The 60,948-nt window shown below is 37.6% G+C and overlaps 1 protein-coding gene across 4 annotated transcripts; it reads left to right on the top strand.

The window, feature by feature from the left end:
* Positions 1 to 4,185: 4,185 nt before the first annotated feature.
* On the top strand, positions 4,186 to 29,242 carry LOC100718393 (N-terminal Xaa-Pro-Lys N-methyltransferase 2). Of its 4 annotated transcripts, none has more exons than XR_010048853.1 (6): positions 4,317 to 4,455; positions 13,112 to 13,190; positions 13,378 to 14,922; positions 21,649 to 21,824; positions 23,239 to 23,338; positions 27,527 to 27,631. XR_010048853.1 is itself a non-coding variant. In XM_013151241.2 (6 exons), the coding sequence occupies exons 3-6, from the start codon at positions 14,823 to 14,825 to the stop codon at positions 28,757 to 28,759; spliced, it is 798 nt and encodes a 265-aa protein (XP_013006695.1). In that variant the 5' UTR covers positions 4,317 to 4,455; positions 13,112 to 13,190; positions 13,455 to 14,822; the 3' UTR covers positions 28,760 to 29,242. The 4 variants fall into 4 exon arrangements, 3 of the variants coding, with proteins under 3 accessions (XP_003468739.1, XP_013006695.1, XP_013006694.1); XM_013151241.2 differs by lacking the exon at positions 23,239 to 23,338 and adding an exon at positions 28,488 to 29,242 and having other exon boundaries at positions 13,455 to 14,922; positions 27,527 to 27,776; XM_013151240.2 differs by lacking the exon at positions 23,239 to 23,338 and adding an exon at positions 28,488 to 29,242 and having other exon boundaries at positions 27,527 to 27,776.
* Positions 29,243 to 60,948: the final 31,706 nt, after the last annotated feature.

Here is a 60,948-nt window from a genome sequence, read left to right as displayed (position 1 = left end):
GTGTAAAGCTTTTCTTCTTTCTTCGTCTTTCTACTTCTATGATAATTTGTTTTTTAATAGTAGTTCCCCCTCACCAAGAAATTCCCTGTAAGAAGACAACCGAGATGGCAAATTCAGTTTCTAATCTCTCTTCCTTCAGTCATATTTTTTCTTTTGCATTTGTTGTTTTCTTTTCCTTCCTGGAAATTGGATGCTTGTGGGAGAGCTGAGATCTATATCATAAGCTCATTCACTTGGCATGAACGTGGCCAAGCGTGGTATGAGATAGGAGCAAATTGAGCATTTCGGCTATGAAAGAAAAATTATTGGCATAAGGAAACAAATGCAATGAGCCAGAAACTGGTTCCAGCTACACCAGTATGACAAATAGTTACAAAATCTAAAATGACCCACAGAGATAAACAAAATTGGACAAAGGCATTTTATATAAGCCAATAAGTCTTTCACTCTACTCAGAAATTATAGGTCTGGAATGTGGAGGTTGTAGAACGTTAATAATCCTTGTCCCAAAATAAATAGTTAATGTCCAATTTATAGTGCAAGAAAATTAGTTCTGTAAAAGAGAAGAAACTTGCCAATATCAATTGCCAAATAAGCAATACTGCATAGCTAGTCAGCCAGGCCTCTCTCAGGACCAAATATCCTGGCCTCTTCAGCAAATGAAAGGTTATGAAAACGTTTCTAAGGTGTTAGAGTTAAGAACCTGCCTCCTGCTAAACATACTGTGACAAAGGAGAACATCTTAGTATCCATCTTCTACTTAGTTTCCTTACAGCACCATAAAATTTCAAATAACCCATGAATGGGCTCTAATGGTATATTGAATTTGAACTTATTTTCAAATCTTAAAATGTATAAAGTACAAATAATCTTTTATATAGGTGATAAATTGCTTGACAATAACCTAAGGAAGGCCAGAAAGGTAAGGTATTTTATCAGTATAAATTAATATCAGCTTACTTCCCAGAAACATTATCAGACTAGTTAACATTGAACATTTGTTGTATGCTAAACTTTGTAGTATTTTACATGGAGTGGTTATTTAGTCTGGGCCGTAGATACATAAAGTATATGTTAGTATCATCATTTTCTTGTTATAGGAAAGCAAAACATGGTTCAAAGAGACTAAAGAATTATTTTGTCAAAGTGGTGGAAATGTATTTTTAACTTAGTCATATCTGTTTTGTTCCAGTTAAGAGCCTTCCTTTTTACATTTTGAAATAATCCCACTTGAAAGTTCTCTCTTATGTTTGATATCATCTACGCTATTTTTATCCTCATGAAAGTTTACTGAATAAAAATGATGTAGGATGGTATTTTCCTTAGATGAGACTCCATGTTTCTAGCATAGAAAACCAAAGCTAATATTAATGGTAACACAGGTAGATAAGGTGCTCACTCCCACATGAAAACTGGAGCCAGGGAACATCTTGCGCTCATTGGCTCAGCTTGGGCTGTGGCTGTGCCTGATTAGTAGCCACAAATTGTGGTGGTGGGGGATTGACAACTCAGATTGCACTCTGGGAAATTCCTGAAGCCATGAATAGCACAAAAATCAGACCAAAACCGAGTCCTTCTTCTGGGAGCAGTAAGAAATGGGAATGTAGAAGCTTAGGAAGATGAAGAAATAAATTAGAGTCCAACAAATGAAATTCTTATTTCCCTTCCCAGTAAAAGACTGACAGAAATGACATCTTAAGAACAAATTATGGTTAGATTTCACATCTTAAAAATATTTCATAGATGATGATATATTAGTTATCAATTGCTGCATCATGACAAGTTATACCAAACGTGAACTACTTTAAGGAGTATTTCTGTAGTTTGTAACCAGGGTGTGGGTTAGCTGGCTCGGAGTTGCTACTCAGGTTGCAGCCAGACTGCTGACTGGGGATGTGTTTACTTCCAAGCTCACTCACATGGTTGTTGGTAGAATTCAGTTCTTGATAGGCCATTCGGCAGAGGACCTCAGATCCTTGACAAGTGGCCTATCCATAGTGCAGCTAGTTTCTCTCAGAACAAATATGTAAGAGAGGAAAGCGAGATGCCTAAGATGGTCTTTGTATAACCTCATTTTGGAAGCAACATCCTATCATGTCTGCTGCACGTTATTCTTTATAGCTGAATCACTAAATCCAATTCACACTGAAGGAAAGAAGATATGGTTTAGATCTAAAATTTGCCCCAAAGTCTCATGTTCATCCACGGGGCTTTTGAAAACTAGTTGGATCATAGGGGTGCTGAACGTGCTGCTAGGAGGTAGAGCCTGGTTGAAGGAGGTAGTCACTGGTAGCATGACCTGGAAGGATGTATGCTTGTATTTCTCTCTGCTTCCTGGACATATGCAGTAAACAGCTTCTCTCCACCATGCCCTCCCACCATACCGTTTCTGCCTTGGAGGCAGTCTGCCATGGACTGAATCCACTGGAACTGTTTACAAATTAAACCTTTCCTCCTTAAGTTTCCTCTTTAAACCTTGCCTCTTTTGTCTCAGCAACAAGAAAGTAAGTAATACAGAGGATGACAAAAGGCATTATTACCAGGTATTTTATTACCAGGCATTATTACCAGGCAGGAAAGAGGTGAGGATTTGGAGAGCTATGGTAGGATGAATGTTAATTCTCATTCCCAGTGTAGTGGAGTTTTAAGATGATGTCCAAGGAGGTAATCAGGAGAGAAGGGTGGGAACTTTGTGAATGGGATTAATGCCCTAAAGGGACATAAGAGTTTGGTCTCACTCACTGCCATGTGTACAGTGAGAAGAGGGCCACTTTCAAACCAAGAAGAAGCCCTTATGAGACATCTATCTCTGCTAGCAGTTTGATCTTAGACTTTCTACCCTTCAGAACTGTGAGAAATAAATGCTTGTTGTTTAAACCACCTGAAACTTTGTAAGATGTTTTAGCAAACTGAGCTGACTATGAAAGCTCCATCTTGATAGTTATGTGGCATGGTGTGTGTGTTTGTGTGTGCATGCATGTAGATATATAAGTTCTCAGGGACAGTGAGTGTGTATACTATGGGGCTAAAAGTGTGTTGAGTTCATATGCATTTTCCTGTTAGAAACACTTGGAGAAGTCTATTGTATTGGTTTTTGCAGTAGTCAGAGTCCAGAGATGAGGTTCATGAGTTGGTCATCTGAGCTGGCTTACAAGAGGTATTTACAAAGATATTATGGCCATAGATAGGAAAATGACAAGGAATGTGCTCATAACAGGCTGGCATATCATTACCCCCAGGCCTCCAGCAGTAAAATTAAGGAGAAAGAATCAGAACCTAAAGAGAATATTTGCTTGAGAAGGCCTTAGGAGCTACAACTTTTTGTTACAGGCATCAGCAGCCCAGGGTGTTTGCACTGGCCAGGTGCAGGGGAGTAGAAACCTGCCTTTCCTGATTGTCAGTTCTTTTGTGGGCACTATTCACTGGGTACAGCTGAGGGTGATGGAGTCCACTGATAACGTCAATGTAGATCAGCCCTCTGGGGCATATAATGAAATGGAAGTAGTGCAGAATAGATCTGGAGACATGACTAGAAGATACTACAGAAAACAAATGTGCTTAGGAGGAAAATTCTAACCACAATAGGCAGGGAGGGAAAGAGAGGCTTACAAGAATAGATGTTGTTTAGAGCAGGCTATATGGAAGACTTTGCTGATAGAGAAGAATATTTGACATCAAAACTGACTTTCTAATAATTGCATCTCTTAAAGGCCTTTAAAAATAGGAAGCACATATCCATGGCTATGAAGCAATTTGGGAAAAACAGCCCTGATGAAAGGAATGCGAATGGCTAAGATGACTTTGAAGGGTCCTTGTAACTTGAGGATTCAGTGTTCCAGGAGGAGTGATGGAAATCAGGGAACAGGATCTCCTGCAAAATACTCACAACCCTTTGAAATGGAAATTAGGCTGTTCCAATTGAGGAATCAAATTAGGGCAAATATTCAGGGTGTTAGCAAGCCGTGCTCAAGCCTGTTTGAAGCCACCACTACATGAGGGAAGTGTGCTTTTTTTCCTGGATGAAGCAGGATCCCACTCAGTCTGTTTTCATCTTTACTTAGCACCTGCTGGCTTGGAGTGGTGTCACCCAAGCAATCAGACAGAGGATCTGCCAAGAGCCTGACCTCCCCAAGTCTGTTGCCCCTCCCCCCACACCCCATGACAGCCTGTCCTGATATAGATGGACAGAGGACTGGTTTAAAATGACAGTCTCAAGTTCTTTTAGGAAGAGAAGACTAATTCAAAGAAACAGCCAGACACACTTCCTTTCTTTGTAGGAAGAATTACTTGTCTCCTTTGCCATGGCCCACCTGGGAGCCCATTTTGCCTTTAGATCCCGCTGGCAGAAGACCGATGACGAGCTCTGTCGACATAGCATGTCCTTTATCCTGCACAGAGCCATAAGGAATGACTTCTTTCAGTGCTACCTCTACCTGCTGGAAAAAATTCCCCTGGGTAAGTGAGGCAGAGCTACTGGACAAGGGACAGGAAATGACTACAGGGAGTGTGTGAGGTTGCGGGACACCTGGAAGAGGTGTTAGAAATGGATACTTTTCAGATGCAAAGAATCCACTGCCAACATATATGGGTCCAAGTACTTCAATGGCATTCTTTTGTGGCTAGTCAAAGATCAAGTCTGCCTGGTAAGGCAGGATTCTGTTTTGGGATGCCCATGCACCCTTATTTACTGTGATTTCCTTATATCAGGCTGATAGAAACTCATTTCTTGAGTTTTGAAGGATAGTTTTAATTTTTGCAAAAATGTGAGTAAATGAGATAACTGAAAGGTGGTGGTATTAATTAATAATATGTAAAGTACTAGTTAAGAAGAAAGACTAAGTAACAATGCATCAAACTGTGCTTGGTGTGTATGTGAGTGCATGTGTGTGTGTGTTTGCATGAGTGTGTGTTTCTATGTGTGTGTGTGATCATCTCTGTTCTTCCTGAGTCACAGAAGCCCTATAAGGATCAGTACATGTTTGACCTCTGTATATTAAGAATTTAGGGTAGTAGTCTTTCTTCATTTCTGTTATTTCCTCCTGTTTCCAGGGAATTAGACAACGTAGCAATAAATAAATAGCTTGTCTGCACTACTTTTCTGAGCTTCTGTGAGGGTAGTTACTTTAGGGTACTCTAAACATCACTGAAGAGGAAACGATTTAGGATTATAGACTGAAGTGCCACTCCTACCCCTGATTTATACTTTCTCTCCATGAAAGCAGAAACACTGTCTCAGCGCGGTCTGTTTTCTTAAGGTGTTCTGAAAGCTCCATTGTGCACTTGATACCACTCCAAATTTCCAGCTGTGGAAAGGGCTGCATAATTCTTTGTACTGCATTTGGGAAACTGGATATGAGCTTCTTATTAAAGGCTCATTTTGAAGTTTGAAGAGCTCTTTAATTCTCGATATATACATCTTTGATTTTGATCTTTATATAGCTTCCTTATAAAAGGTTTTTATCATTTATAACTTAACTTAATCCGTATAGCCACACTATGAGTTAGACAGTATAAATATCACTACTTCCTACTTATCTTTTCCTGCCTCTTCTCTCCAAATTTATTTTTCAGATGAAGGAAAGGAAATTGAAAGATCATGCTAACTAGTCCGGGGCTCTTTCTGGTAGAGAATACTGCCCACAAGTCATTCTTCTTGGACATATTATGCTACATTTCACCTATATTCAAGCAGAAAAATTACATGAGTTCATTTGGGAGGTGATGATGACCTGGAGACTTCATACTTGGCAGAACCATTGCTTTTCTGGAGATACTCTTCAAGGTGTTTCTCAAATAGGGCAATTTGTTAGCTGTAGCTGCTTTACTCTGAAGAGAGCTGTCAGTCATAGCAACAAAGAACAGACTCACTAGTAGGTGGATGACATCTAAACTTTAAAAGTAATTACTGGAAAGAAAAATAATACATCTCTCAAGGCAGCTGATGATAAATTAAGTTTATAAGAATCTCTTCTAAAATCAGACAACATTACCTTGGGACAAATAAACTATAGTTTGCATATGGCCACAATCCTTTTGCCCACTCATAACCTACTCCCTTTGTTTGTGAGTGTGCTGATAGCTTGTCAGTTATTTCCAGCCTTTTAGAAAACACTGAGCCTGGGCATTACTTTTCCCAGAGAGTCACTAAGTTGGCCCTAGCCACAATACCTCTTTGGTGATAGAAGCTGAAGTTGGTGTGTACTAGGCTGTGCTTCAATAACAAATTAACTTGGAAATGTCAATGACTAAACACAAACATTTGCTTTTGCTACATCATTTTCAACATGCATCATTGTAGCAGTGGAGCCTTTACTCTCCATAGCCACGTAGCAATCCAGGATGATACCTTCTTCATCAGCTAGAATGTCACTAGTTGTCAAGAAGAAATATAAGCTAAAGGGCTATATGCTAGCTCTAAACCCTAGGGCCACAAAAGACATGCATCTCTTTAGAGTTCACTGTCCAGGCCCATAAAATTCTGAGCAATGTGAAGGGAACACCTGTTATCTGATCATTAACTGTTTCTTCCACAAGGCAAAACCACTACTTTTTAGAAACAGACACTTCTATGTGATCAGTTCAGTCCTATTCAACTCAAGAGAAATTTATAGAATTCTTATTATGCAAAACTACGTATTGGACAAGATTCAAACATTAATAAGACATAGTCTCTGTTCTGCAAAGTTTTATTATCTGGCAGTGGAAAGAAAATCTATAAATAATTTTCTATCCTCAAATGCTTTAAATTAATGGTACAAAGAAGGCAAGTTGTTATTTCTGTAAAGAGACTTTCTGCAGTTTTCTTATCATTGCAGAAGTTTAATCAGCATGTAAGTCTAAAGGGTGACATATCTGATTAGAAAGGTTTCCCAACATGATTAACTCACTTAAATATGGGTTTTTGTCCCAGGAGATTATAACTTGTACTTGTTATACTGCATGTCTAATCTCCCCTATTGGATTCTAGTTTCTGTGAGTTAAGAGATTCATCTATTTTTTTTTCATTCTAAGCTATATATTTAGCTTTTACCATGGCTCTTGACACCTAGAAAAAACTCAGTAAATATCTACTAAGTGGATTAAATATACTCTTACTAATCATTAATTGTAGGTCACTAAAGTATTGAATTTATATGATCCATTGCTACTACTATGGGAGAAACTTCTCAGAATCATTTCCTTCAAAGCTCTTGCAGGGCTGTTTGAAGGGTTAAATGCAGTATATACGTGAAAGCAATCAATGTTCAACAGATATTAGTTACTTCCTTTCTTTTCTCATCTAGTCCTCTTTTAAAACCAACACATAGCATTTTCTAGAACAGACATTGCCCAAAATAATAAGCTTACTTCAGTATATGAGAATTTACAGGCTGCAGCAGATACTATGCTTTTCATATTGGAAATGAAACTCAGCCAGCAGTGATGCTTCTCTCCCCAGCTCTGGGGAGGTGTTTTGAAGTGGGCTTTCCCTACTCTTGATGATCTCAAGATCTCATAGAAATGAAAATAAAGCCCTTCTTTCAAAAAAGTTGGGGAACCCCTCCTGTACAGTCGGCACAGAGAGTTTGTTGTTTAGAGCAATTATGGAAAGAGCTATTGCTCACCAGCCTGTTTGATTTCTTCTTTCCTTCCTCCCTCCTTCCAGCAGCCTGTGCTGGGCAGCTGGTTTCCTGCCAGCATTCTATGTGGCGACATTCAGTCATGGAGAAACTTGCAGTAATATTCCTGGTCAATTTCAGGAATCCACAGAGCAGCACAGACATTCCAAAATCTCTAATGGAAGATTTAGTGATGCAGTTGAACATAATAGATCTTCAGGAAAGAAAAGAAAAAAAGGAACCAGCTTGTCACTGTTTTTAGTGTTTTGCATTTATTATCTGAGTCCATCTTCACAACATCTCTATTAGGATTATTATTTTTCCCATTTTATATTTGAGGAACTGGTGCACAAAACAGTTAAGTAACTTGCCACAGATTTTATGGTGGTGAGTGGCAGAGCAGGACCAGAACCTGGGCAGTTTTGCTCCAGTCTTTTTAACCACTATGTCATACCATACCTCTGTGTAAGTGGAAACTTGTTGGCAGCTATGTAAACTTACCATAATTTTTTATTTGACAGAAATAGAAAACATGGTGATGAGCACTGGCTATCTATTGGGATCAAGATTGGTAGGTCAGACAGTAGATTCATCCATCAAAGTATGCCACTCCTGTTCAGTTATAGGCTTGGAGCTAGCAAATTTTCCAAAGTGGCTGTTTTTGAACAAATAGGAAGCAGAATAAGCAAACAAGTGAGTGTAATTCTTCAGCTTGTATACCAGCGCTCAGAGGGACTGATGCATATCCTACCTAAAGATATTCGTGTACATTAATGCTCTATAGTGATAAAACTGTCCACATTTCTGAGTACACAGAGGTTGATAGTAATTGCTTCATTAAATAAGAGTTTATTACTTCTGGACATTTAAGACCAGTGCTTTACATCTGGATAGGCGTGCCTTGTGGCCTGAGTCAACACTTCTTTTCTACATAATGGTCAGTTACCAGGTCCCTCTGATCTCTTGTTACTCATTTATAAGATGAAGATTACAGCACTTGGCTTATGGAATCATCAGAACTAACTTGCAGGATTAAAAGAGGTAATGTGAGAGAACCAACCACAACACCTGTCAGGAAGTACTCAATAAATTTGGTACCCTTTTTTCATTCTTTCCATTTTAGCATAATCCATCTTTAAGGAGGAAAATCAGAATAATGGCTACTCCTTGTTTATCACAGTTGAAAGACAGAATTAATGAAAATCATTTTCTATGAAACACTTGGGTTTCCATAATGAAACTCATCATACAGCTACTGATATTTTTCAAACAATTTGTCCTTGTGATTGGAACTGTCCTGCCAAACAGCTTACTGTGATTTTTAATATCTTACTTTTTTTTTGGTACCAAACTCATAACCTCACGCTTGCCAGGCAGGTGCTTATGCCACTGAACTAAATCCCCAGCCCTGTCTTACACTTTTTAAACATGTATTAATGTTTATTATTACCTTTGCAATGTAAATTTCTCTTTAAAGAATGAAGGAAAACAATTTTCCTTTTTATTTAGCTGACATATTTTTAGGCACGGAGTATCAGGTGGGTAAGTTATGGGTTTGCGATTTAATTAGACCTAGATTCAAATCCCAGCATGCCACCCACTCGTTGCTTGACCTTGGAAATTTAGTTTAGCTTTTGCTGCCCTTGTTTCTTCTGTCAAATGTGTATATATTCGGTTATGTAGAAATAATTTGCTGTGCATTGCATATATACAAGCTTGGTCAATGATCACTCCTGTTTTATCACAATTATGAATGTATAGTAATTGTACAAAATAGTAGGAGTCATTATGACATTTTCACATGAACCTCTAACTTGCTCTGGCCATCTCCCATTATTCTCTCTTACTCACTCCTGCTTCCCCCTTCTGGGGTAGTTCTCCTTCATATCGTGCATCCTTTTGAGTCTGACTTATTTCATTTAACATAATGACCTCAGGTTCCATCCATTTTCCTCCAAATGATATGATTTTAGACTTCTTTATGACTAATAATCCATTGTTGAAATATACCCTATTTTCTTTATTCAACCATTGATGGGCGTCTAAGATGATTCCATAACTTAGGTATTGTGAATAATACTATATAAATAAGAGTGACAGGGAACTTTATATGATGAGGTGTGATCCAATAATATGGTGAATGTATAAATAAAAATGTATTGTGATAAATAATACATTACCATTAATCTCTCTCAAAATACTCTTCACTAACACATTTACTTTATGAATTCCCTTTTTTGTGTGTGAGTGTTTTTGAGAGTTGTGATTAAAAAAATACAGTGAGTACCCCTCCCAGTTGCATCCCAGCAGAAAGGCAGGCTGGTAAAATCAGCTTCCACTGCCTCCAGCTTCCACTGGATCTGGCACCGTGCAACTTCTGGCTCTTCCCCAATTGCAAGATCACCATGAAAGGGAAACTTTTTGAATCACCTAAATCCATCAAAACAGCTGTGAAGCATAACTAAAGACACAAAAGAGGACTTTAGAACTGTTCAGAAAGTGGCAAGAAACATGGGATAAGTTTGTTCAAAGCAAGGAACGGCATTTCAAGAGGAACTAATGGCAAAGTGTCTTTTGCTACAATCAGTTAAATTTTTTTCTAAAACACTGTACTTTTCACTCATACCTCGTATGTTAACTTTGATTTCTTTGAATATACACTCAAGAGTCGTGTAAGAGGATCATCTGGTAGTTCTATCTGTAGTTCTTTGAGGAACTTCCATACCATTTTCCATAGTGGTTACACTAATTTACGTTTGCCAACAGTGCACAAGGGTCCCTTTTAGCCCACATCCTCACCAGCACTTGTTAGTTTTTGCTGTTTTGGTAGTAGGCATTCTGCCCAAGGTAAACTGGAATCCTAATGCAGTTTTGATTTGCATTTCTCCGATGGCTAAAGATATTGAACATTTTTTCATATGATCATTGGCTATTTGTTCTTCTTTTGAAAATTGTCTGTTCTATTCATTTGTCCACATATTGATTGGATTATTTTCTTTTTGTGTTAAAGTTTTTGTGTTCCCTATGTATTCTGGATATTAATCCTGTCTGATGAATACTTGCTGAAAAGTTTCTCCCATTCTGTAGACAGTACCTTCATATCATTGTTTCTTTTGCCATGCATAAGCTTTTTAATTTGATGTGACCCTACTTGTCAGTTCTTGGGATTTTGGAGTTCTGTTGAGGAATATGTTGCCAACCTAACTCTAGAAGTACTTTTCTCTAGTAGTTTCAAGGATCTGGGTCTTATTTGATTTTTAAATTGATTTTTGTACATGGTAAGAGATAAAGATCTAGGTTTATTCTCCTACAAGTGGATGTGCTGTTTTTTTTTTTTTTCAGCACTGTTTGTTGATGAAGGTCTCTATCTTATTTTTAAAATATTATTTTGGTTCACTTAATAAGAAGAGAAGGTATTTCATAAAATGTAATGAAAATGTGATTTGTATGGCTTATATCAACTTTTCTGTGTAATTGTTCACTGTTTTGTGGAATCCACGTACTGTTTAAAGAACAAACATAGCATGTATTTAATGAGCATCCAAAGAAAGCTCACTGTAAGTTAGTTAAGTGTCATGGCAAAGTGCTAAGGTTACAGAAGCATGCAGTATAGTATAATCCTGCAGGGAGTTTAATATGGAAGAGACCTACAAAATAACAGTACAAAAATAGCATGAGAATACAGTAATAGAGTCTACTACTAAATTCTTCAAAGGTGCAAAGGAGGCATGGGGGATTTCTGAGTCTGATTCTAAAATGAAAAACTTCACCATGAAAAAACCTGTCTCCATTGTCTCTGCCTGATTTCTATTGTTTTAAAATGTTATAGTAGATTAAGGAGAGTGTTGAATAAGGAGCAGAGAATTAGGAAGATGCTCTGAAAGTGGGAGCGGTAGGATCTTGTGTGGATTCTTTGCTCTTTCAGACAAATAGATTGTCCCTCCTTGCCTTGGCTACATCATAAACACTGAAGCCTAAAAAGAAGTCAGAAAACATGGAACTAACTTTCACCTGAAAAGGCAGAAGCCCTGTATAACCTTCCAGATAGGTGGTGCATTAGTTTTTAGATAAGGAACAGAAGAAATTGAAAGCCCACAAGGAACAAAACATTCAGAGATCTGCCCTGAGAAATTCAAAGCTTGAGTAACAACAGCTTTCTGGTAGGCTGGCACACCCACACCTCTGGATTCCATAGGAAACATTGACAAAATGCCACATTTTCCTCCCCCTGATGAAAAAAGAGTGAAAGAGATTAGCAGTTTTTGAGCTTTTATTCTAAACCAAGTATCGCACTTACTAGACATGTTGGCATCATTTTATTTAATAATTTCAACAACTTTGTAAATAAACATCATCATTTGATAGGAGGAAACTGCTGATCACATTAGTTGTAAAGCTGGCAAGCAAGCACAAGATTATTTCCTTCCAAGATCATTCTGCCTATTGTCTCCCTCCTCCTTTCTCTGTGTTCCTCCCTCCTTCCCATCCTCCCTCCCTTTTCCCTTCCTTCCTTCCTTCCTTCCTTCCTTCCTTCGTTTCTTCTTTCCTTTCTTCCTGTCTGCCTGCCTTTCCATTTTTACCATTACCTATTTAATAGTTAAATTAGAAAATAATAATCTCCACATCTTTTTTGAAGGAACTTCCCTTCATAAATCTAATTGAGCATTTTTCCTTTATATAAAAGGGTTAAAGTAACCCAATATTCTGTGTCTCAAAAATGTTAAACTTAGCCTTTATCTTCTCTAAAGACTCAGGTTAAATGTTCAGTTGACAAAGAAGCTTGCTTCTGGAATAAAGATTAAACAGCTATATTTATTCATTAAGAAAGAAGAAAAAAAAGAGGAGATACTCTTCAGAGATGAGCACTTGTCAGAAATTTTCCATCTTATTGGCAAATTGAAAAATATTGCCTTGACTTTTAATGCTACCTCTGATGCTGGATCAATATCTCCTTTCAGCTCTATAGTATGATTTTGAGTTATTTTTAGTTTTCTCAAAAATTTAAGCTCAAAAGAGAGTAAAAATGATTCAATAGTACTTTATCTCAAGGTAAACTCAATTTTGCATCTTAGATTCAGAACTTGTGCAATAAAATTTTTTACCTACCTGCAAAAGACATGCTCAAAGGAGACTTTTGAAAAGTTTGCAATTTATCCAGAAGGTTCATAGCCAATGAAATTCCTTTTCTTTTTAAAAATAACCATAATAAGAACCATCCTTCACAGGAGTGATATTCTTTGAATTTTTCCCAAAGTGTTGGCTTCTGATGGATGCAGCACTTGCTATGTTATAATCTCCTTGAGACATGGATTGGCCTTCATATTTCTAGTTTCCTGAAGGTTGCATTGGTGCTTAATAAGTGAATATAGAAGAACTGATTGTTGCTCTACACCTTAGATATCCATCTTTCTTAGAAAGTTTGCAAAATAACTAACCTGTAAGTAAACTGATTCTTGTTTTAGGTATTCACCTTTTCTGGAAAGTTCACAAAATCTTTGTTTTTTCTCTTTCAGGACAAATGAGCTTGTACTCTATTGCTCTTTTTGTAACAAGCAAACAGTTGGAGGTCTTGGAATTCAGCTCATAATGCAGGTCATAAAATAAGTGCTATGTTATACCAAGAACTAACAGAGTGTCTAATTTCTGTCTTAGGCTACTTCAAGTTTCACAGAGCTGTTGCAATTGTATGAGAATGGTTCAATACATGTATTTCTGTAGTAAAAAGAAATAGGCTGGTGGCTAGCGACTGTCTTACCTGCGTCAACATGCTTCATTGCAGGAACTTTCAGGAAGGGAGTACCTGGGCGTAGCCATGATAGCTCATATCTTTGTTAGCAAAATATATCTGGCATTTAGGTGGAGATGAAAACTCAAGCCTGCAACCATGAAAGGCCACCTATCGAGATTGATTCCTACTGAGCTGGAAGTTCACTTGTGGTCTAAATGTTGCTGGCATCATGACCTGTTCTCATTTCGAGATCAAAGTTTGTGATAAACTGCACCAACCAGTTGATTTAAGCAGGTGATGATGAGTGTGGCTGCTTTGCTGCTTTGTTTGGAACATGCAGAGCATGGAGCTGTGGCTTTTCAGTGATACCAGAACAGCAAAGTGGGCAAACCCTGTAAGCTGTAATTTCCTAGCCTGATTTTAAAAAACTCAAAATTTGGAAAGGTCATGTTACTGTGTTAGTGATGCAGGACTTTTGTCAGCCTTGTTGAATTTATAAGCACTTTTTATGGTACCTGGTGTCTACACAACACCACTAAGTGCTACAGAGGGGGATTGATGTAGGTCATTGCTCCTACTCTGTTGGAATCTGAGGACCCTACTTTAGAAGTTGTATTTTCTCAGTCAGTAGCTAATTTGTGAAGATGATAAAACTTATATGTATTTATTAAAACTTTAAAAATATTTGTAGATTTAAAATACCACTCTATGTACAATAGTATGTATGTGGATATAACATATAATATTGATAATCTCCAAAAAATGACATATATGTGAAGAACAGTTTTTGCCATTTCAGGAAATTCATGATCAAGTTTCAAACAGATGGTTCTAGTTTCTTCAAAGTTGGAAAATACTGCTGTAACTCTATAGATGGGACATGTTCATAGTGATATGTGATGCTTATTGAATTTTTAACTTTTAGAATAAAAATTTGGTGCTATGTAATTGCTGTTTACTTCAGAGGCAAGTGGTACACCAGTTCAATGCCAAAACCTTTCAGTTATCTAAAGGAAAATGTTCTTAGTTAAAGTTAAATTGATTTTTCTTAGATTCCTGTCAATCAAAATATTGCATACTTTAGTTTGCTTCATCCCATGATTATGTTTTGAAATAATTGCATGTTTTGCTTAGAGCTTTTAACTCTCTTTTATTTTTGCCTATTGAGATGAAAACTGTATTTTCCTCAAAATATTACTAATGTCTTCTTATTTCTGGGCTTCTTTGTCTATTGTTTAGAATCTACTCTGTGCTATCTCTCATAAAATAAACTTGTTTCTCTAAAAGTATGATGAATAACTAACTGTTACTTGGGTTTTTAGTTGGATTTTTTGATAATTAAATCATCTTTTATTGTGTGTCTTCTCTTGATTTGAACCTTTACTGAGCTGGAATATAACTTCAAGATACCTCTGAAGAAGAAGTTCCGAGGACCAAAGTATTATTCTGGAGAAAAATATCTTCTTTAACAAATTATGCCAAGAAACTAATTATGCATGCACAGAAGAGTGAAGTATACACATCTTTTGATAAAAAAATGGATTGAAAATCTACGTATGAAAACAGAAATACTGAGTCTTCCAGAGTATAAAATAGGTAAATCTCTTAAAGATATAGGCATACACAAGAATTTTTGGAACAGAAGCCCAATTGCTGAAGAAATGACACCAAGAATAAAAAAGGGTTATCAAATTAAAAAGCTCCTGCACAGCAAACTAATGAAAAACAACCAGTGGAGTGAAGAAATAGCATACAGAAAGGGAAAATTATTTTTTCAACATATCTTCAGACTGAAGACTAGTATTTAAATATATAAAGAATTCAAAACTTAGCCCACTCAAAATAAAAAAAAATAATAGAAAGCAGGCAATTGAAATGAATAGATATTTCTTAGAAGACATTCAGTAAATACATAAAAAAATGTTTAATGTCTTTCCACTATAGAAATGGAAATCAAAACAACACTAAGATTCTGCTTACTCCAGAAAGAGTGACTTATCACCAAGAATTCAAAATAGCGAACACGGCATCTTTCCACATTGTTAGTGGAGACGTAAACTATTAAAACCACTGTACAAATCAGTATAGAAATTCCTCCAAACACCAAATAATGAATTCCATCTGACCTAGCTGTATATCTTTTGGATACCTTCTTGACAGAGTTAGGGACATCATATTACAATGATCACTGCATGCCCATCTAAATGGCAGTTAATACTTCTGTAATAGTTAATTTATAGAAGCAGCTTTTATGCCCATCAGCAGATGAATGGCTAAAGAATGAATCTATCTATCTATCTATCTATCTATCTATCTATCTATCTATCATCTATCTATCATCTACCCATTTATTTACCTATCTATCTATGACAAAGTACTGCTCTGCTATAAAAGAAACATAAATTTGAGTCATTTGTAGAAAATGGATCTTGAGACTATCATGCTAAATAAAATAAGTCAGACACAAAAGGATAAGTATTGTTTGTTTCTTTTATGTGAGAAACCTAAAATGTAAATAATTTAAAGACCAAAATAAAAGATGTTAGGCAAAAAGGGAGGTAGACATAGTGGGTGTCGAAAAGAGTTCTGAGGGGAGGCTTGCAGGGGAAGGAGCAGTAAAAACGATAAGACTTGCATATGTACCAATTATTAAAGAGAAAATGTAATTGTTACATATTGAAAACATATGCCAATTTCTAAAAGAGAAAATTCTGGAGAATGATTCCATGGTAGGTAAATATTCTTTGGCAGTAATTGGATATTAAATTTAGTGTCATAATAATCTTTCCTTGGGGTATTGACGGTAGTATGTTATTGTTTTCTAGTATTTCAGAGGAGACTTAAAATAAATGCCTGTTTTTTGTCCTTTGAACATAGGATTGCCAAAGAACATACAAGATGCTAAATAAATTCGAATGTAATCAACAAATAGTATTTTAGTAAGACTATGCTCCACATAGTGTGTAATAGTTTAGGAATATTATACTAATAAATTTTTCTTCATATCTCTAAAATTAACATCTGTGGCATCTGCATTTTTGTTTGCTAAATCTGTCAAACCTATTTGAAGGTAATTCCTTTTCCTTAAAAAACAATTTAAAGACTTATTCCTCACTCTTTCTGTTTTGAAACTACTTAAGATTTGCATAAAGATGGCTTTTTCAAAATCTGTTGTGGCTCAGCCCTTGAGGAATCTTACAATCGCTCTGAGACCAGGCCTACTCTTTCAGTATTTCTTTAGTAATTTTTTATTCCATTTTATTATTCTTCTGGAATCCTAATTAGCTTGATATTGGGCTTCCTGAATTAAGTCTTTATAGATCTCATCTTTTCACTTTCATTTTCCATGTCTACTCATTGTTTTATGTCTTAGAAATTTATTTATTTGGTATTCTATTCCAAAGTTTTGTGTAAATTTCTAAGAATGTTTTTGAATCTTCATGTCTTAATATCTTACCTTATATGTGTCAGTTCTTATGTCTCTTCAGGAATATATGGATTTTGAATTTTGTTTTTATTAAATTCTCCATCATTTCCTAAGTGATTTCTATATCTTTTAGGGTCAATTTGATTATTTATATCAATCTTTTCCTTTCAGGATGATATTTTATTTTTATGAGTCTGAAGATCACTGTTTAGTCACATTTAAGGATAAAGGACAAGGTAAATCACTGTAGGTAATGAATCCTGTTTCCTTTGTAATGTACATGTTCTCAAAGTAGAAAGGATGACAAGCAGCTGGGCATGTAGAATCTGGTAAGTGTGAGCATGTGAGGGATAGGGAGTCTCCTAGCTGCTAACCTAAGTAGAGTTCAAGGGTGCCAGTGCTAATGACTATTTCTTTTTTTTTTTTATTTTATTTAAGGAGAAAAAGAAAAAAAAACAGAGAAAGGGTACAAGTAATACAAAATTTTAAAAATTATCAGTAAGAAATCACTAGTTAATAGATTACATAGAATCTTAGAAACAGTTGTTCAAGTTACAAAATTAAAGCATATAAAGTGGACTTTCAAACAGTGAGACTGCAAACAGTTTTGTTCAGTGATCCAACAAAACTCAGTAATAAGGTTATTTATCTTATACACTCAAACATATATGCAGATATAACCTTTAGAGCACTTTCTTTTCTTTTCTTTTGTACAATGACAATTACATATTTTGGGTTTTATTACTCCCAGACTACTTTTTTTGAAGAGAGTAAAACCAAATGCGACATATCAGAACAGAGTTAGTCAAATCAAAAGGATGGACATAATAGATAATGTAAAAACAAAATACAAGGTGATCAACAATGGTTACAATAACACCTCTTGCTATCTTAAAAAGAATTGCCTATATCATCAGTTATAATAAAATTGAACAAAACAGTAAAGAATAAAACCAAAACATTGGAGACATTACAGGACTTTAAAAGAAGATAATAGTCAACCAGAATGGGCATCATAATGAATGTTCTTGTCTTCACAGTTGTTGCCTATACTTTCGAACTTGGTACTATCAAGCTAAGGAGAATAGGGGAAATCAGTCAAAACAAGATGGTGAGGGCAATACAGGGTTTCAAATCAAGTTAATAGGAAATCAAAGTAGGTTATTATAATGTATTCTGCTATTTTTTATTTATTTTCCCTTAATTAAAAAGATAAAAATAAAAAAATAAATAATTAAAAAAGGAGATTGAGATAAAAGAGGGCATAACAACAAAACAACACAGGTCAAAACATAATCATTTAAGCAAAATAGTGCTTCACCACAAGATATCCTGACATAAAAGTAGTTACCATAGCGTCTCTTTCCTTGAAATCTTTGAGTATAACTTCGTATACTGTAGCACCAAACATATCCAGACAATGTAAAACCACTCAAGAGAATGACACTATTACAGGGTATTTAGAGCCAACTAACAGAAAATGAACAATGGTTTCTGTATAATCTCCTTGTCTATAAAAGTTTTTGCTTATATTATCACATATAATAAAATCTAATAAAATACAACCTGTTAAGGCCAATGGAGACAGAAGAATAAAAGCTCGATGGGACTTCAAAACAAGATGATACTAAATTAGCACTAGCTATTATGATGTCTTGTTTTCTCCAAAATAGCTGTTCCTACCTTCCGATCTTCTCTGCCTCATTTCTGTTGAGCTCTTTTTCTGTCATTTGTTGTCAGTTTGTCTTCTTCATTTCTCTTTCTGCTCTATTCATTGTGGCCTCTCTGCCACTATTTCTGGAATCTTGGTATTTTCCTTTTTAGAATATCCTGCAGTATTCTCTGTAGAGTTGAATTGGTGGTTGCAAATTCCCCTAGTTCCTCTTTATCCTGGAAGCACCTTGTTTTTCCATCAATTTTCAGGGACAGTTGTGCAGGATATATCAATCTTGGCTGGAAGTTATTATCTTTCAAAGCTTGAATTATTTCCCCCCATGCTCTTCATGATTTGGTGGTTTGTGCTGAGAAGTCTGCAGTAATTCTGATGGGTGTTCCCTTGTGAGTGATCTGTTTCTTGTCTCTGATGACTTTTAGTATTCTGTTCTTATAATGGATTTCTGGAATTTTGATTATTATATGCCTGGGTGTAGCTCTGTTTGGATTGTAGGTGGCTGGGGTCCCGTAGGCCTCATATATCTGAGTATCTTTACTTTTTGCTAGATTAGGGAAATTCTCTTGGATTATTTCTGTGAATAGCTTTTGTAGTCCATTTGTTTGTGTCCCTACTTCTTCTATGTTCTTAATTCTTAAGTTAATAGATCCTCTTATCATCTTCTAGCCTTTGTATTATTGCTGTTTGTTTTCTTGTTATTTTTAAGAAGTTTTTCATTTCATGCTCCCACATTACAAATCTGTCCTCCAGTTCAGATAATCTATCCTTAGTTTCTTTCAAGCTGTTATGCCAGCTTTCAATAGAGTTTTTAGTTTCCTGGTAATTTCTTTGAACTTGCTTCATGTATTCTATGTTTTCTCTATTTTCTCCATCAAACAATTCTCCCCTTTTTTTCTGTTCTTCCATTCTACCACCTGTTTTTTCTTGGGCAGTGCTTAGCATTTCTCTAACTATTCTACTTATATCTTGCTTTAGGTCATTAATAACTTCATTTTTGAACTGGTCTATGAGGCTCTGGAGATATCGCTTTATGTCTGTTGGTGCTGTGTCTGATATTGCATGTTTCTCAGGATTGGGGGCCAAGGACCCTTTCTTGTTGCTCCTTCTTCCCATATTTTTTGTTCCTTCCATACAAGTGTGTATAGGAGTGCCAGTTTCTTTCTTTGTTGGTTACAGTTTGTTTGAATTGTGCCAGCTAGGTGTTCCTGCCCACTGCAGTGTACCTGAGAGACAGAGACCTGGGCAGCCTATGCTTGGCTCACCCATCCAGGTCAACCTACCAAAGGCTTCACTGCTAGGGTGCACCTCCGGGTGCTGGGACTTAGTTTGGGCTAGCCTACTGGATCTTAAGTCAGCGGCGACACCCAGGCCAGGCACTTCCCACCAATCCCACTTGAGAGGGGAATATGTGACTAAGGACCCTGCAACATCCTGTTCTGGCTAGTATGCCCAGTCCCAGTATGTTCTTTGGTGAAGCCTCCTACTCTATGGAAGGGTCCCCGATCTGCTCACTCACCGCAGGTCGATGCAGGGCTCCTGGCCAGTCCTGTTCTCAGCTCCATTCTCTGCTTTCCACTCTCTCCTTGAGGAGCTTTCGCACCTCTCTCTTTGCCATCAAGATTGGAATGCAGCAGCGGCTGCAGGAAATTCAAATTGCGGCTTCCAGTGGCACAGGCTCCAGCTTCCGCACTGAGACCTTATCTGTTCCTGTTATAGCACCGGGATTGTGTTTTCAATTGGTTTCTCTTAGTTTAGTTTGTTCCTGGGTTGGCAGGGTACATCTCCCCTTGCTTAGGACTTCTCGTTCCTCACCAGGAAAATTCCTCCTGGATTTTAAGTGGAGTATCTCAGAGAGCCTCCGTAGCTGCTGCTATCTATCCGCCATGTTCTCCCAGAAGTCCAAGGTCTCTGGCTTTCATCTGTTAGATCGTTGATACAGACATTCAGTTTTTGGAGGTTTGAGTCCACACTCAGTTGGCTCCAAGACAGACGGGCATGGCTGGGCCACAGTTCATGGCGGCTGCAAACAGCAAGCCGGAACCAGCAAAAGTGCTAATGACTATTTCTCCCTACAGAATTAATTCACTTACTTATTTTAGAGGGAGGGACATGTTTTTCCTCCTATGAGGTGAAGTCTTGGGTTCCAGAAAGGTGTGCCTGTCTCCTCATTTGGTTGTTCTGTAAACAATCTTTGGAATAACTTCTATCTTTGGTTTTCATTCCCATTCTTACAGTAGCCTCCTATTGGCTTTAAATCTGGAATTTGAATTCCTCTTGTAATTGTTCTGATCTGCAAATTATTTAACTTTATCTTTTTATTTTTCAGACATTTATTGAAGCCACGAATTAATCAGTGATTCCTTCTCCTTTTCTTCACTAGTACGGGGTTACTGTCCTACAGAGGTCCACTCTCAGGGAACTCTGGAGGAATGAAAGACAAATGGGTGTACTTGGGCTTGATCTTGAGTCAGAAATGCCTTCCTTGCATCTGCTTTTCATGATTTCCTCTTGAATGTCCTTTAATGAAATAAAGCACACTGAAATCCATACTCATTCACCACTCAAAAGCTGCAACTCATGTTTTTCTAAAAATAAATGTCTTAAAATAATACATCATATCTTTTGAAAAATAAAATGACAAACCGTGTGTGAATATACCTAGTACGTTGCCTAGAATGGACCATCTGATCTAAAAATATTATCTCTCTTTTCATTATTTTATTTTCAGATGATAAAGTTCAAGTGCATTTCTACCTTGTTGGCATAAAGATATATTGAGATAGAAGTGGTTTTAAAATAATGAAAATACCCTCCCATGCTTTGTGATGAGAGCCAAGAAATAATAAGAAAATTGTCATTAAGCATTTGGAATTCAGAGAAATTGAGAATTTTCTTTATTTTACTGTAGCAAACATCTTTCATTTTTAAAAAGACTACAGTAGTAAACTGTGGTTATTAAACTATAGATTTATTTAATTATGAAAATGCACTGTGATTTATATATGAGGCCAGTGAGGATCACAGGCCTTAAGAAATTTTCCCAGTGTTGTACAGCTCATAAGTCACAGAGCCAAAATTCAAGCCTGGATCTTCTGACTGCAAATGAGTACCCTTTCTTTTACAGCACAAATTTAAGATTTTTAAGAAGAAATTGAACATGTGATAAAATAGAGCTTATTGTATATATGAACATTAATAACTATGAATAATATTTCATTTGCAGTAAAATTGTATGCTTTAACAAGCCAAGTCATCAATGGTGAGATGCAGTTCTATGCCAGAGCAAAACTCTTTTACCAAGAAGTACCAGCCACAGAGGAAGGCATGATGGGAAATTTCATTGAACTATCCCACCCAGATATCCAGGCCTCGCGGGAATTTCTTAGGAAATTTGTTGGGGTGAGTTATCCAAGTGCAATTTGATGAGAGGGCAAAGTCCCTGGGAATATTGAGCTCACATAACTTTGTGTTGCTACTTAAGTTAGGATAAAGCTGTATGGCTCAGCTCAGGGGTCAGCCCAAAATCCTGTTTTAAGATACTCAGAAGAGCCAGATCTCATCAAACCCCTGGTTTATCACATTTGGCCTTTCACCCTCCCTACACCAGCTAATCTTACACACTGCAGGGGAAGGTGAATTAACAGGACTGTTATTACTATTTGAGGAGTAAAGTGACCCTTCTTTCAGAATCTCAGAGATAAACAATTGATAACCAGATGACTGATAAGAAATCATGATTTGAGATTTGGAGTTGACTTACTAGTCCCCACAATAAGAATTTGATATAGTGAAAAAATGCATGCTTATGTTCAGTTTAAGGATGACAGTATCTTTTGTGCTCTTTTACACATAGTTCAGATTTTTCTTTGGAGGAACATGAGTCCTTTATAATTTTGATTTTGAGTGAACCTCTACTTCCTTCCTTACAAGTCGCATGGAGACAGACAGTAGAATGTAGAGGCTAAAATCTTGCGTTAAAGTCATAACACTTCTTTCACTTACTGTGTAAGCAACTCTGGACTTGTTATCTAAATGCACGGAGCCTCAGTTTTCTCACCTGTGATTAGGGACCAACATTAGAACTTACCTATAACAGAGTGTGAGATTAAATAAGATAAAACAATGTGAAGCAGTTTCATGGGTGCACAAAATTAGCACCCAGGATATCTAATTTATTGCTACTATTACTAATAATGAGATGATGTATAATGTATTATTATTGTTATTGTTATTTTGTACTAGGAATTGAACCCATGATTTTTGCACTGAGCCATATTGTTTTCTATATTGAGATATGCTCTAGCTAAGTCACTAAGTTGCCTTGGATTCTTTCTGCCTCAGTCTCCCAGAATGCTAGTATTACAGGTTTGTGATACCACACCTGGCCTATTCATTATATGTTAAGGAATTTTACTTGGTTGTTAGAATAGACTTAACCCTACCAATAAAGTTGCTGCTGGTTTAAGAGAAGATAAAATTCTTAAATGACTCATCAGTCATTTATATGAAGCTTGGGGCCTATTTTGTTCTGATAATGGGAAAGTTTTGGAGTTAGGATATCCCTCCACTCAAAGGGATAGTATGAAGACTAGCCCTTGTGTTAAGGTGAGGTTTGCTTCATGCCCAACCTCCTTGGTGCGTGCAGGGCCTGGGTCCCAGGTCTGGCAGTAGAGAAATCATAAACAAGATAGAATGTCCACTGGGACAAAGTGTCTGTGTGGACATCAGCTGCTGCCATAAAGCACTGGGGAGTCTAGGGATGGTGACCACGGATGTTTACCAGTTGGGGTGATCTGGGGTGTTTCTAAACCAGTGCTGCTGATTTTCTGGAATGCTCATCCCAACGTGACCAGTCACTCTGCTAAGAAGCTTAGAAGCCCTGTCTCATTTATTCTTCACAGCAGTTCTTAAAAGTAAGTACTGTTATTAGCCCTGTTTTTATAGTCATGGAAACTGGGGCTTAAAGAGGTTAAATTAGTTGTCAAGGTTATGTACTGGTAAGAGACAGAACCAAAGCTTATGACCAGCCAGCTCTGCCTAATGTCAAACTCCCTGCTCTTAACCACGACATATTTTTTCCATTTGCCTCATGAAGCAGAAAAGTACCTGTTTTTTTTTTTTTTTTTTTTTTTTTTGACTATAGACCTCAACTCTCCTCCAATCTGGCCCAAGCAATCCCTCCTGCTTGCCTCATGGTGAGGCTGACTTTGATCCCAGAGCATTTCAGAAGCTTAGTTAGTAATCCAGCCGTCTTGTCACTCCACGTGGAATGCCAAGCTGACCACAGGGAAGCTGGTCAGACGGAGCCCAGGAGCGTGGCCACGGACCTGGGAAAGGAAGTCTGTGCTTGCATATTTATGTTGGAAAAGAGGCAGCTGCTCCTTTCAAACAAATTTAAGGAGTGACTCTCAGCAGACAAGGCTGATTGTACAGCCGTGACCTCTAACTAAGTATAAACATGGTTTTTTAAAGGAATGATATTTTAGTATGTTGACCTTAATGATCTGCTAAATTCGTATCTGGGTCAAGAAATAAAAAGTTAGGGAATATGAGCATCGACATGATTTATTCTCAGGACAACTTAGAAGAGGAAGATTGTTTAATTTAAAATTTTGCTTTCCTTTTGACATTTGCTGACATGGAACAGTGGGAAAATTGTTTAATCTAGTTGCAAATGTATTTACTTTAGCAAATAAATAAATAGCATAATATCAATGGCATAGCTAATAACTTTCCTAGCTTTTTTTTTTTTTTTTTTTTTTTTTTTGGTGCCTGGGATCAAACTCATGACCTCGTGTTTGCCAAGCAGGCACTTACGGCTCTGAGCTAAACCCCCAGCCAACTTTCCTAGCTTTCAAGTGGGGAAAAGAAGCAATTCATAAAATATAATCACTTGTTTGCATTCAATTTTTGACATTTCTGAGGGATCGGATGACTAAAACATCTGAATCTAACGTGTTATATTTCATGACTTTTATACAGTGCCATCAAGTTCTGTCATTTTAGTTTTTAATTCCATTAAAATACTACTCTGAAACAAAATACTTACATAGAATCACTAAAATAATTACATGCATCCATAAATATTAAAATAATGCAATACACGAAAATGGAACATATTGTTTTGAAATCACACCTTGTGTATAGTTCTGGTCACATCAGTACAAGAGCAACAGATGTCAACACAAACATAGCTTCTGCAGCTGCGGTACCCAAGAGGTGAGCAATGCAGTCCCTGAGGTCAGTCTTCCAGTGTCCCTTCTCAGAGGAGCAGCTTGTGAAAGAGACAAAAGAAATGCAGTGGTGCCAAAACATAGGAGGCCGTGCCTGCCACATTAAAGGAAATGGCATGAGGAGAACCGGCCAGTAGTGGGGACAGACTGGAGGCCGCAGCATTTGAGTGAAAGTGTTTTCCTTTTTTGTTGATTGTAAATAGCAGTACTTTCAAGAATAACTATAGTTGAATATTATACATTATTGGTGAAAAATATTATTTAGAGGGCAAAAACCTTCAAGGATGTTGTACTTCAAACATTTCATCTTTCCAGGCCCCAAGTTTCTTTGGAAAAGCAGGAGAATGAAACACCAGTGATTTAAAAGCTGTAGAATTTTTCTGAGGTTCATTAAGAGCTCCTTGGAGAAGGATGAGAAGGCTCAGTGGGCAAATCCCGGCCTCACTGTAACCAGAGCAGCTTCATGTTTATGTATTCTGTGAAAACAGAAGAGCTCAACCTTCACAGTCTTGAAATCCTCTAGCCTAGATCTCTTAGGTCTCCTTGTTTTATTCCATGGTTCTACTTCTAAAACCACCTGCTGTACTAATGAGAACAACATGGTCAATATGGACTTTTGGAGCCAAGTAATTGCATGAAAAATTAATCATGAGAATCTTTTATAGAACATATAAATTTCTAACAAAGTCACTTCTCGTGGTCTCAAGTAATTTCTCTATTCTTTCCCTCATCTTATATTATGATTTCACTTAAAACATACTGATTTTTCAGTACTGTGCTTACAACCTATACTCTGATTTAGGCCCTTTTCTGAATTAGTTTAAATTGTGATATTTGAATGAAGGAAGCAGTATAGTATAAGTAGAAATGATGAAACGTATGGCAGTATACTACTGCTCCCCTTCCTTTACTTAGGCAGACATCACTAATCAATCAATCATAGATCCCTTTCCTTATGAGTAAAAATAAGTCAGACACACAAGCACAAATACCATATGGTATTTGTCATTTGAGTAAGGTAAGGTACAAACAAAGAACTTAATAAAGGATAGACAAAAGGAAATAAGGGAACAGATCTCTAGCAAATAGGGAGTGGTCTAGGAGACTGAGGGAAATGGGAGGGGAAGAGGAGGTGAGAAGAATTAAGATATGTTACATACAGGAACCTAATAACCTCAATGAATGTAAATACTACGTGGCATAAAAATGAGGTAAGAATAATAATAACAAGAATGAAAATGGGGAAAGGAGATTTAGAGGCAGAAAGAGAAGTGAGTAGGAAGGGGAAGGGGGTTAAAAAATGAACAAACTGTATCATGTTCACATTCTTATTCCCCAAAAGTAACCTTCAGGCACTACAGATGCACCAATAATAAAAAATAAAATTTTAAAGCAGATTTCTTTTTCATATAGCATTGGACAGTATCAAGGGAATCATTGTTGTCACTTGAGGTGACATTCCTCATGACCAGCTGACTATGAATGCAGTCAATTTCTGTCTAAATTGTAGTTATGCTATTAACTATGCAACATTGCAGTCCAAGTTTTCTCATTTCCAAAGTGGCAACGGTAATCATCCTTGTGTATTTTTTTAAAAAAGTTATGATAATTACTGTAGCTGTAAAGATCTTGTTACACATAAACACTCACTTGTAGTTACTTTTCTGTTTGAAAAGAAGCTGCTGTCCTCTCACTGTTTTCTTCATTGAACCTTCCTAGCAGAAAGAAAGCCTTTTGGATAGACCTGAAGGCAGATTTTTGGATGTTTCGCTCTGCTCATCTTAACTTTGATGCTTAGCCAATTATTTCAATTCTTAGTTCCTGAGAAATCAAGAGTAGGATTTCTCATTAAGATCTTGATTTGTAACCTAAGGTATCTCATTACTGTAATTTCTACCACGAAACCTATTCAGCAGTCAACCCAGTTATGACCAAATAATTTAGACCAGCTGAATCTCCATAACGCAGAAAGTTTTTTTTTTTAACTGGGTAGAAGTGAGTTTGAAAAAGTTTGCATTGGCTAATTTTTCACTACCCTCACTTCCTCTTCAATGTCTTACTCTCAGTTATTTAATGCACAGATTTACTTTAAAGACATTTCCAGTAAACATGTAGTTTCTGTACAAAGAGTCGAAAACTTTTGGCATTAAAGGAGACAAGGAGGTGGCTGGAATTAATCTTCGTTCATGTAGCATGCTGTGTGCTATAAGGGATAAATGTGAAGTTTACAATCCTGGCCAGAGAATGGAGCAATTAGAATCTTCAGCTAAGATCCCCAAATTTGCCATTTCACATAATAGGAGATAATTCAGAGTCCCAAAATCTAGTTTAAATAAATAAAACTTGTCATTCCAGTATGACTATTTCAATTTATAAAACTCAGGAAGTAATTTTAAATCTCAAAATGATTCTCACTTCTTGTCAGCCCCTTATTTTTTTTTAAACAGAATACAGTGGAGGTCTACCTAACTGTGGCCTTAACCCAAATTATAGTCATCAAAATCCTATCTTCATCGAACTACCAATGGCTCACTTATCCTACTTCTTGGAGAAAATCACCAAATGTTTAAACTTAAGATATTACTTTAAAAATAGTAGTTTGTAACTCTGTTAAAGCCCTATATTTGGGTAAAATGAAATAGAACTAGAAATATTTGGATAGTTGGGGGGAAAAGTAATTAAATGTTTTAGATCATGACTTTGGTAATGATGGTTATAAACATTTGTTCAAACTCATTGTATACTTAAAATGACACATTATGGTATACACAATTGATCCACATAAAGTCAATGGACAGAGGCTACCTGGGGTATCTGCCACTCAAGGTGAAGCTGTGTACCTGTGTCCCACAAGGTACCTTTCTGCAGGGCCCTGGAAGAGCAGGAACTGACTACGCCCTGGACTGTGGCTCTGGGATAGGAAGGGTCAGCAAGCACGTCTTGTTGCCAGTTTTTGACAGAGTGGAACTGGTTGATATGACGGAATCTTTCCTGCTTGAAGCTCAGAACTATCTTCAGGGCAAGGTGGACAAGGTAGAAAGCTACCACTGCTACGGCCTGCAGGAATTCACACCCCCGTTCGGGAGATACGACGTCATCTGGATTCAGTGGGTGTCGGGTCAGTCCTGCATGGTGTTGTCTGTGTCCTTCCCTGCCTCTCCACTATGGGGGACAACACTGGGGTGGATGAGGACATGGGGGAAATTAGCTTATCTGTGCGTAGAACAGGTAGCTATCCCTAGGTGCCATGTGAAATCCTACTAACTCTGGCCCCCAGATTTCTCCCCTAATACTCTATGGACAAGATTAACAATTAAATTCCATCCATAGGGATGGAGCAAGTGTCTTTGAACCAACTTAAATCCTTGAAGAAACATACTTAAACATTAAACAGCTGGATCCAGGAATGGCTAATCTCCATTTGTTGGCAGAGCTAGACATTTTTAGATTTCAATTCCCAGGAAAGAGACGGATGTGAATTTGATTGATGGTGGTGATGGTATTTTTGGTGGTGGTGGTGGTGGTGGTGGTGTGTGTGTGTGTGTGTGTGTGTGTGTGTGTATACCATGGAAGAATCATATTGGAACAGAGCTGTCCAAGAGACATAGAGGGACTCATGAGTCGGACAGTATCTCATGTCTGTAGAGGACATGAGATACTGTTTAAATTTCAAAAAAAACCCCTTACAACTAAAACAATTTAGGCTATGAAACAATGTGAGGCCGGGCAGCAACTAGGCAGGCTTCTGATTCTGAGCCCTGTGTTCTTTCCTACTTACTTCCCTCCCTCCTCTTCTTTCAACCTGTTTCTCATTTGACCCCACCTCTAGGACACTTAACTGATAAGGACCTGCTAGCATTTCTTTCCCGGTGCCGAGATGGCCTGAAAGAAAATGGCATCATCATACTGAAGGACAATGTGGCACGGGAAGGCTGTGTCTTTGACCTCTCTGACAGCAGTGTGACCCGGGACATGGACATCCTCAGGACTCTCTTTAGGAAGAGTGGGCTGTTGGTTCTGGGCCAGGAAAGACAGCAGGGCTTTCCAGAGCAGTGCATTCCTGTGTGGATGTTCGCACTGCAGCGTGACAGACTCTCCTGAGCAGCGGAGAGTGTGGACATCCAGATGGGGAAGTGGTGCTTCGGGACAGGATGCCTCCTGCAAGGTGCCTCTTGGAATGCAAGCAGGCATGGAGAGAAGGGAAGGGACTCAATGCACGTTGGGAAATGATTGGTAATGCATGTACAGGTTTTTGGTGATGACCTAATATACACGCGGATATACACATACTTGGAAGTGCACATCTGTAAAACTCTGGACTTTCTAAAAGACAGAGTGAAGCATCAGGAATAGTGCTGTAAGAAATCGCTTGTAGAATTAAAAAATGTTAAGGAAGGGAAGGGAATTGCATGGACGGGAAGGGGCATAGATTGGGTAATAGGAAGGTAGATATTATAGAAGTACATTATTGGCATGTACCAAAATGCTGAAAAGAAACCATTATATTGTTCAACTAACGTGCTAATAATAATAAACAAATAAATTCCTTGTATACACCTGAACTGTACAAATATGCAGACACAGCCTAAATTGTCTTATTTACTGGCACTTTGTGCTGTCCACTAGTTCAAGACAGATGGGGAAAAACTCGACTGCTTTGGTGCCCCATGTCAGCTTCCTTTCCCAGTGGTGCTATTGCTTCTCCTGGACAAGCAACTTTCCCCAATTAAGAATGCACGCATCCAGTGAGCTTCTGAAAATAAGCCTCGTAGTTTTGTCTTTAACCTTTCTCTAGGGGGAAGAGGTACACGCTTTCACTTTCTATTTTGGGTCCATTTTACTACCCAGTGATGCAATATGGATGTAATTTGGTAACAAGAGCCTGCATTACGGTGGTAGGAAGTGTTTCATTCCGGGAGAGAGATGCCATGCCCTGAGGTTTCAGCCTTGAACTTATAAGTAAATGGCACTGATCATCTAATTTTAGCCACTGACTTCAGCACTGCCCACACGTAGCTGCTCCTGTGTCCCTTATTGAATGAATGTACACGTGTTGGAAAGAGACTCACCAAGGGAAATGGGCAAGGAAGTGATGAACTGAAAATTGAACCAGCTGGATTAATATAAGTTGGTTTAATTAAAAATAAAGTACTATTCTCCCATAAAGGAGGATGAACTTCCCATAAAAGAGTTGTTTGTAAGAAAAAGGGTGCAACTTGAGACCCTAATGTTAAGTGAAATAAATCAGATCTATGAGCTTGAATATCACATGATTTCTATGAGAAGCCCAAAGTAATTTAAAAAGCAAAATGAAAGATAGCTAACAGAAAATGCAGAGATAAATATTTTCCAAGAGATAGAGGAAGAGGGCAGGGAGGGTTGGGGAAAGGATGAAAAAGGACTTCTGATGTATTTGCGTATGTACCAACTCCCCACTCCCAATGAATTCATTATGTACCACAAATATGTACTAAAAATTTTTAAAATCTAAAACCTTTCAAAAATAAAAGTGTGTCTTAATTTTTATTAACAGAACATTTAAATATAACTGCTGTCACCTTTAAAGATTCCAATCTCTTTGTGCTTAAGCAGATATTTCTGGTTTGATATTTACTGAGTCTTCCATTACATTCTAGGAGTCAATTGAGAAGGCTACTGCATGGCTCTGCTGTCACCATTAGAATCACATTGTCAAGGCATAGTTCTAATTTCATTTTTTTTAATTTAAAGTGAAAAAAGAGAGGAAATAAAAAACAAAGCAGTAAAAGAGTACAAGTAGAAAGAATTTCAAGAAAAAAAATATACAGTAAGAAATCACTAGTTAATAGGTTACATATTGTCATCTTAGAAACAGTTGTCCATATTATAAAATTAAAGCATATAAAGTGGACATTCATACAGTGAGATTGCAGACAGTTCCGTTCAGTGATCCAACAAAAGCTCAGTAATACGGTTTTCAATCCTACACACTCAAACATACATGCAGTTATATCCCTTAGACCACTTTCCTTTCCTCTCTTTTTTTACAATGACAATTACACTTTTTGGGTTTTTTTACTCCCACAGTTCTTATTACTTTTTCTGAAGAGAATGAAACCAAATGCGACTAAACAAAACAGAGTCGGTTAGAACAGAAGGATGGGCGTAGTACATGATGCAAAAATAGAATACCAGGTGATTAAAAATGGTTACCATTGTGCCTCTTGCTATTTTTAAAAAGAGTTGCCTATATCATCAGGTATAATAGAATTGATCAAAACAGTACAGAACAAGACCAATAAAACCTACACTGGAGACCTTACAGGACTTCAAAAGAAGATAATAGTCAAACCATAATGGGCAACATAGTAAATCTTATTGCCTTCAAAGTGATTGCCTATACCATCAAACTTGATACTATCAAACAAAATAGAATATAGTAAAATCAGACAGAACAAGATGGGGAGAGCAATACTGGGGTTCAAATCAGGTTAATAGGAAAACAAAAAAGTTACTATAATATATCCCGCTATTTTTAAATTTAATTTTCCATTAATTGAAAAAAAATAAGAAAAAATAGGTTAATTTAAAAAAAGGGGGGGGGGGCGGAGGATTGAGATAAAAGAGGACATTGTAATTGTGACGGAACAACATAGGTCAGAACCGAACAATTTAAGCATCATTGTGTTTCACCACCAGATAATCTAACATAATAGTAGTCACCATAGTGCCTCTTTCCTTGAATTATTTGAGTATAACTTCGTGTACTGTAGCATCAAGCATATCAAGACAGTGTGAAGCCATTCAAGAGAATGAAAGAATTACAGGGTATTTAGAACCAGCTAACAGAAAACGAACAACGGTTTCTATATTATCTCTTTGCCTATAAAAAATTTTGTTTATACTATCGCATATAGTACAATATAGAAGATACAACATGTTAAAATCAGTGGAAACAGATGTACAACAGTTTGATGGGACTTCAAAACAAGATGATATTAAATCAGCACTAGCTTTTATGATGTGTTTTTCTTCAAAATAGCTATTTGTACTATCACAGATACTAAAATTGAACAACCCAGATTAAAACCATTCGATTAATGAGTGAAAACATTATATGGCTTCAAACAAATATGATTAGGAATCATGATTACCACATACTTTTATGTTTTCTTTTCTTTCTTTCTTTTTTTTTTAAATTTAAGAGGAAAAAGAGAAAAACACAAAACAAACCAAAGCGGCGTAAGGGTACACGCAATACAGAACTACAAAACAAAACAAAACAAAACAAAACAAAAAAAAACATAACAGTAAGAAATTACCTGCTAGTAGATTACACACTATCTTCTTGAAAATAGTTCCTCAAATCACAGTATCAAAGAACACAAGGTGGACATTCAAACAGGGAGACTGCAAACAGCTGTGTTCAATGTTCCAAAAACATTGATAAAGTCAGCTATTTAACATCCCCGAAACACACTTGCTGTTATATCCGTTAGAGCTCTTTTTCTTTTTTTTTTCCCTCTCTTTTTTACAACAAAATTTACACACCTTGGATTTTATTACTCCTTAGTGCTTATTACTTTCTTTGGGGGGGGGGAAGAATACAGTCAAATATGGCAAAACAAAGCTGTCAGTCAATACCAAGGATAGACATAGCACATGGTGTAGAACAGAGTACAAGTTTATCAACAATGGTTATCAACGTTGTCCCTTGTTTCCTTAAAAAGAATTGTCTATCTTATTAGATATTATAAAGTTGGACAAAACAGTAGAGAACAAGACCAATAAAACTTAGGCATTGTAAACATTACAGGACTTCCAAAGAAGACAATAGTCAAACCAGAATGGGTATCTTAGTGAATCTTATTGTCTTCAAAGTAGTTGCCTATGTCTTCAAACTTGATACTATCATATAGAATGGAACAGAGTCTTATCAGTCAAAACAAGATCGTGGGAGTACTACAGGACTTCAAAACAAGTTAATAGGAAATCGAAAAGTTACTATTTATATATCCTAATTTTTTTGAATTTTTTCTTTAATTCAGACAAACATAAGAAATGACTAAATAATTTTTTTGGAAACAATAAGGGGGAGATTGAGATAAAACAGGACGTAACAATATAACAATAGAGGTCACAGCATGACTGTTTCAACAACCTAGTACTTCACCACCTTATAACCTGACTTAATAGTAGTTACCATAGTGTCTTTTTCCTTGAAATATTTGGGTAAAACTTCATATACTCTAGCTTCAAATATTTTCATATCAAGAAGCCCAGAATAAAGCCTTTCTAATTAATAAGTGAAAACTTTATAAGGCTTCAAGGCCACCTAATGGGGAATCATGATTACCACATATTTTTATATATTTGAATCATTATTTACATTAGGGAAACTATTCGGTATTCACACATGCGAGATTGATTTATTTCACTAATGAGTATGGTCTCAAGCTGCGCCCATTTATTGATAAATATCTCAATGTGATCCTTCTTTATAGCTGAATAATACTCCATTGTATAGAAATACCACAACTTTTTTATCCATTCCTCAGTTGATGGGCACTTGGGTTGTTTCCAAGATCTGGCGATTACAAATTGTGCTGCTATAAACATAGGTGCACATATATCACTGTGGTATGATGCTTTCAGTTCTTCTGGGAATATGCCTAGAAGTGGAATAGCTGGAATAAATGGGATTTCCAGTCCCAACTTTTTGAGAAATCTCCAGACAGATCTCCACAAAGGCTGTACCAGTCTACACTCCCACCAGCAGTGCAGGAGAGTTCCTTTTTCCCCACAGCCTCTCCAGCATTTGTTGTCGGTTTTCTTGATCCTGGCCATTCTTTCAGGAGTGAGATGGTATCTCAGTGTGGTTTTAATTTGCATTTCTCTAATGACCAATGATGGTGAGCATTTTTTCATGTATTTATTTGCCATTTGCATTTCTTCATCTGAGAATTGCATATTCATCTCAGATGCCCATTTTTGGATTGGATCTTTGAATTTCGGAGGTCTGAGTTTCTTTAATTCTTTATATGTTTTAGACAAGAGGCCCTTGTCTGAGAGAGAGTTCACTAAAATCTTTTCCCAGTTTGTGGGTTTTCTTTTCACTATGCTGGAGATTTCTTTTGACATGCAGAAACTTTTTAATAAGAAGTGGTCCCAGTTATTGATTCTGGGAAGTATTTCCCAGGCAGTTTGAGTCCTGTTCATGAATTCTTTACCTACTCCTATGTCTCCAAGGTTTCTACCTATTTTGTCTTCCAATAGATTTAGTGTTTCTGTTTTAATATTCAGATCTTTGACCCATTTAGATTTTAATTTAGTACATGGTGATAGACATGGGTCTAGCTTTAGTTTTCGGCAAATGGAGAGCCAGTTTTTCCAGCACCATTTATTAAAGAGACTGTCGTTCTTCCAGTGAACCTGCTTGGCTCCTTTATCAAAAATAAGGTGGTTGAGTGTGTTCGTAGTTGTGGTTGTATCTTCTAATCTATTCCACTGATCTTCAGCTCTGTTTTGATTCCAATACCATGTTGATTTTACTACTGTTGCTTTGTAGTATAACTTCAAGTCAGGGATTGTGATGCCTCCTGCTTTGTCTTTGCTGCTTAGAATTGCCTTTGCGATTCTAGGTCTCTTCTGGTTCCAGATGAAATTTAGGAGTGATTTCTCTAGATCTATAAGGTATGTTGATGGTATTTCTATTGGGATTGCATTGAATCTGTATAACAGTTTTGGGAGAATGGCCATTTTCACAATGTTTGTTCTTCCTATCCATGAGCAAGGGATGTCTTTCCATTTTCTGAGATCATCTTCAATTTCCTTTTTCAGTGTATTATAATTTTCACTGTATAAGTCTTTCACTTCTTTCGTAAGAGTAATTCCTAAATATTTCATTTTTTTGCTTGCTAATGTGAATAGTCCAGTTTCTCTTATTTCCCTCTCTGTAAATTTGTTGTTCGTGTATAGGAATGCTATTCATTTCTGAGTATTGATTTTGTATCCAGCCACATTACTGAATTTATTTATTGTATCTAAGAGTATTTCAATGGAGTTTAGGGGGTCTTCTATGTAGAGTATCATGTCATCTGCAAACAGTGATAATTTAACTTCTTCTTTTCCTATCTTTACCCCTTTTATTTCTCTTTCTTGCCTAATTGCTCTGGCTAGTACTTCCAGTACTATATTAAATAGGAGTGGTGATAAAGGACATCCTTGTCTTGTACCCGATTTTAAAGTAAAGGCTTTCAATTTTTGGCCATTTAGTATGATGCTGGCTGTTGGTTTGTCATAAATGGCCTTTATTATATTGAGGTAAAGACCATTTATTCCAATTTTCTGTAAAGTTCTTATCATGAATAAGTGTTGGACCTTATCGAAGGCTTTTTCTGCATCTATAGAGATGATCATGTGATTCCTATTTTTGGCTTTATTGATATGGTGGATTACATTTATTGATTTGTGTATGTTGAACCATCCTTGCATTCCTGGGATGAATCCCACCTGGTCATGGTGTATAATCTTCTTGATGATTTGCTGGATCCTATTTGCCAATAGTTTATTGAGGATTTTTGCATCTGTGTTCATTAGGGAGATCGGTCTATAGTTCTCTTTTATAGTTGGGTCTTTCTCAGGTTTTGGTACTAGAGTAATATTTGCTTCCAGGAATGACTTAGGAAGGATTGCTTCCCTTTCAATTTCATTGAATAGTTTGAGGAGTGTCGGCATTAGGTCTTCTTTATATTTCTTGTAGAATTCTGCAGTGAATCCATCTGGGCCTGGGCTCTTCTTGGTGGGCAAGGACCAATTACATTCTCAATTTCATTAGCAGAGATTGGGTTATTCAACAGTTTTATATCCTCTTGATCTAGCTTTGGTACTTCATATGCTTCTAAGAATCTGTCTATTTCTTCTGTGTTATCAAACTTTTGAGAGTAGAGGTTTTCGAAATAGGTGTTGATGATCCTCTGTATTTCTATTGGGTCTGTAGTGATTTCTCCTTTTTCATTTCTTATTGCATGAATTTGAGCTTTTTCTTTCCTTTTTTTAATAAGGTTGGCTAGGGGCTTATCGATTTTATTTATTCTTTCAAAGAACCAACTCTTTGATTCGTTGATTCTTTGGATTGTTTTCTTAGTCTCTATTGCATTGATTTCTGCTCTGATTTTTATAATTTCCTCTCTTCTTTTGGCTTTGGGCTTGACTTGCTCTTCTTTTTCTAGCTGTTTGAGGTGTAGCATCAAGTTATTTATTTGTATTCGTTCTGTTTTCCTGATGTGGGTACTCAGTGCAATAAATTTTCCTCTCAGAACGGCTTTCATTGCATCCCACAGATTCCGGTAAGTTGTATCTGCATTTTCATTTTCTTTTAGGTATTGTTTAATTTCTTCTTTAATTTCTTCTGTGACCCACTGATTACTCAAGAGTGTGTTATTTAGTTTCCATGTGTTTGCGGAATTTTTGCAGTATCCTTTGTCATTAATTTCTAATTTCAGAGCGCTATGATCCGATAATATGCAAGGGATGATTTCAACTCTTTTGCATTTGCTTAAATATGTTCTGTGAGCTAATATATGGTCTATTTTAGAAAATGATCCATGTACTGCTGAGAAGAATGTGTATTCTGATGTTGTTGGCTGGAACATTCTGTATATGTCTATCAAACCCATTTGTTCACAGGTGTGATTCAGTTCTGTTATTTCTTTGCTCATTTTCTGTCTGGTTGATCTGTCCCTTGGTGTCAGTGGTGTATTAAGGTCTCCTGTTACAATTGTGTTACTGATAATTTGAGTTTTCATTTCTGTTAATAATTGTTTTATATAACTGGGTGCTCTGGAGTTTGGTGCGTATATATTTAAGATAGTTATCTCTTCCTCTTGGAGTTTTCCCCTTACGAGTATGTAGTGACCTTCTTTGTCCTTTATGGTCATTGTTGGTTTAAATTCACGTTGTCTGCAAACAGAATGGCTACTCCTGCCTTTTTTTGGATTCCTGCTGCATGAAGAATTGTTTTCCATCCTTTGACTTTCAGTCTGTGAGTATCTTTCTGGGTTAGATGGGTTTCCTGTAAACAGCATATGGTTGGATTTTGTTTCTTGATCCATTCTGCTAGTCTGTTTCTTTTGATTGGTGCATTGAGACCATTTACATTAATGGTTATTACTGTTAAATGCTGGTTAATTGTAGGAATGTTATCTCTCTGCTGTTGCATCTTTATCTTTCGGTTCTGTTTAATTATTTGCTTTGCTTAGTGGTTTTTTCCTTTGTGTATCTAAACTGTCTTTCAATATTTTTTGCAGGGTTGGTTTGGTGTTCATGAAGTTCTTCAGCTGTTCTTTGTCATGGAAGTATCGTATTGCACCATCTATTTTGAATGATAGTTTTGCAGGATATATCAGTCTTGGTTGGAAATCATTTTGCTTTAGGATCTGGAATACTTCACTCCATGCTCTTCTTGACTTTATCGTTTGTGCTGAGAAGTCTGCTGTGATTCTGATAGGTTTTCCTTTATAAGTGATTTGTCTTTTCTCTCTGACAGCTTTTAATAATCTATTCTTGTGTTGGATTTCTGGGATGGTGATTATTATATGTCTGGGTGTAGTTTTATTTTGGTTATGACTGTTTGGAGTTCTATATGCTTCACTGATCCTGATGTCAGTTTCTGATCTCATGCATGGGAAATTTTCAGCTATTACTTCTCTAAATATCCTCCTGACATCCTTCATGTTGTCTCCCTCTCTTTCATTAATCCCTATCATTCTTATGTTATTCTTCTTTGCATCGTCTTGCAGTTGTTGAATTGTTGTTTCCTGGTTCCTTGTTATTTTCAAAAGATCTTTCCTTTCCTGTTCACTAGCTGCAATCCTGTCTTCAAGGTCTGAAATTCTATCTTCACTTTCATTAAGGCGGTTTTTACAACTTTCAGTGGAGCTTTTTATTTCCTGTATATCTCTGTGCATCTGCATTATGTATTCTGTTTGTTTCTTATATTGCTCGTCTAGGGATTCTATCTTTTTGTTTAGTTCCTCCAATTTTTTATCTGTGTTTTCTTTAGATATATTTAGAATCTCTTTCATTTCTTTTATCATTTCTTTTTTTATCTGGGAGATTATTTCGAGTTTGAATTTCTTTAAAGCTTCCTGGAGTTGCTTGTCAATTTCAGTGGCTATTGTGTCCAATATATGAGGTGGATGGGATATATTTTCTTCTATATACATCGCTCCTAGGGTTTCTTGAGATGGGCTGGAGGTTTGAGGTTGTAATTTGGTATTTCGTTTTGTCATTTTCCTATATTTCTGTGTTTCAAGTGTTATTTGAAAGCTTCCTCAGGATCTGTTGAAAATCCCCTTCTATGTTTGGAGCTACTGAGACTCTGGCGCTGCGCTACCCCAAGCCATTAGGCCTACAGAATCAGTGGCCCTCCTCTGCCTGCTCAGAATTCTGCAGTTCCAGACAAGCTGGGCCTCAGGGACACTGTGCGCCCACCTGCCCCTTGGAGGCTCCACAGTTCTTCAATCGCAGCCGGGTTAGGGTACTCACCACAGGCCGCAGTGCTTCAGGAACCTGTGGACCCTCCCTGGTTGCAGAGATATCCACAGTCCTCCAGACACATGGAGAGGCCGATGCAGGCACCCCAAATCTGCCCAGCTCCTCGTCTGCAGAGCAATGGCCAGGCGCGGCAGCTAAACAGGCTGGGCTAGGCTGGTAGTGTGGGCCAGCCCACCTATCGGGAGCTCAGCAGGTCTCCAAATGAAGCCGGGAATGGGGAGGCTGATGTGGAAGCCTCAAACCCACCTCTCCCCTTCACTGCACCTGGAAGCCTGAGGGAACTCCAGCAGTCTGGGCACAGATATCCAGAGTCCTCCAGACACGCAGAGAGGCCGGTGAGGGCACCCCAGATCTGCCCAGCTCCTCCTCTGCAGGCCTATGGCCAGGCGCGGCAGCTAAACAGGCTGGGCTAGGCTGGTAGTGTGGGCCAGCCCACCTATGGGGAGCTCAGCAGGTCTCCAAGTGAAGCCGGGAATGGGGAGGCTGATGTGGAAGCCTCAAACCCACCTCTCTCCTTCACTGCACCTGGAAGCCTGAGGGAACTCCAGCAGTCTGGGCGCAGATATCCAGAGTCCTCCAGACACGCAGAGAGGCCAGTGAGGGCACCCCAGATCTGCCCAGCTCCTCCTCTGCCTATGTTTTCTTATCATTTCTTACACTAGGGAAACTATTCAGTATTTATATCATAGCTCTAATTTCAGAGGAAGACAGTTCTTACGAAACATTAGTTAGCTGGAAGCATTATCTTGGTGGTTTCATTACAGTGCTAGAATATTGTGTCAGCATCTTTCCCTAAGGCACCTTCTAACTGTTGGGATTGTCCTCTCTACTCTAGGATAAGGTAATAGAAGGTGAGTAAAAATCAGCTGGAACATGCCATGGCCAGAACCAAATAAAATGGTGAACCATCGCCATATAGATTGAGTGTGACAGAAAAAAAGATATGTGTGTTTTTGTTCTCCATAAGTTTGGAAACAAATTAACAAATGCTTTGTTTTAAGCTATTCTAGGGATTTTTCTATTTTTCTTTTTAAACCAGGACTCTTAATTTTCTTCTCTTAATTTTCTCTTGGCTTTCTACTTTTCCAATACTCAGTAGCTGACTGGTGTAGCTATTAATTTTCTCTGCTTTTGGGTTCCTGAGTTTGTAGAGAAAAATAATTGTCTTATGGATTCCAATTTGTGATCTTCAACTCAGATGGTTCTTTGAGGTTGATGATGAGTCTTCTTTCTCGTTTTAGGTCAGTTCACTTACAATTCTTCTTAGAAGTTTTCCAGATCTTGCTTTACACTAACCCCTCAATTCCATAGAGATCCTTAATTAACTGAGAAAATAGAAATGGGAGAGTAAATTGTACCTCTCTGAACTGCTAACAATATGTACAAGGTAATGAAAAAATTGATTTGAGAAGAATTTAAGCCAAGGTGTGAGCCTAATAGGACAAGCTAAAGTTTTGATATTACTCAAAGAACCAGCAGAAGTCCTTGAAGAGGAAAGGTCAGGGAGTGACTTTTCTGGTAGTAGATACTGTGGAAAGAAGATATGTAGAAGAAGCCCTGTTCCAGTCATCTCCAACCTAATTCTGTAACCCAAACATGTTGCTCATGCTTATAGACACACCAAGAAGCTATTGGTACCTGCGGCAAACTACGTTAGTTCCCATAGTTCCCTATGGTCTATGATGCAGCTACCTCAGAATTACTTGGGGAAATCTATACGTAGATTCCTAGGCTTCAACCCCATAAGTGTTTGGTCTTGTGAAAGAAGATCAGATGACTTTTGCTTTTTATATGTTCTCAAAGTGATTGTGAAAATTAGTTTTGTTTTAGGACACTGGTGAAGAAAGAGAATGAAGCTGAGCTCTTTACAAAGACAGGGCAGGGCAGGCAAGAATTTGGATTAGAATTAGGGAAACAGCCAGATGGTAAAATCCACCCTCCATACTGATGCCAGTGTTTCTGAAATTCAAATCTGACCATATTGTGTATTATCCCTGTGAATTCACTGTGCCTTAGGATGACATAGAAAGTCTTTCATGAACTAGCCCTGGCTTCCCTCTCCAGTCTGTTTTAGTAACCCTATCACTGTAGTCGACACCTGTAGTTTCCTGAAGGAGTTATGGTTTATGGCTCAGGGCATTTATAGAATTCACTTGCTCAGGAAGGACTGTCTTCCACTGTTTTGTGTCTGGGCCATAATTAGATGTGTTGAGTCCTAGAAGCTTCCTTCTTCTTGCTCCCCCAACTGCTGAGCTCACTGTCCCCATTCTGTGCCACCTTCTGCTCACCATATTTCATCACTTATCATGTGATATCATGATCATCTATTTGCCTGGCACTTCCTAGCTTCTTGAGAGAGTATTAATGATTAGTCTCAATCTCTATCATAGGTCTTAGCATACTATAGGAACTCAAAACTTTTGCAGAAATCTTGCAGTGATGTAAGAGTGGAAAGATTCAGTGAAGTCTCGATTTTTCGAAGTCAGAACAGATCATGGACAACTAAGGGCTTATGAAGTTTCATGCGCACAGGGACATGCAAGATCAGTCCAAACACTGATCAAACAATGCAAGTGACATAATCCAGGGGTAAGGCAAGCAGTTGGAGACTGCACTGAGAAGACTATGTCCTGAGATAAAATCCTGGATACTAAGAAAAATTATCCCTCTCACCTTCTCTAATAGGTTCAAAGGCAAAAATACAGCCGACACTAAGCCCATACATTCTTTAGGTGAGTGTGTGTACCTGACAAGGGAAATGTTAAAATTATGTATAGGTTATAAGAAAGCAACTCCAAATCTTCACCCATTTCCCACTAGGCAACATATCCAAAGAAGGTAATGAGGTTATAGATGAAGTTAATCCTCTGTGAATGTTGAACTGCAAATGTGCCTGTAATTCTGGATGACGTTTGGAAGACCCCTTGCTTTACACAAGGATTCACGAATGAGTGCTACCATCACATTATCTCCTCTGAGAACTTGGGCCACTAGTGGTAAGTGGCCCAGCACACAACTTATATACCACTTCTTACAAGGTCAGAAATTTTATAGATTTGGGACCATCATAAAAATATAAAACAAAATGAATAAGCTCATCATGTGAAAGACTATTTGATTTGCATTATGGACACATTTTGGTCTCATCTTTGTTATTTTTTCTCTCCATCATTTCCTGTAACTGGCCTTTGAGTGATGTACTGGGGAGAAGGCCTGTTCAGATATATTCAGCTGCCTGTCATGAGTAATTAAAACCAGTTGTGTTATTGTTGTCTTTAGCTTCAGCTGATTCTTTGATGCTTTGGTGTCTACGCCAAAAACTACCTTGTACAATCATCAGAGGCCAGTTTTTTTAGCAGAGGTCACTGCAAACTAATTAAGGAAGTATGTGAAAAATAGCTTTAAATTATGTCAATTATTAGAGTGTGTCTATATACATATTTAGAGTGGAGATTGAGGAGAGGCCTTTGAAAGTGTAACTGATTTGCAAAGCTGGTGATTTGGTGTTAGAAATTTATGTGGAGACAGCACCTTTGTACATTCATTAAATTGGCATAATTTGACCTCTTATTACTTGACAGATTCTGTTGGTTTCTACAAATCAGAGTCAATAGCATAGATGTGATCATTACAGTTGTGATTCTGAATGGGATTATAAAAGGAATGAGTGAAAAGGGAGAAGAAGACAAAGAATGGAATGGAACATTTAAAACACTGAAAACTGAAAGAAGGGTAAAGCTCTTAAAGGATACAGGAGAACAGTGACCAGTATAGTAACCAGTACATCAAACCAAGAGTGATGATTCTGGAAGCAAAAAAAGATCACATCAAATAGTTCAGAGGGGTGACTACAAGCAGTAGTGCTAATAAGTGAAGTGAGAAGAGAACCAACCTTAGACCACTGTAGTTTATGTGTAGTAAGTAGGAATGAAAGCTGATCAGAGTACATATAATCAACTGTGGGGAGAAAAGGATTGTAGAGAAAAATATAGACAACTCAAGGAGTTTTTGTTGAAAAGACCAATAACTTTGTCAACAAGACAGGTTCAGAGGTGAGAAATAGTATTAGCAGAGCAATTTTTGGTTTTGTTTTTAAGATGAATGAAATAATTTCTACGTATATTGATGAGAAAGAATTGCTAGAAGAGGAGAAATGCATGGTTCAGGAAAGGAAATAAGAGAATGCTGGAGCAATGCCACTGAGTAATTATAGTAAGGTGGTCTCCAGCTTGCAAGTGAGGGTATTGACATTAAAAGGAGCGGAGATAAATCCTCTCTGGAAGCAGAGGGAAGCCACAATATAAGTGTGCAGACTCTGGAGGGAAAAGGATGATGGAGTAGAACTCTATATAAGTCTGTTTTTGTTTGTTATAGTTTTCTTAGAGAAGTAGAAAAAAATTCACGATGTGAGATTAAAAATCAAGGCATGGGATTGAATAAACAGAAGAATGAAGAAAATTGTCATCCAGCATGCAGTGGGGGGACAGGAAAAGTGCAGTATGACAATCCAGCAGCAGAGAAATTCTCGAGTTTAATAATCCTGTGCATTTGCCTTCAGTTCATCCTTGTTTATGGTTGGAGGACTAAATGCACCTAACCAGGATTGCATTGTTTCTAAGTATAAAGGAGACCAGGAACTGAGTATGTATACAAACAAATGAATATGCTGTTAAAATCTAAAATGAGAAGGGAGGAAACAAGACATTAAAATGGTCAGAGAGTGAAAAGATAGGAAGTGGGAAGTATTGAAGATCCTGGTGATGCTGTCATGGGGGCACTACGAGGAATGGAAGATATAGAAGTTATGGTCAAAGAACAAGATGAGTTGCCTTCAGAGGGAGTACTGGTCCAGATTTATGCATGTAACAGTGAATGGCTGAAATAGTGTTAAATCGTTATTTTGAGGTCACCAGGAGGTAGTTTAATTAAATGAGAGACTAGGAAGTTGGATTGGATCATTAATGTGGATATTGCAATCTGTATCAAAGAATTAAGACAAAAGTAGTATTAGACAGAACACAAGTGTACTAGAAACAACATAAATAGTAGATGAAAGGATATTACCTAAGGGGTGGTTGATGACAGCAGCGATTTGAGACATTTAGTTACATGAGAATCACAGCTCAGTACACAGAGGCAGGGGATAGAAAGAGAATGGTTTGAAAACAGCAACGAGGAGAAAATATGAATGGAGAGCGCGTATGACTGAAATTTTTAGCTGCAACACCAGGCTAAGTGGTTGTTTTGAGATAGGGCGAGGGAAGACTATTTCAGGTATAGTGAAACAGTTGTGCATTTAGTTTAGTTTGAAGACGCAGAACTTAAGAAATAGTGAGTATATCCAATGGTTAGGATATCAGCTTAGAGCATAGTGGCTATAGATGTAAAATCATTGGGAGATACGACAGCATGATGGAAGAAAACAAAATTGTTAAAATTTGTAGGTTAAAGCAAATTGTGATAGGTATTACACATTCAAATTTTCTTGTACAAAGAAAGACTACTAAAAGTGTTTACTCAAGGCACCAGAATCATCAGAATTAGTTGAGAGAAATAAAACTTTCTGCAATGTAGAAAGAAGATTGGAGGCCAAAGAGACAGGTAGACAGTACAACAGTATTAAACGTATAGGTTAAACTGAGGCATTACACATAAGAATAAAGAAGACACTAAGGAGACAAAACCACAAAGCTTGGTGATTATTCATATGTGGTTAGTGAGAGAAAAAAGACACTAAGGAAAATGTAAAGTTTCTGACTATAGTTTTTGGATGGGGGACATAATCTTTCAGCAGTTTAGGGAATAAAGGAGAACAACTAAGACAGATTGGTAGATTACATGTCTCTTACAATGCAGCAGATTCTTAAACAGCACACTTCATTTTGTAGTGGGCTTGCTGCTTCTTTCACTCAGCTCTCCTCACTGTAAGGACTAGAGAGAGCTTCGAGAGACCAATCGTATTCTTTCACCGAAATATTTAACCCATCTATAAACTGATTTAGGAATCAAGGATCAAACATTAGTTTTGTTATATACAAGGCAGCTTGGAGAATGTTTCTTAGATCTGAAAAGCAAATAAGGCTTCCTCTCAGGTCCTGCCTCCTCCTACCCCACAAGGTCAGCTCTTAGGATATGAGTGTCCTCTGTCTGTCCTTTGCATCCCATTCCCACCCTCAACCAGGAGACAGGTTTGAAGGGTTAGTAATTACAAGATAGATGCAAAGAGATCCACAATGTCTCTTAAGTGAGTCAGGATGCCGAGGTCCGATGAGAAAGATCTTCAGTTATCCACTTCTGGAAGTGGAATGGAAATCCTTGCTTCTTTATAGAAATTGAAGAATGGGTCAATAGACATTCTTTTAGAGGGAACAAGACTCATGTTGGATGAGGGAAAACTAGAAATACAAATGTAGGTAAGATAGTAAGTCTTATGTGGTCTGTAAGTATAGGAACATACCTCCATGTTTACAAAATATAAGACCAAGACACTGAGGGAAAGAGCAGATAGAGGACTCAGGTAATGTATTCACCTGGTCCAGCCTTTTCCATAGGAGAAAGGCACAGTGAATGAAAGTGGCAAGCTGAAAAGATATTCCAAAAGTGTCTTCAGTGACTGTAAGTATTCAGTGATTGAAGTCAGGAGACAATAAAGAAAAATTATAGTCCTGTGTTATAATTATGGTCTGCACCTGAGATTCAATTAAACCATCTCAGAACAAGAACTCTTAAAAGGAGTTTCTTGGAAAAGTAACTAGCATCTATGCTTGGGACCTTGGCAAGAGGCATCACTGGGTTACAGATTTGTACAGAAAGGACTCAGACTATTGTGAGAAGAACACCAGCATGTCATGGAAGAATGTCTGGTTCGCTCTTCCCTTTTGTTGGGAAGGAAAAAGAAATGTTGTGATCTGTGTCTCCCAGATGTTCCTTGACACTATCTATGGTTAAAAAATAAATGCAAATTATGAGAGCCAGGCCTTCAAACAATGAAATATCTAGTTTCATGCACTAGACATTTCTGAGTACTGCTGTGGGGTGCACGTAGCTTCTCCTCTCTTGTCCTCTCCTTTTCTCTTTTTTGTTTCTTTTCTTCTTTTCTTTTCTTTCTTTCTTTCTCTTCTTTCTTTCTTTCTTTCTTTCTTTCTTTCTTTCTTTCTTTCTTTCTTTCTTTCTTTCTTTCCTCCTTCCTTTCTTTCAATTTTACACATTGAAGTTGCACATTGTATTTTGCTATGCATAGTGAAATAATTAGTTTATGTGTGCAAATCAACATATCAATTTCTTGACATGAGATGTAAATTTCTCTTTGTAACTGACTGGTCATTTTCTTGACTACATACATGAGAAGTATTTTTCTTAGACACTTGCTCACTTAAGCTCGTTGGGATTTTCTTTCAATAGTGGGATAATAATAGTAGTAAAGACTGAGTAAGTGCTAAGTTAGTTACACTTATGATTTTAATTATTTTGACATCTGTGTAAATGATTGCATTTAATGAACTTGAAAACTGAGGCTTAGAGAGCTTAAGAAAATAGCCCAAAGTCATATGGCTAGTAAAATAACTCATAAATTGTACCCCAAAACAGCTTGATATTATTTGTGTGTTCTTAAAATAAACACCAGGGATATTTGATGATCATGAAATCGTTGTGTTTATAATTACTTATTTATATGACTGTTAGACATAATGGATTTTATTCTTGATTTTGTGTGAGAAAAACTTGGAAGTAGATTACCACGTAAGCAGCTTGGTATAGCAATTTTCTCTCTAAATTAGCAAGAGTTTGTTTGGAAGAGTTAGATGCTCATATGTACCCATTGTTGGCAAGTCCCTAGTTTGAATGGCTCTACAGGAAAAGTTAAATTAGAGTGGCTGGGCCTCAGACTTTCTAGGGAAGACCTGAGGCAAACATTCATCTTACAAGGGGTCCATCCAAAGAGACCTGATACTCACCTACTAGTTGAATTCTGGGCCTTTCCTTGGTTTTTGGTTTTTTCTTCTTCTTCTTCTTTTTTTTTATCGGTATGGGGGATCAAACTCATGACCGCCTATTTGCAAGGCAGGTGCTTATGCTTCTGAGCTAAATCCCCAGCCCCAGGCTCGCTCTTCTTATTCTGATGGGATTTATCATGTTATTAATAGAGTGTATTAATAAATCACCTCTCCAAATCTTCACCAACGCAATATTTCATAAGCTTTTATTACTTTTTGGAGCAATTAAAATCTGTTTGTTTAACTTTAGGAGATAATTGTGATAGTATTAAATTATTAAAGAGGTAAAATTATAACCATTTAGATTGAATTTCTTTTCAAAGCTTATAAAATGCCTTTACTTCACAAAGGGCATGTATATTAGAAAGACCCCCTATAATTTTACTTTTAAAACAGATTTGATTTTAAAAATGTTTCAACTCAACATCTTACTTATACTTCTGATGTTAATTAATAATAGTAAAATACTTATTGCTATCTACTAAGCACTTTTGTAAATGTTTAAATACATTAATTCACTAAATTCTCATAGTATTCCTTGGAGCCAGACATCATTTTTATTCCCATATTGTAGAGCAGTGAGTTGGGATGCAAAGAATGAAATTAAGTTAGCTGATGTTCTATTGCTGGGTCGAACCACGGCAATATGACGGAGCCCTTTCAAACTGTGCCTCTGTCTAAAATTTGCCTCTTTCCTATCAGCCTCCTGAAACATGATGTTCTCTCTAAATTTTGTTTGATATTCTTGTATTTGGCCTGAACAACTCTTCTTGTCTCTGTGCTTATACTCCACAGTATGAAGTTCTGATGATAACAACACAATGGGTAAGCATGACAAGTTGTGAGAGAATGCATCTCTTCTAGACTCTCTTTAATTTTCATTCTGGGAAAAGACTCTCAGCTCTGGTCTTCAGAGAGACCATGAAGAGAATGTGTTCTTGGCCCAAATGTGGACAGAATTGTCACCTGGTGAAGGAAGGACCCCTTCACACACCTTTTGGGGTGTGCACGACTTCCTGGTGGTAACAGCTTCCTTGTCTCTTTGGCACGGCTGGTCTTAGAGAAGCCATAGTTCTTTCTCACTATGGGATGGGTCAGGCTCTTCATTCCTCATTGCAGGGGTCATGGGCCAGTGATTGTAAATCCAAGGACAGGTTAATACAGAGATTAACAAGAAACTCTAACCCACCCACTCTGGAATGTGAGAAGAGCATAAGCTTGCAAGGGTTGGCTCTAGAAGCAATGACTTCATAAAGCTGGAGCCCAGATTGTCTAAAGTAGGATATTAGATCCTTTGCTAAAAATAGATGAACATACTTCATACAGGCCTGATTTAAGGCTTGTGTAAAGCTCAAATCACTCTCTCAGTAACTTTCTCATTGCTGGGACAAAATAGCTGATATCCATAGGTGAAAGGAAAGGTTTACTTTGGTGCATGTTTTCAGCCCCTAGCCTGTTGGCTCCCAAGGAAGACAAAGCATGATGGAAGGGACTGGCTAGAGAAAACCTATTCAGTCCCACCCAGGGACCTTCCCCCTTCAGCTGGACCCACCTCTCAGTACCATACTCAGCTCTGAACCTGTAAGGTCTGAATCCACTGATGAGCAAGTGCCTCCATGAGCACTTTCCCAAAGCCCAACCACTGAACATATGAAGACATTCCAGATCTAAACCAGAATACCTGTAAGTTTCACCATGGGGTTATCAAGAAGAAAGATGAGACCACATGACGTGACTTGCAGGCAGGAATTTTAAAATTTAGCTTTTCCTGGAAAATTAGGGTGAATCATTTTTAATGCAGATTGTGATGATCATGTGTTTTCATCTAATTGTTTAAGTCCCAGTACTGGGTGGTGGTCTCCAAACTGATAATAAAATGGATTTAAACCCCTTGTTTAACTGTTCATTTGTCATTAAGCTGAGAAGGGTCTATTTGCTATCTAACTTGTGCCAGGCTTTGTGCTAAAGCACTGGGGAACAGGAGGACCAAAGCAGATTCAAGTAACTTTTAAATTTGGTGATGGGTGGATATGAAATTGAAGATTCACTCAAGTAAAGGTATAATTTTAATTGTGGTAAATGCCATGAAACAAACATCTATGTAAGAGATAACAGCAGTGGGACTCTATATTTGAGAATTTTCAAAAATGAAGTCTATTAATACATTTTAGATATACATAATGATTGTATTCATCATAGGGAATTTATACCTGTACATAATGTTTTCCCAATTACCCCTCCTCCCTTCAAACTACCTCCTACTTATTTATAAAGCTTTTATCCCATTTTGTCCTTTTTATTTGCTTTTATTTTTCTCTTACTTTTCCCCCTCCTCCACCCTAGTTCCCCTTTCTTTTTGAAAATTTTGTTCCCATTTTATAATATTTTTTGTACGTTTTGGTCCTTATTTATTCTGTCAGATTCTTACACCAGAGAGACAATGCTCTGTTTGCATATGTTAGTCCTATTTAATTCACTTAAGAGTATTGTCTCAAGTTGAACCAATTTACCTAGAAATGCCTCAGATTTATCCTTCTTTGTGTCAGGGTAGTACTCCAGTATTAAAAAAAAGACTCATCTTTATCCATTCCTCAGTTGATAAGCATTTGGGCTGCTTCCAAGATTTAGCTATTACAACCTATGCTGCTGTAAACCTGAGTGTTCACATATTGCTGTGGCATGGTATTTTAAATTCTTCTAGGAAACTATGGAGCAGAGGAATAGCTGGGTTAAATGGAACCTCTAATCAATATTTTTTGAGGAATCTCCACACTGATTTCTAGAGTTTTTACCAGTCTACACTCCCATGAACAGGGGAGAATGGTTCCTTTTCCCCATAGCCTCTCTAGTGTTTGTTATTGGTTCATTTCTTGATGATAGCCATTCTTTCTAGAGTAAGATGGAATCTCAGAATTATTTTAATTTGTATCTCTTGAATGACCAGTGATGTTGAACATTTCTTCATATATTCATTTGCCATTTGTATTTCTTCATCTGAGAAATGTGTGCTCATCTCAGATGCCTATTTTTGGATTGAGTTTTAAATATAGGGGAATCTTTTTTTTTAAGTTTTTTTTATATGTTCTAGATATGTCTTTTGTCTGAAGGACAGCTGGTTAATTCTTTCCCATTCTGTGAGTTGTCTTTTCATTCTGTTGATGATGTCTTTAATAGTATGAGATTCCAGTTATTCATTCTTTGTATTATTTCCTGCATGATTGGAAGTTTACTCATGAAATCTTTGTCTACACCTATTTTGTCTTCCAGCTCATTTAGTGTTTCTGTTTTAATATATAGGTCTTTGATCCATTTTGACTTTAGTTTCGTGCATAATGACAGACATAGGTCTAGTTTTAGTTTTTGGCATGTGGAAAGCCAGTTTTTCCAACATCATTTATTCAACAGGCTTTCTTCTAGTGAACATATTTGTCTCCTTTGTCAAAGATAAATGACTAAGTGTACTTGTAGTTGTTTCTGAATTTTCTAATTTGTCTCATTGATCCTCATGACTTGTTTTTTTTTGTTTTGTTTTGTTTTTAGCAATACCATGTTGTTTTTATCATGTAGCTTTGTCATATAATTTCAAGTCAGGAATTGTAATGCCCTTTGAAGATATCCCTTGCTTATTGATAGGCAGAATCAACATAATAAAAATGGCCACACTCCCAAAAGGCAATTCCAATCAAAATATTATTAGCATACTTCAGAGAACTAGAGAAAACATTCTTAAAATTCATTTGGAATTAGAAGAGACTTAGAAAAGCAAAAATAATTCTTGGCAATATATTTGAGGATTTAGGAAGGCCTCTCTCCATAGCTAACACATTTTGGACTGCTTGGGGATTCCACTCAGAATTGGCTTATGAAATGAGGACTGCGATGAAGCTGTCTTTAAAGGGTCACCATAAAGATCAGAGGACAAAGGGGCACTTGCTGCAAGGGTAGAAGTTTTTATATTTTTGCCACCTGCACATTCTCCTGCATAACACATAAGCCACAAATGAGTCATTCACATTTTCATTCCTACCTTCTAGCTGCAATGGATAGCATTTAGCAGGTATTCAATAAATGTTAGCTGAATAAATAATGTCAAAAACACTTTTTTGTTCCTTTTTCTGTTTAACCTGTAAGGAAAACCTGAGTGTAGAGCAGTAGATTAAACTTATGGAGATTCTTAAATTCCAAACTGGGATTCTATCAGCATAATAAGTGAGTATTAGATTGTGGGCAACACTAGAGAAAGAGCCTAAAGACAAAGATGAGCTGGAAAGGAAGTGAGTCATCTCATAAGTGATGCCCACAGGTCAGGAGGGGGCAAAAGGACCCCATTTTTCATCAGCTCTGGTAGCACTTGTCTAGGCCTTCACACCAGGATGGCTGAAGCTTCTGTGGTCCTGTTCAGCATTCTTCATATGATGAACACATTCTGCGAAACTGAAGAACAGCATGAGTGGTGGAGATGTGTTAATTTGGTTGTGATAATCATTGTACAATGTAAATGTATATCAAGTCATCATATTTCGTATCTTGATTACATCGAGCATCTATGGGTTGATTAAATAGTTAATCAAAAGGAAAGAAATATACAATAGATGAGGAGTTCTGTAGCTCTGCAGAGGCAGGCTTAAGGGGAAAGAGAAAGGCCAAGAGTTTGAAATGGAGAATGTTGACTAAAGGGCTTTTCCATATTTTGTCCTTAACAGCAAACTTTCCAGGAAACAAAGTTGTTTTTACTAAACTGAGGTAACACCAATAATATGGGCACATTTTCCATGCTGAAGGTCACAGAATCAGTGTGCATGCCTTGGAATAAGGATGCTGTGGAAACAACACCACCCTGTCTTATTTGGAAAGTGTTGGTGTCATTTAGCTGCTTTGGACAAAGACTCATCCCACGTACCTCCTGCTGTGAGCCCTTGCCTGCGCACACCAAAAGTAAGTTGTCTATCTCAATTCTCACTTTCTGTTAAACATTAATGACCAAATTTTATTCCATTTCACCAATCTCCCTTGCTTTTAATTTTATGGAGACAGAATATTTGTGTATGTTTATGTGGTATAATATGGTCATTGGATATATGTATACAATGTATAATGATCTCTTTGGCTTTAGGAAGCCTTGTGTAAGGCCAGAGTCTTCATATGCTCCAGGGGACCTTACCACTTTGATGTTTTGAAGTGGCCAAGCACACCCTGAACTTTGGGGTTTTTTATTTGCCCCATGTCTGCTTGGTACATAAATGGTTTACCCCTGAACTTCCTTTGAGTCTCTGTATGTACAAACTCCCTACTATAAATATAATTATTATGTACTATAAACCTGTAGTATACTAATAAAAAATAAACAACCAAAAAACCCCAAAGCACCGAAACAAACAAACCAAACCAAAGCCTTCCCTGTGAGAACGAAGATCCTGCCACTAAAACTGAACACATTTCCTATTTGTTTACTTGTATTTTATTTCCCAGTTATCAGGCTGGAATCCTTTATTCTTACAGTTCTGCATACACTTTCACTCTCTGCAAACTTTCCCTATTTTTATAGTTCTAGAAAGGACTCACATAACAATACATCTGGTGACCCACTTAAAATGAGCCATACTTAAAGCAAGTCTGTGTTAAAGGGAACTATTCTAAATGGACCACCCTGTTTGTTGCATTGCATTGTGGTTTTCTACTCAGAAGCTCAGAAGTGTTTTATAAATAAAAAGATGATGTTGGAGGAAAAGATTTCCTCTCTTTGTTTTAGTTCACATTGAGAGTTTTCTTGTATGAAACTTCTGCTCGTCTATGAATGGCAAAGCATTTTCAGTCCAGGAAATGCTTCTTTTGGTTTTAAATCTGCCTCTATGATCCATTGATGCTAAAGAGCAGGCTTCTGTTTTAGGGATAACTGAGGCAGACAAGATTTCACAGGAACAATCCTAGGTAAGAAGGCAGATCCTCTAAATTTGATTCCTTGTTCATAAAGGATTTCTGCTGTGTCCTCAACAGGAACTTCAAGTTCAAAAAAGAAAAAGAATTACAAGCTAACTTACTGTTCTTCCAAGCACATCGTTTCTGAATGTCTCCTGAGAAAGTTTTGGTCACTCTCTGAAGAATAAAATAAATAGTGGAACTCAGACTGAGCTTCTGTTACTTCACCTTCAACCTTCGAAGACGCACACCTTCAATCACTTTGGGTGTGCAGGAAGGATGGATTTGCTTTGTATGGAAAATAATTCTATTTTTATTAGCTAGCTTCAGGGTATCCTGATGACTCGAAGGACTGCTGCCTCTCGGAGCAGTGCTGGGGCAATCTTGGTGAAAGCAGAGGCCAGAAAGACTGGAAATCTTATCCAGCAACATCTTTAAATTGCAGCTGGCTCACAGTCCTGAGCTGATCCAGAGAGGGAAAGTCAAATCAAAACAAAGCCAAAAATAAGAATAAAAACTGAAACCAATTTACCATGACCATCTTCCTCATCCAGCAAGCGTGTTTAACCCAGGAGAAGGTGTACTCTGTATTCCTGTCATCATCACCATAGTCATCATCATCATCATCATCATGACCATCATCAAGAAAACACAACAACTTTCTTCATTGTGTACTTATCGGACTCCCAGGGGCTGGAGTTGGCTGGGTATAGGTGGGTGAGTGGCAGGGGACTGGTGATCTTCAGGTACATTTTCAGTTCAATCTTTCTCTTGGTTTCAGTAGACTCACTTTTGCTCTCTTAAGAGGGAAATTACCTGTATCTAGAGACTTCCCCTTGCAGGGATGTTTGAAGCTTCCACCCCATAGCGATCTCCTCATCTTTTAACTATGCAGGAAGTCTTTCCTAGGCCGGAGGACTCCATCGCTGAAACTCAGGTTTGGTTTTCCACTCCGCCTCTTCTACGGCTATGTTAGATACATTCTTCCTGACAACTTTCGAACTTTACTGAGCTGCATGATTAACTCTGGATTCCCCCATCCAGAAGCCCACATTTTAAAATTTTAGGCTGCTTGTTTCAACCACAGTGTAACCAGTAGCTCCCTCTGCCAGCTCCCTCTGCCTTTCAAATATCTTGTAATCCCAAGTCCCTTTGATTTTCTGCCAGTCTTTCCTTAACAGCAAACATTCTGCTCCTGTTTTGTAGCCATCAGCCCTTAGTGCCAATTTGGTCTACTCATTGAGTTGACTGGTCAGTCAACTCTGGCTCATTATATAATATGTGTCGCCACATGTTCCCTTGTGGCCAGGTGACAATGTTATAACTGTATTCTTATCTTCAGTAGGCAAAATGAAACACATATTATGAAAGTGGATATGTTTCATGTTGGTTCCCAAGGCAGACCTTGAAAGAAAATGAGCTCCTCTAAGATATGATTTACCAACTGGCTCTTTCTCAAATGAGGCTTCCTGACAATATTTCTTAAACAGGTGACATAAAGTATCTGCTTCCTAGAGCTTGTTGTTTTTGTCTTTAGGCCAAATGAGTGAGATTAAGTGGGGACTATACTAAAACCCCAACAAGCTATTTGGTAATCCTTTGGGTATTTTAAAGTTTCAGGGAAACTGAAATAAAAATGGAGGAATAGGTAGAGATGATTTTATTGAGGAGCTACTTTGGGACCAGACACTAACTAGCTGTTTTATGCAAGTATACTTACTTAAATGTGACAAGAGGTTTTCAAACCAGAGTTATCACTAGATCAAATTTTCCAGAGTTTGTCTCCCTGATTGTGTTATTCAGAATACAAACTTAAGAAGCTTTGAAAAAAAAATTAGTTTGAATTGTTTCTTTTTTGTAGGCAAACATCTTTATGTCCTAGAATGGAAACATCCATTTCTTATTGGAAAATATAGGACTGTAATGCCTACTTAATAAGACTGATGCCACACGTAAATGAGATATAATCCAGGTATGAATTACAGTGACGATTCTGTAATAAGTTCTCAGCAAGAGAGAGCAGTGCTTACAATTTTTATTTAAAAACATTTTTGGTGAAAAAGAAGAAGCTCAGAATCAAATTTGTTGGTATCAAACTCCTTTCTTGAAAGTTTTACAGATAAAAAGTGAGCACATGACTGATAAAGATTCTAAATATCTCAGAGAATGGAGAGGTGAGTGATCACAGAATTAATGAGGAAAGGGAAAGTCAGCAATCTCTCTGTCTCTGTCTCTGTCTCTGTCTCTGTCTCTCTCTCTCTCTCTCTCTCTCTCTGTGTGTGTGTGTGTGTGTGTGTGTATGTGTCTCTCTGACTCTATTTTTCACCACCTCTCAACCCTTCAGATGGGAGCCTTAACAGTAAACCAAGGTTTACTTACTGAGCTCCCATAACAAGTGAGCATCTGGTGAACATTTGACAGAGTAAAACATACAAACACACATCTTCAAGGGAGCTCTGAAGTTATTTGGAATTCAAGAAGAATAGAAGAATGGGTTTTAAAATGAAAAGAAATGAGAAAGCTAGAGAAATGTCAGTGGTTTGTTCTTTGTTAAAATCTTCAGTATAAAGACCCAGGACTGCAAGTAGCCCTCCGAGCTCAGATGCATTCCTCCACAGTACAACCTGGAGAAAGCTGATCTGCACGCCCTTTAATCCATGACTGCTGAAGATCAAGTTACCTCTTTGAAATAACTTCTCTTTCTCTGCTCAACTAAATGAATTGAAATTGATGTACTTAATTGTTTTCTAAATTGCAATTTTTCCCCCCTGCAGATGTTTTTTATCAGTGTTGAATGCAGTGGGCTCTGTCAGTCCCACAGGGAGATGAAGTCATGTGGTAATAAAAGAGAAAGGGTTAAGAGAGGAAGGGAAATGCCATACAGTATGTTGTCTAATTGAAAAATGTGCTACATAAATGCTGAAGCTGAAATCTTTCCCTTCCCAAGGGCTGCTCACAACAAACAATGCGCACATCTTCTATACTGGAAAGATTCAATTCTCCCTTTTCTGCATTACTAGTTGAGGCCAGTGTATGAGTCTCCTGCCGTGGCCATTCTTGGGTGAAGTGACTCTCCTGGATCTGTGATGTACGGTGACAAGACCCTACAACTAGAGCTGGTGGTGGAAGGTGATGGCATCAGGGCTCACAGGTCGGTTCAGGGTGGCATGATGTGGGTATATTAGGCTAAACTCTGACTTGGGAGACGGAAGATGAGAACCAACAACAATACCCAGGGGTGTCTGAGAAATGGTTGCTAAGGTTAATGCCTCGTGGGAATGTGGCACTCCAAGAAGTCACAAAATCTCATGCTAGATTGTATGCTAATAAAAACTAGAAGCAGAAGGACAAGGAGATGGTAACGTGTTTCTCGTAGCAATGAGGTGGGTGCTATGGATGTAGGATGTGTCACCATCCTCAAGAGACAAGAAGGCAGGGAAAGAGCTAATGCACAGAAACAAACCTGAAGAACAGAAAGAGCCTCCTCTCCCACATCCCGTGGTAGAAAACACTCACGAGTGGACTGCAGTTCCGGAGCACTGGCCTAGGGAACCTTCTGAGAGCTCTTTCTGGTTCCCTATCTTTGTATGCCTGCTCTTTGCCTACATCTGACTGTACAAGATTAGTGCAGTTAAAAACAGTTTTTCTGTAGGAAGCATCTTATAACCAACATGATGGTAGCGGAGGGGGCTTTTATCCACTCTCATTGTCAAAATCTCCCTTTTGCATCAAAAACAAAAACAAAACAATGCTCCTTCATCTCGTCCTGTCATCACTGAAGAAGAAGAACTCCTGGACATTAGAGAAGAAGCATAGTGAATGGTTTGTCTTGGATTTTGCTTGCTTAATTTAGCCGTACCTCAAACTCCAGGGACATGTCCAAGTTCTTTGATTGTAATGGAATCTTAATGAATCAATCACTTCTTTGAAATACAAGGATTATTGCCCAAGGGTTATAAGCTTTGTACTAAATGGTGATTTTCTTTGTAGCAATATTTGAGTAAATATTCAAACTGCATGAAAGAATGTCAATCATAATACCAACCCTTTAGGGGAGAAATCACATTGCATTAAAAAGAGGGATGATCAGAGTTTTGTCTGGGCTTTTAAAGTAATTTAATCTTCCTGTCAGTGTTCTTCTTTGGCTTAAAAATCATCATTCTCTTCCTCTTCTTCATCTCCACTGTCATCATCACCACTTATCTCTTCCTTCGACCTTCTTGCTCCTTCTCGTCTTTCTTCACCTTTTGTCTTTCTTCCTGTTTTTAAATGTCATTGTCCTTTTTCTTTTGTCTTTCCTTCTAGTTTGCCTTTTTCTCCTTGTGCCCCTGTCCTCTTCCTTCTTTTGATACTTTTTCTTTTCTTTTCCCTTTACATTTTATACCCCAACCCATGTCTTTTTTTCTCTACAAATTTTTTGAGATTTTATGTTGCATCAAGGTTTAGTGAAACATTTCACATATTTCATTTCATTTCTTCCTGGTAACAGAGAAAATAAATAGATTAGCCATTTGCCTGAATAGTAAAGGTTTCTCTGTAAGTTTTTGGCTCTAAATTCATGATTTTAGTCAATGTCTGTCTAGAAAATGATGCTAAATATGTCTGGGAACATGATAGAATCAAATGAAGTTATAACTAGATTATAAATTTGTAATATGAGTAAAAAACTGAAATTTTGTACTTGTGAAAATTTGGAGCTAATTGGGTAAAATAGTTGTAAAATTTATATGACAGTTCTTAATAGAAAAATCTGCATAAATGATTTTTCATAGAAAAGTCAATAAAGAAGAAGATGTGATAATACTATGAATATAAAAATTCCTTTGTCTTAATCACTTTCTCATTGCAAAGACAAAATACATGACACCAGAAAATTAAAAAGGAGGATTTGTTTTCACTCACATTTGCAGCCCGTGGTCAGCTGGGTCCAGTGCTGGAAAGTTCTGCTGAAGAGAATTTCTCACTAAATGGCAGCCAGGAAGCAGAAAAGAAGAGAGGAAGAGAGGAAAGAAATCCACCCATCCAAATGAGGGCTAGGATGAGGCCTAATCGGGAAGTCAGAAAAAGTACCCTCATAATCCAGTCACCTTTGAATCCCTGCCTGGAACATGCGAGGCATTCCAGATCTAAACCATAACAGCCATTATAAGATATGCTTGTTAGATATCATAAAGGATGCTCAGTGATGAATTAACATGATGTTACAAAGGACTCTAAATTCCTTGCAAAATAAATATGTATCTGTACTAGTTAAGATCAGCTACCCAGTAACAGAGATCAGATTCCATTAGCTTTGTGCTCCACCAAAAGATGAGACTGCTCTTGTGGCAGCTGTAGTGACTCAGTGACCTCATCACGGTGCTCTGTGTTTTCCTTACCATTTCAGTGCCTTGGCATTTGCCCCCTAGACGTGCACCTCCTGGTACTAGTATTGGCTTTCACACTTTGCATCAGCACGTCCCCATCCAGTGACAGCGAGACACAGAGGGAAAATGCTTTTTCATTATAAGCTTCTGTGTGCTTTTTCTTTTTTGAAGAAAAATGTAGTTTTCAGAAGTTCCTCCCTCCTCACTCCCCAGCAGAATTTTCTCAGACCTCATTTGGAGTCATAGACGGTCTGCTGATCACTGAAGAAGGAAGTGGAATTGCAAATGGATCCAGAGAAGAAGCTAAGTGTCTATAAAAGTGTGGATTTTGCTTAATTAGCAAGTAAAAGGGGGAAGCCGCTGTGGGATAGACAGTGAACAGTGTCTGCTGCATGTGACCTATTCACAAAAAGAGGTTTCCAAGACTTCTTTCCACTGACAGCAAACTGGATGGAATGTTTTGCCTTAGGGAAACAAAAATGGTAAAATAGACTGGTAACAGTTGTGGTTGCTTTGTGTTTTCCTGTCAATATCGTCAGATATTTTTAAATATTCTCATCTGAATCTCAGGAAAATTTGGAGCAAGAAATTAGCGGAGATTGATTAAAAATTAAAGCACAAGACAAGATATATATTTTTTGAGAGGTGATATGGACAAGTGAGGGATCGGTATGCAAATAAGCAAATACGTGTCACTGAAGCTGTAGAATTTTTATGTGAGGCACAGGTAGGTAGAATTATAGCTGACAGTCACCACAAGGGTACCCAAAGGGGCTCTGGAATTCAGAAGGATTCACAGGTAGCATCCCTACATGCTTTATTTACCCAAGATTGGGTGACAGTGGTCTTAAGAATAACCTAGCGTTTCAGATATCCAATAATAATAATAATAATAATAAGTAATGTTTGCCACATGTCCACCACTGTTCCTAGCATTTTACCTGTATTGTCGTTTAGTTACTGGACTATGTGATGAAGCAGGTTCTATTTCTTTGTTTTGCAGATGACAAATTGGCAGAGTGGTAGATAACTTTCTCAGATGTATACAGCAAGTAAATGACAAAGCTGTGGTTCTTTGGTTGGTTTTCTTTTGCTGATTTTTCTTCCACTGTGTTATTTACCTCATTTCTTTTATGAACAATGATTGGCCATTTCAAATAATCGTATGAAGAAGTCTAATAACAACTCTGTCCTTAAAAGTAGATCTAAGAATATTTGGATATTTTTTTCTTTGTATTTAAGCAGAAGCACTCTTTGGAAATAATCACTGCCTTCGTCAAGTAGCTTCTCAATCACAACCATGTAATGCGAAATAAATGTAAGTGGGATAAAGGCAAAGTAAGCAGGAGGAAATAAAACAAGCATTTCTGAAAAGTCTCTCTATGCATTTCATTCATATTATAGCCATAATTCGAATAGCAAATGCTGGATACCTCTCACAGGTCCTTATTTTCGGAAAGAGCTTTTTACCATCTAAGGTGATCATTGTGAGCAGGTGAAAATTGATTTGGTCCATGGGGGTTCATCCATGGCTCGTTTTCTCTCTGGCTCCCATTTGCTAAGCTCTTTCACTTTAGGGTCTAGCAGACTGCTGGGGTTGCATCTTTAGTCAGTATGGAGCGGTATAACTTCATCAGGAAGATGCTGCTCCTTGTCAACATCTGTTCTGTGGTGCTCATAGCTTCTTCAACCATTTTCTTTTAACCCATTTAATGAATATTGAGTCTGGATCAATTTCAGACTCATAGAAAAGTATCTGAAACTTAGTACCTATACATTTTTTCTGTTCCGCCTCTCCAATCCATTAGATTGTTACCAACTGAAGCCTTCGTCAATCTAATGCGAATATTTTTATCTTGTCAAAGAGGTTTTCAATTCCAGAATTCTCTAAATGATCAATAATCTTCTTGTGATAATTGATAGTTGGGTTTACTAGACCCTAGTTGTAGAGGCAGAGGCCTTGAGTGGCATGTTCAAATACACTGACCACTGCTGACCCATCCAACTGCTTCTTTCTCTTCAAAGCCAGAGCTAAAATTCAAACCCAGGTATTATGGTTCTAAAGTTCATAGTCTTAGACCCTAGAGTCTAAGATTCTATAGAGTCTGTGTTTTAACTACTTTTTAGCATTGAACACTGATGTCATGGCAGCATTATAAATTTTAAGCTATAGCTAATTGGAAAGACAAATCAAAATCGTGTTGTAAGGTTGAGGAGAAAAAAAAGACACATACGGTGATGATAAATTGTTATTTGGGGAAAGAAATGAGGATCAATTATTCATTGAATGAAAATGAGATGGAGAAGGGGAGACTTTTACAGAGAAATAAGCAGACTGCCAAGCAAGGGAGTTCTTTATTTTTCTCCCTGAGAAATGGAGCACCAGTCTTGATTATTATTCTTCCTTTCTCACCATCTCCTTGGATTTTCTGATTCACATCGACAGCACTAACAAGCTATGATACTGGAGGACATTGTTCTTCACTGTCTGGTAATCTGATGTCCACAGTGGACTGGAGAATGAGACAAGTGTTCTTTATTCTAGTAGCATTTTTTATCAGGAATAAATGAATTTTTAATGATGACTGTAAGTCTTAAATCAGACATGACTCTCCCAGCACCCAATGCCAGCAGAGGCATTGTTCTCAGCAGGACACAGCTCAGCACCCAGGCTCTCATCAGCAAACACAGGCTATTGTAAAAGAGATAAGATAAGGTAACAAACCTTGTTGGTTCCCCAGACAACTGGAGGCACCCCAAAAATTTGTACCAGACTCCTCACAGTCTTTGCTCACAGAGGTGCAGGACAGTCAGTGAGCTTTGATTGATGTTCATTAACATTTTCCCACCTAATGTCCTGTGCCCTCTTTCAATCCCTATAATAAAGGCCCACTTCTCTTAGTTCCCTACAGATGGCCTCATCACCCTCTGTACACTGCCTGCACCCAGGTATGCTTTGTTGCTTTCACAAAAGCCTGCTCAGCGGTCTCTGCCTCACCGCATTCAGTCCTTTATTCCTTACATCTAGTACTGAAATCTGGGAGACAGAGGAAAGGTCCCTCTCCATGGGGATCTCAAGTCTTCTCCCAGCCTCCTTCCCCTTGGACTACTCAGTGACATTGTTCTCTCAGATCTTGGCTTCCGTAGCTCTTCTGCCACACCATGCCAGATCTTGTTGCGTGTTTCAGATCAGGTAAGCACCTCTATCTTCTCCTTTTTCTTCTCTCTTGCCTTCCTTTCATTTCTCCCATCAAGTTAGAGAAAGGCTAACCCTGTTTTTGTGCTTTTTTTTTTTTTTTTTTTTTTTTGACTCCAACGCTGGTCTAGAAAAACACTTCCTGGAAAGTTGCTTTCCTTTAACATCTGACCAATTGCAAAGATGTTTGCCCTTCTTGGTTGCCCAGGTTACATTGCTTTGGGTCCTGGCTGGAGATGTCTACCGCGATACTCAGCCACTTTCTTACACCTCTCTGCACTG

The sequence above is a fragment of the Cavia porcellus genome, unplaced genomic scaffold (assembly GCF_034190915.1).
Source record: "Cavia porcellus strain 051 isolate PalLab524CR breed Dunkin Hartley unplaced genomic scaffold, mCavPor4.1 scaffold_7, whole genome shotgun sequence".
NCBI classification, from domain to species: domain Eukaryota; kingdom Metazoa; phylum Chordata; class Mammalia; order Rodentia; family Caviidae; genus Cavia; species Cavia porcellus.
The sequence above is the reverse complement of the archived record's forward strand: the minus strand, read 5'-3'. Positions and strand labels throughout refer to the sequence as shown.

Bases quoted from the DNA above. Each gene is read 5' to 3' on its own strand.
- LOC100718393 (XM_003468691.4), top strand. From the start codon at position 4,302: ATGGCCCACCTGGGAGCCCATTTTGCCTTTAGATCCCGCTGGCAGAAG. The intron at 4,456-21,648 runs GTAAGTGAGGCA...TTTCATTTGCAG, and splicing joins GCTGGAAAAAATTCCCCTGG to TAAAATTGTATGCTTTAACA. The intron at 27,777-28,487 runs GTCAGTCCTGCA...CCCCACCTCTAG, and splicing joins CTGGATTCAGTGGGTGTCGG to GACACTTAACTGATAAGGAC.